The sequence below is a fragment of the Mizuhopecten yessoensis genome, unplaced genomic scaffold (genome assembly GCF_002113885.1).
Source record: "Mizuhopecten yessoensis strain PY_sf001 unplaced genomic scaffold, ASM211388v2 scaffold8937, whole genome shotgun sequence".
NCBI classification, from domain to species: domain Eukaryota; kingdom Metazoa; phylum Mollusca; class Bivalvia; order Pectinida; family Pectinidae; genus Mizuhopecten; species Mizuhopecten yessoensis.
The window spans coordinates 488,190-557,705 of NW_018407797.1; the positions used below are offsets into that span (position 1 = coordinate 488,190).

At 37.3% G+C, this 69,516-nt stretch overlaps 3 protein-coding genes across 3 annotated transcripts in view; all 3 read left to right on the forward strand.

Moving 5' to 3' along the window:
* Positions 1–9,832: 9,832 nt before the first annotated feature.
* On the forward strand, positions 9,833–43,023 carry LOC110456909 (ras-related and estrogen-regulated growth inhibitor-like). Its single transcript, XM_021507952.1, has 5 exons — positions 9,833–10,750; positions 13,981–14,037; positions 30,486–30,559; positions 40,618–41,248; positions 41,660–43,023. The coding sequence occupies exons 1-4, from the start codon at positions 10,627–10,629 to the stop codon at positions 41,053–41,055; spliced, it is 693 nt and encodes a 230-aa protein (XP_021363627.1). The 5' UTR covers positions 9,833–10,626; the 3' UTR covers positions 41,056–41,248; positions 41,660–43,023.
* Positions 43,024–54,548: 11,525 nt separating this feature from the next.
* Positions 54,549–59,896, forward strand: LOC110456888 (transmembrane protein 50B-like). Its single transcript, XM_021507924.1, has 6 exons — positions 54,549–54,730; positions 55,849–55,961; positions 57,787–57,854; positions 58,617–58,709; positions 59,076–59,139; positions 59,559–59,896. The coding sequence occupies exons 1-6, from the start codon at positions 54,632–54,634 to the stop codon at positions 59,602–59,604; spliced, it is 483 nt and encodes a 160-aa protein (XP_021363599.1). The 5' UTR covers positions 54,549–54,631; the 3' UTR covers positions 59,605–59,896.
* Positions 59,897–66,362: 6,466 nt separating this feature from the next.
* The window catches only part of LOC110456880 (PAX3- and PAX7-binding protein 1-like), a 28,092-nt gene continuing 24,938 nt past the window's right edge, over positions 66,363–69,516 (forward strand). Inside the window, exon 1 of the mRNA XM_021507910.1 lies at positions 66,363–66,670. Within this exon, the coding sequence (XP_021363585.1) occupies positions 66,445–66,670 (226 nt within the window). The 5' untranslated portion in view covers positions 66,363–66,444. The remainder of the gene's footprint in view (positions 66,671–69,516) is intronic.

The window sequence follows — 69,516 nt, forward strand, 5'->3', positions numbered from 1 at the left end:
TCATGTTGTAATATAAATTTCAATAATGCATTTGATTTATTTTTACTTTTCTTTTGTATCAACCGAACTTATATATTTAAATCCAATTGATGTATCAAGTAGAAGACTTTTACCAATCCGCAAAAAGTAGATATTCTGAAGGTATGGAGTAAATAAGAGAAATCCGGAGTGAATAAAACACCTTATTTCGAAATCAAATTCAATAAAACTAGCCTCGGCAATACAACATCATCCAGTATGCGATAATACACAGAGACATTAGGCCTACATGTACGCCGGAAGGAAGGTGTTAGCTAGTGTACCGACGGCATTAATTTTGATCTACAAGCATTAAGCCTGACCTTCTAATAGGGAATACTCTTACCTGTTCCGGTAACGATCGCAACAATTCACCTGGATTCACGTACTTACGTAGATATGGCATGCCAAACTTACTTTTAAAACCATGTTGTGATTCAAAGGTAATGGATATTGTTTTTATTACCATTTCCGGTGAAGATTATTTTTACAAAAGAACCTTAGAATATGTAGCTCTCCTATAAAGAGGTATCATTAACACTTCTAGTCTAAATGTAGCGCACTCAGCAGGAACGTTATCAAAGGTATGTAAAAACCACTAGTTTATATGTCTTCCAAATGTTTTTTAATCAGCGGGCAATAAAATGGATATTTCCTGCGCACCTATAGAATAAGATGCCTACTTAAATACACATTAACTCTGATGACAAGGTAAATTCTTAGACAACGTAGACACCCTTTTTTTGGCCAGGAAACGCGAATTCAACTTCTGTTTACTTGTAACGCAAGTGGTTAACGTGCTTTGTCAAAAATTATATGGATGATTTCGTCAGGTTAGCAAGGTTATCAGTATATTGATTTTCAATATCATATTCAAATACAGTGAAATTGTAAGTAATACTAAATCAAGCTTGATATGATCATAGTGTCAAATAAAACATTGTCAATTCTATTTTTTCAGTGCGTGGTGGCCATGCTACGATTCACGGTCATCAGTTTCACGTCTTAAAATTTACAGAAGTATGGTAATATTAACTCATGTTTACGTGACACATTTCGATGCCAAGTACAATATGTATTCTGTCACCTTCATCTGATGAATGATCGGTAAAACTTCATACTAAGGTGTAAAATATGTACGTGTTGCAAAAAATAGAAGAAACAAAATCATACATTCTTCGTCAATGCGGCTACGCTATAAGAACAGTGCACCTAGATGTTACGAATGTTCGAAGTGATTTATACGGACTACGCGATGTTTATTGCTTGGTCAGAGATATTTGAGAGTTTATGAACCCCTCATCTCGATTCAGAGCTGTCCCGCTGTCGCATATCCAGATTGGTTTCATTATGTGCTGCTTTAAGATGTTTTCTTCGTGCTCAACGCTTTGAAGTTTCTCAGTCAGTAACATCGTGAGGCATGATCTGTTAATGCCGGTTTCTTGATCGGGGACTTCGACTGGTTCTTATCTGATCAAGTGAATTTCTTGCTCTTTGGATTGCCGTAGTTGTCCGATGTTCCCCAATATGAACCTAAGCGCCATGTTTCTCAGATATTAGACTCTGTTGAACAGTTCTTACATCCGATTTTGATCTCACTTTCTGCGATGTTTTTAGGTGTTTTATTCGTGTATACACGGATATTACCATGCGTCTCGTAGAACTGCCTGGCTGCTATATCATGGCCGCGATAGACCCCTTAGACGGTTTAAAGTTATCTAATTATATAAGGATTAACCATATAGCCTTTCACTATGCACTTCCTCTTGATTGGCCTCTTTTATCCCACTCCTTGCTTTGAAACTGTTTTTTGTACTCTTTTAGATATCCACGTTTACACTGCCCAGGCGATGTGATTCTGCTATTGCATTTTGTCCTTTTGTTCTTGAACAATCGTATCACATCTGTTGAGGAACGTTCGTACCACACCCATCTTCTGATGCAAAGGATGGACAGATTTGATGTTCACTTACTGGTCCGTATGAACCTTTTTTTTTCTATAGATCAATTCTTTCATTATCCGCCATCTTTATTTACCAAAAGTGTTCCTAAGAAAGGTATAGTGTAGTTGATTTCTTCCTGTTGTGAATTTGTTGTTTGTGAAATCGAATGCGTTGATTTGTCCTGTCAAATACTTCTGTGAGCCTTTCTGAATTACGTGACCTGTAGTATGTCGTCCATAGGCTAGGTTGATCTTCATAGGTTCAATAGCTATTACCTCTTGCATCAGATGGGAGACACTGGACTGCACAAAGTAGTTCCGAAGCGTTACTGACAGGTGGTAATTTGGAAAGTGAAATGCGTTGTTTTCAGCACCAATTCTATCTAGCCGATCCGTGATGTAATGAATTTGAAGGTCATGTTCTTACGCCAGGATCTGTCCAACTCTAGACTGCTTCAGGTTATTCTATTAGAGCATCGCCAAAGAATGGGTTGATAGAGACAACATCATGTGCAATAAATCCCTCACGTTTTCAATCAGACAGTCGGCCTACTCTCCGCTTGGTGTTTCGAAGATTGGACAAAGTGTTCCTATTTTCTCATAACAGTCCAAGAATATTTGCTAGAGACCTGCAAACAGCGGCTTATTTATAGCCAATACACACGCTTTGGCGGCACTCATTGTCTGATGCAGATGCAGATACTTTAAATTACATCCCCACGCGCACAGAAGCTAGGAAGAGCGGAACATCAATGCAACTCTTTTTTAATTATTTTTTTTATGTGTATTTCAAATTTTATCAAAATGAAAGAAAATTTCAGTCTTTAATTATAATAATGTACAATTTTATATATATTTCTCAAAAGTAAAGAATCAGGAACGCAAATCACCTACATAATACGTGTATATGCATTTGTAATCGAGTTTATAAAGATATTCATATTCGTGTTACAAATCCAGGACCATTATCCCTTAATTTACTACTTTAGTTAATCTGAATAAAATACATCACACACGTGCACAGACATTCTGCTCGTAGTTCATGCAAACTACAAATAGGTTTTATTGTTTGGGAGAAATCCCTGTTTAATACTGTGCAGCTTGGGAATATAAAGGAATGTTATGGTTATCTAGGCATTCTCTGTTTGATGTTTGTCTGCAAATTATTTTAACCGATGACTTTGATAACAATTATGTATGCATAAGTGTTGATTTAAAAGCCCCTTTCAAGGTTGCATTTTCGTAATTTATTAATTATTTCGCAAATGCATGTACTTACAATTTGCTAAAGCTTTCAGAATGTTAAGCATAATGTTTTTTATTACATACCTGGCGAATCTCTTTATGATGACACAGCCATTTTTCAGAGCATACAGTACAAGGTTCCGTACTCCATACTCCAATAATACAAGTTGTATTACCCTCAAACCGGAAGTCCACTTTGGCCGGAACTCATCGGTTGCTTGCAACTGATTAAACCGAAGAGTTATAGAAAAGATAATTTCCGAATAGTCTGTCGCTATTTTACGCTACTGTAACATGAAGTCACTATTTTGTCAAAGACTTCGATTTGTCTGCCATTGTTGTTTGGGAAGAAATGCACGGAAATGGACTGCACATGTTGGTCGCAAGGCCAACTCACGTATCCTAACTGGTGTTCTGTGACGTCATATTAAAGACGTGCGGTATTGCTTACGTTACTTTTTTCATTTCACATTTAATTTCTTTTGCCATATGTAGATGCGAAAAAATGATAAATAACTGCATACATGATTATTCATATTTACAACTGATAACCGTAGTGGACCTCCTTGCATAACACCAGGTTGAGTGACGGGGGTATCCTAAAAAAATGATAGATAAATGTCACAGGAGAATGTTATTTTGAAAATGAATTATGATAGTGTACAGTGGAGACAATACCGTTATTTTGATACTAAATATGTCATATTGGTATACATGCAGTAAGCGTAGTGATACTTTTAATTGGAAAAACATTCAAAATTCAAAATATAACCAACATTGTCAACTTGCCTATATATAGTTACAATGGTAGTCTCTATTCTGAACTTCTTTAAAAACTTTCCATGTATATATTCTGTTTACAGAATAATTTTTATGAAATATCAAAACCGGTAAAGTACCTTTTTAGCATGCCAAACATGATCAAAGGCCAATTTCACATAATCATGGAGATTTGATTGTCAATGTTTTTTTTATGGTAAATACCGATACGTTTCTGTTTTGGTATTATACCAAAACACTTTATTATATAACGTTTGTTTGAAAGTTATGCGTAACAGTAATAACTCTTGAATATATATTCTGCCAAAGTCATCGTTCCTCTGGAGAACTACTTAAGGTTGAGATTGTGTTATAGACAACGATATGCAATAATATAACAACAATAACATAATCTTAATAGTAACTAATATACACTTAATTATACCCCCGCAACTAAGTTAGGGGGGGGGGGTATACTGGAATCAGCTTATCTGTCCGTCTGTCTGTCCATAGAGAAAGTTTGTTCGGATAACTCCTAAAGTAATGGACCATCTGAAGTTGTGCATCCAGGTTTTATTTTTTTCATTCTGACCCTTGTTTTACAAAGTTATGGCCCTTTGTTGAAAAATCCTTGTCCGGACATGCCCTCCAAAACCAAGGGGTCAATTTCAACGAAAGTTTTCAGACATGATAACTACTACCTGGTGTTGTGCATACAGGTAAAAAAAAATCAATCTGAACCTTTTTTTTACGGAGAAATGACCCTTTGTTGGAGACAGCACCTCCAAAACTATGGCGCCAATTTCAACGGAAGATTATAGATATGGTAACTGCTCTCTGACATTGTGCATCTAAGTAGTACTTTTTCATTCCGACCCTTAAAGAGGAGTTATGGCCCTTTGTTAAAAAAAAGATCTGTCTGACTCATAAACTGCTTGGCTAATTTCAATGAAAGTTTACAGATATGGTAATTACACCTTGTTGTCGTGCATCAGGGTAGTATATTTTCTTTTCGACCATTTTTAAGGAGTTAAGGCCCTTTGTTAAAAAACTACTAGGACGATTTCAGCAAAACTGGTTCATATGGGCTTACAAGATTTGGTATGTAAGAATGTTTGGCATTGGGAGGGAGTACAGAAAGTATGTCAATGACCTATATACTTAACTAATTACCGATGGGTGACTATGGATTGCTTTGCAATGCTTTGTCTTAGTTAGCCCTTTGCTTACAGTTCTGGTTTATATAGGAGTGGGCGGTATTAGTTAACCTTTGGCGTACACTCCTAGTTATTATTTTATTTTGCCTATTGCCTATTCACTAAACAAAATACGAAGGAATATAACATTATTTTATATCGTTAACTCTAAACAAATAAAGCAAGGAAAAGTATCCTTGTCTGCTCCCCATACAAACATTTTATTTTAGAAGTTCAAGGTCATCAATGTTTACAAAACTTAAATCCATTCACATGAACAACCTACACAATGTACTTGCCAAGTATCAAGACCCAATAACCTTTGGTCATGAAGAAACACAACTTAAAGGAAAAGTGGAAAGAAAGCTACGTTTTTCTTTTTCTTTTTTAATCAAAAGTGGTATATGACAAAACCGTTTGTCAATTTTTTGGAAATTCCTAGTGGTGAAAGTTATTATTCGAAGCCTACTTTCAAGCAAGTATGAAAAATAGACTCGTTTTAGAACTATGTTAATAAACGTGTCAAAAAAGAAAATTTTCTCATACTTTTCTGCTTTGATATTCAATCTTTCATGAAATAGTGTAATATTTGGTATCAAAATAACAGTTGGAATAATTGGGTCATTTAAATGTTCTAGGAGGAATTGTATTACCGCACCTTTAACACCCACACAGGTGTAAGTCAATGAGGTCCAATTTGTCATAAAATGAATTCTGAAAATATCTGTTCCTGATTTAAGCTTCATATACCCATACCGTTTTGTATTTATCTTGTTTTAAAATTCCAAGCGGGGGCCGACGCTTATGTTGAATTTCCATAGGCGTTGACCCTACCTTTCACCCCGTTCATACTCGCATGAAAACTGAAAAAAAAATCCAGGTTCAATCCCTATAATTCCAAATCACTATCAATGTGAAGAAAAACCACAAACATTTAAATTACGAACTTTTTTCATTCATTCCATAATTAAGAGTAGTAATCGCAACGCCATTTCGGGGATCTCGAAACTAATTCACGTGAAACAATGTCCACAGCCGCTTTATTCGGCTTGAGCGACCTTGTTGAGAAAAAGATTGAAGAAACATTTTCGAATGATCTATAATTTAACTTAGGCGATTCTTCACAGAGGTAGTTTACAACAGTGTACGGTAAAGTCGAGGGATGATGATTCTTGAGAACGGTAGGCCGGGGTTGACAACCGGTTTGAGGAAAGCGGTGTTTCTTATGACGGGAAGTAGCTAGACTCGTCACGTTTTTTGTTTCATGGGTCATCCATGGATAAAAAATATAACAGAACTAAATTTGTATGTCATGGATGGAACATTATGTATCGTTATTCCAACCCCGCGTTCCTCGGGGTTCGGTTGTTTGTAGTCTCGGCCTTGATATGTGCGGCGTACATTGTATGTGGGCCTAGTGTTTACATGCCGCGTTCGTCATGTTCGTGGAATTTCATCGATAATACATTAGAATATGTGTAAGTAATTTCACTTCAGTTGATACTTTCTAATATTGGAAACATACAGATAAATTCCTTATACCGTCACTATTTTGTGCAGACCCATATGTGACATCGAAATATTGTCATTTTGAGATGTGTCAGATTGATATCGTTGGTTCGTCAGACGACAGAACGTGTCACTGTTGTGAATATGGTCAACTGTATTTTAAAATTATTTATTTTGAAAACTTCTAATACTTAAGATGAACAAAAGACAAAGAGACAATAATAAAAAGTATAATAAACATTAGACTTAGTTTTTTTTCACGGCGAGTTTAGTCTATGCAATGGGACACAACTTTAACAACAATAAATATTTTGCTTATTTAAAAGTGGTCACATGGGAAAACAGTCGTTGCTACTAATATTAGCAGCTGTTTTTGGGTCACATGTACTACTATTAACCAATCACAGAACCTGTAACAAAGCACAAAATCAAATTTGGGATTATATTTCATTTAACGGTTTTCATCATGATTCCATTTTCTTTTTTTACTGGATTGCCTGCCTTAGTGCCATTTCTCTCCGCTAAGCTGCGCTCGTTGTTGATTCTCACTTCGGATTTGTCCTTCTGTGTCATAATATTATTTGATTGCTTTTGTCCGTGTATGTTTTTATAATACTATTTGATTGATTTTGTCCTTGTATGTTGTTATAATAATATTTGATTGATTTTGTCCTTGTGTGTTATTATAATACTGTTTGATTGATTTTGTCCTTGTGTGTTGTTATAATACTATTTGATTGATTTTGTCCTTGTGTGTAATTATAATACTATTTGATTGATTTTGTCCTTGTATGTTGACGCTGTGGTAAACGGTTCATTGGGGGGGGGGGGGGGTATTTTTAACTTAGAATACATTCTTTTTTCTTTAAATTATTTTCTTTTATTAAATATAAGATCATGATTTGTTTACGAATGATCACCCACCTTTAACAATAACATTCGCAAGATAAATAATGTTCATCTACCCTCAAACCCCAATTACAGGTTGCTACCAACATTCATCTTTCCTTCACTTTGAACCCCTTTTGCATTAGTTTTGTTCTAACCCTTACACTACTATTACATGCAATACTCTATGAGGATATTTTATATGCATGTATGTATATGCTAGGTCTTCACTTTCATTTCACACATGAAGTACAAACAAATAGTTATAAGTGTCTCATAAGCCGATATGCGCTGGGCATCTTTTATAAACTCGCTGTATGGGATATTTTATGAATGATTGTTTGTGAATTTAATTAAGCGTGACACTATAATAAAATATTGATTGATTTATTGATTGATTGAGTAATCTCTCCTTACTAAATACATTACAGCCACTCTACACAACCTTTTGGTCCCTTCCTTTTGACCCCTTCCCTGTCCAATCCTACATCTCAGGGTTCCCTTTCCCGCAAACCATAAACCGCTAGTGTAACATATCCTATTTCTCATGTCCTATGTATAACGGGCTTTAGCACTATTGGACAGGTCACCTTATTTATATAGAGACAACATTACATGGACGTGCTTCCTTGTTGAGCTCGGTTTTTGTTTGAACATATATGTCACTCGTGCGCACGCCTCATTTCAACATGTTTCTTTAATGTAATTGTACTGTTGTGTTTTATATCATTCACTCATTAGGAAATTCAATCGCACATTTTCGTTTTCTGGTGATTCAAATTTATATATTTATACAATTAAAAAAAAAACAGCCTAATTTCATTTCACAAATATTGACGTTCTAGACACATTTGTTGACTAAAGATATCCACAGTAAATAATCTACAACTTGGTTTCTGTTGTATTTAATTCAAAATACGTTTTTGTTTTGTTATCCTCTTAGTTCCCCATTTTGTATTGACACTGAGCTTTTATTTTGTTGCTGTGTATTGACGATGTGGTACATTTTGAAACTCAATATTTATGCATGCATAATTTTAAATAAACTGTGTTGATTAAATCAGTTAACTTAACCCCACAATAACAACAACAGGAAGCGAGAAGACAACAAAAGAGAGAAAATGCAGGAACTGAGGAGACACAAAAACAAAAAGAAGGGCAGCAATATAAATTGAGGAGTTGTCAAAATAAAGATAAGACGACAGAAACCGAGGAGACACGAAAACAAAAGGAAAGACAACATCAGGAACTGCGGAGACACAAAAAGACTCGAAAGAAAGACAACAACAGGAACAGAGATACCAAGAAAACAAATGAAAAAAACACAACCGGAACTGAGGACACTCCAAGGCAAATGAAAAAACACGACCGGAACTGAGGACACTCCAAGGCAAATGAAAAAACACGACCGGAACTGAGGACACTCCAAGGCAAATGAAAAAACACGACCGGAACTGAGGACACTCCAAGGCAAATGAAAAAACACGACCGGAACTGAGGACACTCCAAGGCAAATGAAAAAACACAACCGGAACTGCGGACACTCCAAGGCAAATGAAAAAACACAACCGAAACTGAGGACACTCCAAGGCAAATGAAAAAACACAACCGGAACTGCGGACACTCCAAGGCAAATGAAAAAACACAACCGGAACTGAGGACACTCCAAGGCAAATGAAACATCAACAACAAGGACCGATTAGGCATCAATAAAAAATAGTAAACTCGGGTTTTACAGTACATCTAAGTACGTCATGTGTATCTATCCTTCTACAAACCTTATCAAACATACGTACTGTTGGTGAATCACGTATTCCCTTCAGCATAACTCGGAATGAAGAAAAAAGAAACTTATCAAAACTACATACAGTGAGTACTCCGCGGGAACAGCCAGTCCCCTTAGTGTACATTAGAATGGATGAAAAAGAGATTCTATCAAATTACGCACTGTACTCTACGGGACCAGTCGTTCCCTGTAGAATAACTGGGATTGATGAAAAATGAAGATATCATCGGAAATACGTGCAGTACTCCGCAGGACCCGCCGGATGAAATAGAATCTATCGACAATACGTGTGCGCACTGTAACACATAACAATTTCTAACGAGAATGACGTCATATTTCGCTGAATTATTTGACCTTTTCTTAGCTGGTAAGACAATTGTCGTTAATACGTTGATCTTCACTACATAGTTCAATACGTGTAGCTAATGGGAAGATAAGGTCTTATCAAAATACTTCCGCGTGCGCGCGCTCTCTCTGTCGGCCGGTGAATCAGTCCGAAGCTGTATGTTATATAGCAACAGGCGAATGTAGGCTTACAAAACAGTATTTACTCGGCTCAAACAGTAGCATACCGGGGAAAACTTACGGAGTTGTAAATAATTTACAAGGACACGACTATCCAGGAATGACATATCGAGATTAGTTTTCTATGTATTGATTTTATTTTTATTTTTCATTTTAACACGCTGAGTTAATATCACGGAGCTACAAATCTTTTAAGCTACAGTTGACAAGTGTGAAGGTTGAGAGTCCTTACCATGGAAATATGACTGGCGTTGAGGCCTATCTTAACCGCTGATAGTTAAATTTGTTCTGTGATACGGTATATCCTGCCGTAGTATATTATACCCTTCACACTTAAGAAATGCCAGTAGACGATGACAGGCGGCTTCTCTAACACTACAGATAGAAGAAATTCTTGCTAAAGTACGGAGTTCTCCGAGTACACACATAGACCGACCCCGTCAACTTATCATTTACCTAATTGGTTGAACGGGAATATTTTTGTCGAATCTGAAGTGCTTTAGTTTCCTATGTGGAAGTGTTGTGATTCTCCGACCCATCTGATTATTTAGAAATTTAGAAATATTTATTTCAAAATATTTCCGGATCTTTTTCTTTAATAGCATTTGAACCAAATGTTACTTCGTCATTGAGTAAGTTTAAGCGAATCTGTGTGATATTTTTGGAATGTGATATTTGCGAGGGATATTTGTGACGGGATATTTACACCTGTACACAAGCTACTGTAAGCAAGAGGAATCCTCACGTGGCCACGTGTGATGCACGATCTAAGCATTAAGAACAAAACAATGAATGGCTCACGTTACCGTAGCAACGGAAGTGACAGCAAGGACACCATTTTCAAGGTGGTTTTGTTGGGATGTCCAGGTGTCGGTAAGACAGGTAAGCAAATTTCATTTGATTTGTTATTATTATCTAAGTCTTCATTCCCTTATAAATATTAAAAGGAAAACTCATTAAATCGAAGACATTTACAAACTAATCACAAAATATTGCAAAAGAGTGTGACTACCATAACACGAAAATGTTTCATGTGCTACGGCCCATCAAAACAACACGGTCATACATGACTATATATGTCTGTTACACCTTCGATGTGTAGGGCAGAAAGGAGGTATATCCAATCCTGTCTGTTGTCGGCTAGTCTTTGTATAGCACACCATGTCTTCTAATGATCCGTCACCTCAGCCTCTATCGTGCACCTCAAACTTTTCTTGTATATCTCCCTTTTGTGTTTTCCCTCTGGTCTCCAGAAGATAGCAGTCTTTGTAACGCTGTCCGAGCCTTTACTTAGTACATGGTCAAGCCAATTCCATCTCTTTCTAAAACAAATATGGTTGCTACGTGTTCTTGGTGACATCTGTTGAGAAGTTGGCCTGATTTGATATGATATTTTGCAAATAGATTCTTAGGTTCCTTCTCAGACTTTGAATGAAAAAATCTTGATAAGATCACCCTCAGTCATTCTCCAGGTTTCATATCCATATAAAAGCATGGCTAGCAACATTACATCGTGATATGTAGAAACTAATAACAAAACTATTGTAACGTAGTAATAATAACAATAATTTGTTTAATTGTATATGATACGACCCATCAACACAATTTACAGTCACACATACATATATTGGTAAACGGTTATAATGTTTGCCAAGAGAGACACGGACGCATGCAAATTGTAAACGGAAGGTAGAACGGTCTGTCAGTGTAGTCACGTGTTTCCATTGGAATTTGTGTCTTTCGATTTCATTTCGTATCTTTTTCTTTATCTTTTAGTTTGACATACTTAATACATGGCTAACGGGGATTATAACAGGCACTTCTCTAAAATCGTGGTGCGCAATTCATCAGCACGCTTTACACAGCACGAACATTAGTTAGGAAAACACAATTCGAATTTAGTAATTAAATAATTAAAAAAGAAAGAAAGCAATGCTTCGTCAAAAGTGCATGGCCTTGTCAACGTCATCTTTGAATTCTGCTCTTGATACAGATACTCTCTATGCCTATCGAGAGCATATCCCTTGCATTTCAAAGATGCGTATTCATGAAGTGGTCTCCGACCTTGGCAGAACTGCTTCTTTAAAGTGTTATTAAGCCAATTGGTTCAGTTTTAGTGAAATAACGTTTAAAAATTTGTATAAGAAACGGAAAGTAATAATACGACAATGTCAACACGTAAAGGCGGAATTAATTATTACCGTTCCACTGCAAAAAAACGGTTACTATGCACTGGAAACCGATTTTCCGATATTTCTATAGGTTTGATTAATAACTTCTAAAAAGAACATCATACTTTTCACGACTACAGTGCAGACGGACAAGGATCCTTAAACGCCGATAAGGGGAGAAAATAGGAATTGAGGAGACATCGGAATAAATGAAAGAAATCATAAACCCCAAAACACAGGAGAGTGAAACAAGATGTCTGCCGTTAAATCTGTAACCGTGAGAGCAATCAATTACTTTGCATCAAAGTCTTGATCACGACGGACAGCATCATTATCGGCGCTTACATAAAAAAAAATCTAAGCTGCATCATTATTCTCGAGGGTCCGTATTCATTTAACTGTCTTCATGCACAAGCATTGTTGATTCTGTGTTCAAACCAACTTTCTTGTAAGTGTTTTGACAATACTAAAAGGTAAAGTGTAAACACTGTAAATAGTATACCGCTTTCAATCTTTCCAAAATTCTTCCATATCATTGATTTTTGTTTTGTTTTTTAATTAATTCATCACCCGAACAAGAAATTGGGATTGAGTACAAAATCTTGGTTTGAGCATGAGAACTGCTTCATGAATACTGGTCTTGGTAAACAAATAATGATTCACTTGTACAATATTTAATTCTCCTGAATTCTAAAATACTCTAATTATCTTGGGATGTTTTCACAGCTATCATTCCCTACCAATCTCACACTGATACAAACATACTAATTCCTACACTGAATACAAACATTATTGCGATCCGTTTCAGTGGCACGTTTCGATTTTGATGGATATGAAACAAATGCATTCTGCTTAGCCGGGGTCCCGTATTAGTGCCAGGACACCCCAGAGATATAGACATATGCAATCTTAAAGCTATTCATTTACACAAAACGTCTGACACTTGTATTTGGCCTAGAACACACAGGAATTCTTCAATTTTTTTAATGGCGTCAGAATAGCGGTTTGGGAAAATACAACAAATTACAACATAATGCCAATCATTACAGACAAGAGTTAGGACACTGACAATACAATTAAAAAACTAGGTCAATGATATTTGTATTTAGAAATAATTTCAGCAAAACCATTTAAGTCAAACAAGAATAAGGTAAGGGCACGTGACGATTCTATTTCACGATCGATAGCCAGCTTCCCTTTCCTCAATAGTTACACATCCCATCTTCTGCCTATTAGTTAAGGTGGTTACGAAAGATTCGGTATTTCAGAGCTTGTTCTGAGTATCATGATTGGCTTGATAAATGCACCATGTTAACTTATAACTTACTCAGCCAGGGTATTCCACCATAGAGGCCCTAATCTACGCCGACAAAATACACTATCATTATATTACATATTTATCAGACTTTCATTGTTTTATTGTACTTTACACAAGTACTAAAACTTCGTCCGTTTATGATATATCAATGGTGTTGATTGAACTTTCTTCAGTACATAGAAAAATGAAAGGCACGAAAACAATCGGTAAACACATCTGCAATCGTGGCATTTACGCGAGAAAATCACGTGCACATGTCCATGACGCCTTTGATATATGCTTATTTATACTTCCAAACTATCACATTTGTTGTGCATAGCTTCAGATCTATTTTCATTTCCATTTTAAATGCATTGATGCACCAATGTGTAAACAAGATATAAAACTGGAAATGGCCCCCATTTCATGCTTGCAGAACATCCTCGTTATTTTAAATTACAAAGACATGTTGGTGTAGTCTATTATATGAGAAAGTAAAGAAGAACATATCCTTATTATGTTTTACGAAGATTTGTTGCAGACTTTTACAATGCATAGGCGTACCCAATATGAACGCCTGTATGGTATACACATGGATGTTGTTATGGATTATTTTATGGATTATTTTCTGTTTGTTTCCTCAGCTCTTACGGTACGTTTCCTGACCAAGCGTTTTATCGGCGAGTACTGCCCTACACTAGGTAAGTACAATGATTAATCCCGCTCCTGTGTTGTGTGTGCAAAAACAAAACAAAAACAAAAACAGTCGACTGGGGAGGAAGACAATCTGTTTCCCCGCCTCATTGTCGGGAATGTGACAACCCCGTCATCTGTTGTAATGCTTCGTTATTTTAAAGCTGCTTCCTTTTTCGTTTCGGCTTGTCTTTGATTCTGGTTTTTACCTGGTTAGGTTTCTCCTTTATTTGTTTTGTTCAATCTATGATTCTCTCCCGTCTCCCTACTATTTCCTGTACTTCAAGCCCTACCTCTTTGATTAAGACCCTTACCTCCTACTTTTCAGACGCCCGCCTCTGTGATTCAGACCCTGACCTCCTTCTATTCAGACCCCGGCCTTCTACTATTCAGACGCCCGCCTCTGTGATTCAGGCCCCGGCCTCCTACTATTCAGACGCCCGCCTCTGTAATTCAGACCCCGGCCTCCTTCTATTCCGACTCCCCTACTACCATCGAAATTTCGATTTCCCGTACTTTATTTTGTTATGTCGATTACTTAGATCACCTTCCTTTTCTTTCAGTGTATCTTTGATTCAAATCATTGTCCCTGATCCGTGCCATTGCCTCTTTTGCACATCCACTAAACAATATGTGATATGTTCTAACGTGGACTGGTGCTGCACTGACGTACGCTGTTCCCCCCGGATTACTATTAGACGTCATAGGAACGTTGTTAATGGTCGATTACTACCGGGCCACCTGATCCTACATAGTAAGGTTCTATAAACCGCTATTCACAACAAACATCGTTTAAGCCAAGCATACCAACTTCTTGTAACCTCATCAAAACTAAATCGCTTTGTAATTTATCTACAAAGTGATATCTATTGTACACCTGTTATCTCGGGTTAAGGATCCTGGGGCCATGATTACTGCACTGAAACCATTTCATGTCTTGTATATTTTATGGTTTAATCATTTTTTAAATTGTTTTCTTGATAATGACTACAATTTAAACATCAATTAGTAAATATGTATTATTAATTTCATTTTCACATTTTCCACTATATGTCTTTCACTTTAAGTCACCTCTTCGTCTTTTTAGTCTATCTGTTAGGGCGTCGTGGCGAAGGGATAGCCTGTAAACACTTCCGGTGGTTTTTACTGAAAACTTTCGGATTGCGTTCATGATCGTATGACCTACAGCGATCTTCGTAGTATTTTCATCTTAAACGGCAATCTACGTCTAAAGTCTGCGTAAATTTTAAAAGAGTAAAATTTGAAGTTCCACAAACATGGTTGTGCTCCCGTGAACGAGTATGATACTGTAGACAGTCGTTCGTTACCACTTGGCTAGAGGCGGTTTCCCTTAATGTCACTCCTTGTTTTAATTTAAAGGTCTGATTAAACATATCTTTTTCTGGTAGGCTTACCCAAGATGTCAATATATCCATTTACCTTTAGCAAACGTTACATCAAAGGAAGGGTGTCTATAAGGCCCTTATTTGGGCCCCGGTATATTCGGATTCTCACCTCCTTATTTTGTTCGAAGATGTCCTATTGTATGACATACGGAAACACTAACGTAAAACTTTGGCCGAAAGTGGGTTTCAGTGGGTACCAACTGGGGTATGGTAAATCACAAATATAGTTTGCTGTTTTCAAAATGAGCTTAAAAACCAAAATAATACCATTTCTGTTTTGGAAAACATGTATAAATTAGACAAGCATATGTAACAGAATGAAAATGACAGAAATTCAATCGTCACTTAAAGATTGTTTATATAAAACGAAGGATTACGTCAGGGGGGTCTGTTCGGTTATTTTGAATTGAAAAGTAATTTGTCTTCTCAATAATTTCCTTTCTAATTAATATTTTGAATTGAAATTTACAACTTCACTCATTTAAGTAGACTTGCATAAATTGCATATTGACTGCATACTTTCCTTTTGTTTTATACTGAGTTATGGCTTCTGGACACATCTCAAACTTGGCTTTTTCAAATATCTCTCAATGTTAAGTGAATTAAATGGTGCATGACAGCCTTTATATGCTATAAGTATAAGATATCAATTGTTAGTATTGTATATTATATATATCATATAATATTTGCTCAACACCTGTGACTGAGGTGAGTTCCAGGTCCTGATTTGTTTTTTTACTTATCAAAGTTAACTTACAAATCAAAAATGGCATTTGCCACCACAACTACTGTAAAATGATTGATTTAATATATGAAGTTTGATTTGCTGGTCATTTTAAGTCTCCTAGCCTCAAGGAAAGTATCTGCTTTAATCGCTAAAGTTAACCGATTTCATTGTTTTATCAAATGTTCTGCCTATTTCCAATGTTTATCTGCTGATTGTAAATAAAAAGGCATTTGGGGATAAGCATGTAACTTGGCATAGAGTTTAGTTATATGATGATATTTAATTTGTGAAAGTTTCATACTTATCCCACAATGCCTGTTTACTTAAAAACGCATTTTCCTGTGATTTACAGTACAAGGACCAAAGCGCATCTCCTTGCCTAACAGCAAATATTTCCTGACAATACTAGTCTATATGAATGTATGTAGATTAAACAGGCTCAGTAGAGTGTGTATAGTAGTAAGAGGGGCGTTCGACATGCTACATTGACCAAACGTCAGATAGTTTATGCTTTGAAAACGCAAAGAGAGACTAAGTTGTTCGTTCAAGTTAATGCTTGCAATTAACAATTAATCTTTTTCTTGATTTCATACGGTTTATTTGTTACATCCAATGCTAGCTGCTACTCATATTATTTCTTAATTACTTTTCTTCCCTTTTTGTTACATTACATTAAATATGCCATCAGTGTGTGTTGTAGGAGTACCAAAAGTACCGAAACACCAAAACAAAAGGAAAGATATTAACCCCTACAAAACCAAAATCACCGGGAGATGTATTCCAATACATAAGAAACATGCAAGGAGGTTACTAGACATGCATACATTCTAGCTACTCAGATATAGAGATAGGACTTTCCACAAAGATACATGTAGATAACTGTGTCTCGAAATAACGAAAGGCATGTTTCTGTCAGAGAAGTTAGTAACGCAGCTGTCAAGCATAAATACCATTGCTACCAATCTGTAAAGACTCAGGATGCCATATCTGAATTAAACGGACACAGAAGAGTTCTATAAATAACATGTCTGTATACAACGGAAACGAGCTTAAAAAGCGGAATATTGAACGTGTCACCAACTCATCTCGGAAGTTTACTAAATAATATATCATTTTGGATATTCAGCAGGAAATTAATAAAAATAAATACACAAACCATCAAGATGGCTCCTTATCAAGTATATTATTCAGATACACACTTTTGATTAAAAGCCAAATTTAAAGTTGAACTCGAGATGACCTTAAAAAGAATGCCTATAGTAGCCGCTAAATGATTGTGTCCCCTTTTAAGTTACACGTATCAACGATAGACTGTAATCAATTAAGCGAGTTTTAAAGTCGATATCACTTTTAGTATCGCTGGAATGTGTTCAAGTCGTTTCAAGGGCCAGAACCGGACAACCATATCTCGCCAACGAATTGGTCTAAACGGATTTAGACGAAATATCTATAGGACTAAACAGAATCGTATCTTTTTGACGTGTTTAGATTATAACACCAAATTGGAGCAGAACTCTACACTGAAATGTCTGTACCATGTTATTTTCTGCTGTTCTGTTCTCGTGTATTCTCCGTTTAGGTACAGAATCAGTACAGATGGCGAATTGGCGTATCAATATGTGCATGCTTGCTGATGGTTGTAAACGTAATCTTTTTGTTTTGGGTCCGTGTTTCTAACGACTCTATACGGTAATAATTAACTTAGACCATATCATACTGTTAGTAAGCCACACCCCATGTCACTCCTTATCATTATATGGTAGCTCGACCGGTAATAGAATAATGACCGTGAACTACTAAACATAGTTGGCTAGGGTAACACCAGTAGTATGAGAGTGGATTTATATTTATAGCAAGTCTAAGATCTAATCCTATCGTTTTATCAATAAACTCATCGAAATAGAAATGAGAGAAACAACAAAACCCAAGTGTTTAGCAAATATTTTCTCAAATCAAGTAGAGAGAAAAGGATGAAAAGACAGATAGTGTCCCACAATATACATATACAAATATATCGTGGGAAATGTCCCTGAACCTGCAAGGTTGAATAGTGATTCAAGTACAGAAACAATGAACTGAATATATAAACTGTAGCTCTACTAATTAGATAATAGTCAAAGAGGATTTGTTAAATTTCGTAGATATGCGTCGAATATTTCAAATATTAACACCAATGTCATCTTCAGGAACTGGCTCTCATGTTCTTTATTCTGTTTTTTATACTGATTCGAAGAAACCTTTAGTATTAAAAGCTTCTGTTTTTTTCTTTTATCACCTTTCCTTGCTTAACATCTTATAGAGATTGACTTGGTCTTACCCTCTTCTCTACCAGGTGTGGGTTGTCATGTCGGGTAGGATATACAGTATTAAATAAATACTATGGAGTATTCCCAGACAGATTAAGATTGACTCGAAGGATTCCTTTTCAAACGACATATACTGTTTTATGGCGAGCAGTATATCCCTCTGATATCCTCCTTAAGGTGATAAAAGTATGCTAGTAGGTCAAGAAACTTTGTTAAACAAATACAAATATTGATTTGACATTTAAATATTCCGGTAGATTGGCAGATTTGCTATAGTAAAACACATCTCGGCTCACAGCGACGCCACAATTGTTTACAAATGTATTAGAGCAAACGTGTTTTGGATTTAATAACCTCGAATGGGCCAATTCTACAAAGATTAATAGATATTTTGAACCTTTAGCGTATTAATTGAAATGCTGAATTTAAGATAAAGCATTTAAAATATATACAACCTTGGTGACAGAACTTGTTAAAGCGTTGAAATGCCGTTCGAACTAGCATGTTTTTTTTCTGAAATTAAAGAATAATGATAGGTACAAGATAGTTTATAGTGAAAGGAGAAATCTTTGCCGTGAAATGTAAAAATGGGTTCAAATACGATTCTGTCCGTTCGGACGTTCTTAGAGTGTTCTATATTCTGTATACGTACATATACAACGGTTATCTAAGACTTCTGGCTTATCGGACGGACAAATACTTTGACTACAGACCAATTTCTCTACGTTCTCTACATTTTATTGATAAATGTATTTCTATTTATTTTAATGTTGTTTAACTTCTTTATAACAAATTAACTGTCCGTTCGTCCGTATACATACGTATTTGGCCATATACCAGTTGTTTGTCTGTTCGGACGTACATATAGTTTGATCAAAGATAAAAAAAAATTGTGTCCGCTCGGACGAGGAACTGGCATTTTGTTAAATGTATATCTATATACTTAAAATGTTGTATAACTTCTTTTTGGATGGAAAAAAAATAAATATAGTTTCAAGTTAACACATATTATACCTTCGTGGAGAATTCATACCGCATTCTATGTGGGCCCTCTGTGTTCCTCTGCTTAGAGAGAATTTTAGACGTTTGCAGCACCCAATGCAAGTTTTCCTTCTCCCATTTCCACCCCTTTTAATGTAGATTTTTACTCTTAATATTCTTCAAGGTCAATCAATCGACTTTATCCAGCAGAGTGTTGAATGGCTTGTAAATTTATCACCAGCAATATTTTTTGCGTTTGACATTTTTGTTAATAAAAATAAAAGTATTTTCATAAATATTTTATTCTGCACGCAAACTCTCAGCACTACAAGAAATGTTTGACCAGTCTGTCAGATCGGCGACAGTTAAATAGAATACTGCCTTTATAAGATCGGATACAACATTCTTCATAATATTTAACATAGCTGTCTTTATCGAGTTACGAGTGGCGAGACTTTAGACAAACTATTTAACGCTTGATAAACGAACACAGATAGAGGTGTTAGCGGCAACGTGTGGGTTTACTGATGCGTGACCTACCGTGATGCTGATGCTGGGATTGTAGCTACGGATCACTGCTAGCTGATCCACATCATCAGACAGCAGCAGATCCCTTATCTCCTCAGCAGGAAGCACGTACTTGATATTTCATCCTCAACTTAGGACCTGGTCTGGATTGTCTACTGTTGGATTAATCCCGAACTCTCATCTCAGAATATTTATTGCTATCCCCTGTTTAGCCCTACAGCGTTTAGTCAGTCTCAAAATTAACTTTGATTTTGGTGATAGAGCTGTTGCTATGACCTTAGATTTCCCGATACTCCAAACGAACATTCTAACATTTATCGTATATATAATGTGTGGGATACAGTGTAATATTTACAGTTTTTAAAAAAATCTTCCAACTCAGATTTGTAACACTTAACAGTGCACAAAGAAATATTTACACATGAATATTTTCTGATAAGAACCTTTTCGGATCTTACCGCCATAGTGTTACAGTAATGGGGACGAATCCTATATTGTCAATATTGTAATGTCACTTTAACTGTTAGATGGAATGTTGCCTGAAGGAAGTACATACCTTAGTTCCCACAAAAATGGTGTTTCCAACATTGGGTTATTTGATTCTTTGTCATTTTGAACTAACAAACTCCGCGTCGTATGCCAAATGTTTGCAAGCAACTTGACTTCAAATCATCGTGAAATTTTAGGATATGAATTTCTGCCATTTCAATCCTTAAATATAACCATCACATGGACCTTAGATATGTAACGTGTAATGGCACAAACTGTGACGTCACAAGGACATTTACGATACTGTGTCGCAAGCTCATTTAAATCTAGTCTAAAATAAATAAAATGTGTAATTAAACACACTTTAGGTTTATAAAATATCCTAAACTCGTTTCCATTTTATTTATAATAAACTCGCAAAAGCGTGTTTCAGAAAAAAAAGTTCAGAAATGGAACTCCGTTTCTGATCCTCTTTACAGACTTATATTCGGTGAAAAACAGTTTTATGTAGATAAAATTGCCTGTGGAGTGAAGAAACGTAATTGACAGGATCAAAACCTGAAAGTTTGTGCTAAAAAACAAAACAGACGGACTTTCTTCGGTGGGTTTTCATATCTTCTTAAATGTCTGATAGCAGGTGGGATTATATTTCGCAATGATGTTAGACTACCTTCCCGAAACACTAGTTTCCAAATATCACAGAACGAGATTTCGGGACACACAGCAGGGATCCGGACTCCGATCTCATTGATCGTTATGGCTGATATAGGGAAACATGAGCTCATTCATATATACTGTAGAGCTCTTCTGTTTGGTGCCCTGTACATATGTACATCAGAATCTTGATCTGTGATCTTTATCGTAAAGGTAACCAATTATCGTGCTCTCTCTTTCGGGTACGAGGAACATGCCGAGTCGCTGTACTCTGTCTGAAGATGCCTAGTTGTTGTGATAGCTATGATATGTTAGAGTGCAATGGCAGTAGTTCGTACGAGAGGTTACCAGCAAATGTATAAAGGTTTTACATTCAAAATTCAAGATTTATTCAAACTTTAGGTCATAGGCCTATCAGTACACGATACAACATATGATGTATAGAGAACGGATATATATAATGTACATTCAAATTCATGACAATAAATTGATGAATGAATCTGATGTTTCGAATTTAGTACTAGCATATACCTTCGCAATGGCGTCAAGTTGTTTCTCCGTTAATATGTCGAAGCTTGCAACACATTCTTAATAGGTAGATATAAATGTATAGATTGTCGCAACCCGTAAGTTGCAGGAAATGCGTTTTCTTCTACAGGACTTTGGGTTTGAACTATCAGTTGTCTTCTGATTTTGTTTCAGCATATTGACAATCCTCTAAGCGCTGATATCCGCCAGAACGGCTTTATGACTTGTTGATATTGTATTCCAGTGGTTGTGTGGTCGAGCATACATAATTATGTATGTGTCTTGTGCTATCTGTACAACGTATAACTTTGATACAGTAAGTTATGGCGATGGAAAATGCACAATAGCGTTGAACTATAGCCAATAGTTGAGTGAATCTAATACCGACCCTAGAGGACTCCAAAGCGAGGGTTTCATCCCTGTCGACTATCTGAAATAGGATTTGTCCTAGCAGAGATGTAACCAGTGACGCCAGAAGGCGAGTACTATGCATAACCTTGCGTCCAAGGCTAAAGTGAAGTCATGTTGTACACGAAGAATGGCCGTCTCGGTAGATTGTCTTATGAGAAAGACATTGCAAGTTGACACGTATGCCGAATTCATCGAGAGTCACCTCAAGACGGGTCAACGGGTCGTACTAAGTTAGTACATGTATATAAAGCAACTATGATGCAACAAGTGTTTTTCGTGATTGAAATGAAACAGATTTCCAATGCATTGTTTTAATAGATCGTGTATCTAGCTCTCCGGATTTCGATTGCATGTTGATAGGGTTCGTTTGTTTATTAGTATGCATTCTACATGCAACTGGCCACAACTCTAACCAGATATTGACATCACAATCGCCCGCCACCATCAAACTAACGCAAGTTGCTACAACTTAAACCAGATACCGACATCAACATGGCCCACAATGGTCAAACCAACTGGACTTGAAATAACGAAGATCAGATATTGGTCATGACATCAACATGGCCCGCGAAAATCGAACTAATGGACCGGAGCATGTAAAATCAAATACCAATATACCAGGTATAGACATTAGCTTGGTTCGCCAGCACCAACTAATGAACCAAAATACCAAGCAAAAGAGCACGGAATACATCTTCTAACATATGAAATTCTTTTTTGTTGTTAAAATTCGATGTTATTTGTATTCTCTAGAACCCATAAAGACATCATCGTTGTCAAAATGACAGCATGTGGATTCTTTTTATTAGTAAAATGTTTTTATAAGCCAGTGTTTTTATTAGCCAAATGTTTTTCATCGGTGGATCATGAAAAGATAACGAAATTACCAGCTAAGCCATGTGTTGTAACGTGCTGTGCACGTGCTGAGGGGTCTTCAGGGAGGGGCAATAGGTGAGGGTTGGAGGTGTGGGGGTGCAGATGGTGAGATAACACGACAAACAGGTGCCAGATTGACTGATAATGGTGTTAGGTTTTATGTCCGAAAAGGCCGACTACAATTCCTGTTCAACTGGTATACTGGGATATTGATTCGTTTTGGATTTCCGGGAACACCTGTTTCAAACGCTTCAAAACTCTATAACGGTAACCGTTTTATATGTTTACTGCAAACGATGATTGATTTATTTCTCGTTAAAGTTTTGTACGAGCATTTAAAATGTCGGGGCGCTGTGATATGATCCTAGTTACAATGCATGTCAACGTTAACTAACTTGAAATATACTTTCTTATAAATAGGATAAAATGAAACTGGATTTCGAATGAATTTATCCAAAAGGTCTCCATTCTGACCTTTGTGATCTTCATCACTCCTCTTATTCTTCACCTTACCCCTATAATATCTTGATTACACATCTAATTCTACAACAGCGTACAACAATATCCTGATCTTTCGTCTAATACTACATCCTGCACATGGTACCTTGATAGTTTGTCTACTTTTACACGCTGCCCCTCTGCTTATACAAGTTTACATTATGTCCTATAGCGCTTTGAATAATCGTCTGATTCTACATCTTTCCCCATAGCATACCATGATCAACCAACAAAACCTTCATCCTGCTCTATAGATCTGTATAACTCTGTAAACGATGTGGATTAATTAGGTTGCCTTACAAGCGTCAGCTGTAGGGAATTTCCCTTTATCACTTTTCCTCGTCCTTCTAAAAATTGGTGCCGGTGACCCTCCCCGTTCAAGGTAGGAGAACCCTTGGCGGGGAGTCAAAGAACCTGGGTTGGTGTTTGAAAAAAGGGCGGGGGGAATAGTGTAAAAGATGTGGATTAATTAGATTGCCTTACAAGCGTCAGCTGTAGGGAATTTCCCTTTATCTCAGCGGTAGAGCATCGGGCTGGAGAGCCAAGGGTCGCGGGTTCGAGCCCCGGCGACCGCACTATCTTTATCACTATTCCTCGTCCTATTACAATTCTGCAGCTTGCCCTATAAGACAATAATCGCTCATTTAATTCTACATCCTGCCCAAATGTGCATTGGTGATGATATAATTCTTGATCCTGCCCTATAGTACATTAATGTTTGTTTGAGTGATTTTACGTCTGCTTCATAACCAAATTGATCGCTTATAAAATTATATTTATATATATATATATCCTGTTCCGAAATACCTTGCCTTGTTCGGTCACTTAATTCTACATCCTATCTAAAATATATTTGTCGCTCATCTGATTCTACTTCCGGTGTTGGGTACCTGTGTTCTTTTTTAACTATATTACGGTTCATTTGGTACCGTTAATGACGTGGCACGTTCGCTTTAGGATTTTTGCTTCAAAGCTGAAGGATGATTGTACAAAAGCTTGATCAATAGTACCATTTTACACAAAAAGACTATTGGTCGGTCATTGACATCGACATGGCAGATTTAGACGCAGTCATTTTGGATCCAGATTTCCTATAAATGGGACACCGCCCTAGATAGCTATCAGCAATGATCTTTTCTTAAATTGAGTGGTTATCTTTTTTTCTTTGATAAAGTAGAACTGATACTACCATACTTATCTCCCCCTACTGAGATGGAAAACTCGTGTCGACAAAAAGATAAGATAGGTTAATTAACGAGAAGGACGAGTTTATTCACCACGTGTTTAACCCATGGACCACTTGACTAAATACAATTTACAAGACATGTATTAAGATTGCAGTGTAATATAATTAGGAAATGATGAACAGCGATCATGTGTTCGGCCATGGCGAGCGTTCGAGCATGCTGTGGAAACATGTTACGTTTCGATTAAAGACTAATATTTGATTAAGTAGTAATTCGTTATAAACTGCAATGAATAGTTAGTGTTTATAAATATAATGGAAACATGTTTGGAGATTTTGTTCCAGACTCCACAGCAGGGAGAACGTGGGTCATTATGAGTACGCTCATCTATTGCACCCTGTTTAGGAGACGTGGAACTCCACACCTTGCCGACAGCCCAGCAGTCACGGAGTTTTACGGGCGACGTATACTTCCTTCGTTGTTAGATCCCATCCATGGATAGTCTTGAATATTAAACCACAAGAGTACATCAACACCACCCGTAGTTAAGGTTTATGTATCATAATAGACACAGCGTGAATACACTTAAGCTATATGCTACAGAGAAAAACCTTGAATGTCCCCTATAGTTGTAGTATCACAGATTTTATGGGTATTTTTCCTATCTTAAAGTCGAACATATATATAGTTTATTTCAGTTTTACAACAGTTTGAAACGCATTACATAAACTACCTTGAAAACCTGTTTGATTGAAAATAATGTTTCTAATCAAGTATGGCTCATTACAATTTTGTTTGTGAAATAATGGCATACAATAGTGGGTGTGACTACAAAAATGGCTGGGGTTACACTAGTGTGTTTGAGGGGAGGGATATGGAGTTACAATAGTGGGTGTGGCTACAAAAATGGGTGGGATAAAATTGTGACCAGGGTTACAATAATGAATGGGGCTACAATAGTGGATGTTACAAGAGTTCATGTTGTCTTTCCTTTTGTTTTGGTGCCTCTTCATATCCTGATATCCACCTTCATATTTTGTAATAGTGTATTGACAACAGCATTTTATATACAAATGGAGTTTAAAAACATGTCGGATAGATCCGAAAATATGGTTTCTGATTTTTTTTAAATATTGCAGCATAATTCTAGTACATATAACTAGGCTAAAACCTTAGAGTGAGAGATGCTCTGCCGTATCGTTAGATACAAGATAATATAAAATTCAGAGGTAAGTCATTTTTTTTTGATAAAGAGAGGAACAAATGTTGTCTTTCACTATAGACTTTGTTTACGAACTTTGCCAAAAGATCCCGATGTATATGTTGTTGCCACCTGTTTAGTACGGTTCAGGTCGAGATACCTTACCCCCCGCACAGAGTACCGAGTACACTAACACTACTGTCAGGTGGAAATACCCTACCCCCGTACAGAGTACCGAGTACACTAACACGACGGTCAGGTCGAGATACCTTACCCCCGTACAGGGTACCGAGTACACTAACACTACTGTCAGGTCGAGATACCTTATACCCGTACGGAGTACCGAGAACACTGACACGACTGTCAGGTCGTGATAACCTACCCCCGTACGGAGTACCAAGTACACTAACACGACTGTCAGGTCGAGATACCCTACCCCCCGTACAGAGTACTGAGTACACTAACTCTATTGTCAGGTCAAGATACCCTACCCCCGTACAGAGTACAGAGTACACCGACACGACTGTCAGGTCGAGATACCTTATCCCCGTACAGAGTACCGAGTACACAAACACTACTGTCAGGTCGAGATACCCTACCCCCGTACAGAGTACCGAGTACACTGACACGACTGTCAGGTCGAGATACCCTACCCCCCGTACAGAGTACCGAGTACACTAACACGACGGTCAGGTCGAGATACCTTACCCCCGTACAGAGTATATGTCGGAAAGTATTCTTATATTAAAAATTTTAAAATTTGAAATAATATTTCAACATGCCTTCATTTTCCAAGTTATACGTTATACTCTTCCTTTCCTTTATATTTCCTTCCGTTTCTTTGTATTTCCTTAATAATTCTCCTTATTCCGTCTGTCAGCAGTCTGACGCTGAAATGAAAGTGTTTGAGATTCAGTAAGATGGCTAATTGGTTATTAAATTTACAGTGTACACGAAAATGCCATTAAAAGCGTTCCTGGCACATTGCTTTGCCGCGAAGGTGTCGGCCATACGTTTGGGGAGGTGAAAACAGCTCGACCCGACATATCATATGCGATTACAACTGTCAGCCGTCATCCCCTTTCTGTTCCGATTCCTCGTTTCTGCCCATTCCCTGATAATTCTGACGCTCATCAGCGCCGACATATCCGATCGCTGTCCGTCAAAACCCGACATAGCAGAAAAGCTTGGCACCACTTCAATATGCCAATTTCACTTTCTAAGTTTACATCAATAAGCGGTATAGCCGATCTGCCCCGAATAACACTTGACCTATATTTGTTATCATTTCTTAAAGCAGATATACATGCTATGAGTCTGCATGGATAAAAGGAAGCGTCCCATTGATAACAAAATAACAACCACCGTTTTGCTTTATTGATTACATTAGTGTCTTAACCCGGAAACATACTTTTCCAATAAAACAAAAGATTCAAGCGGAAATAGAACATTTACTCAAAGCAAAAATAAAGTTATGCAATTTGGCTTCATTTAAGAAATCAAGCATGCGATGTCTGAAGTAACAATAAATGTAAACAAGAACTTTATTAAAAATAGTGTAAGGGCAATGGATACTGGGACCCTTAAATACTTTCTTTTTCCCCCTGGTAAATTGGAAATTGGACTAGGCACAAGTTATTGAACTGTACATAGGTTTGAACGTTGTTGTTTCCACAAGATCTGAATTCTCTTGACAACACGTCTCACAATTTTAGCCATGTTGAAATACCAACAAATAACTTTCTCAAACATAAGCATTTTTCTCTGGTGCTATGACGTAAAGTGTAAAGTGTGTAATATAGACCATATACATACCGTATTACATCAGTAAATCTGTACTATAGACTATGTATATTTGCACTATATACCATTTATAAATAATATTGTGTACTATAGACCTTGCGTATACCGTATTACGTCAGTAAAGTACTATTAACGACATATATACCGTATCTAGTCCGTTAGGTTGTGTAGTAAAGACTGTGTTTATACATGTACTGTTTCATCTCATTAAGATTTTGTTCAATAGACCATGTATAGATCAAGTGTATATCATACCACGTCAGCGAGGTTGTGTGACCATGTATAAACCGTATTATGTGAGGTAGGGTGGCCATGTATAACCCGTATTATGCCAGGTAGGGTGACAATGTATAAACTGTATTGTGCCAAGTAGGATGACCATAAAAATAACGCCAGGTACGCTATGTGGTATATCTTTGCGTTGTCTTTGGTCAGAACAGAAGCGATACCTTTCCTGACTTAGGCTTTTGGATAGGCCATGTTTATGCCATATCACGTCAGTAAGGCTGTGTACTAAGACTAGATATATATCGTATCACGTCAGTGTATATAAAACACATCATGTACATTTCCTTCAGACAAGGTAAATACCGTATCACCTCAGGTATAATGTGTACTATACAACAATGTATGTAGATCGTATCACCTCAGGTATGGTATGTACAACCTCCCAGGTGTCGAAATGATAAAATACAGAATCTCCGTTCTAATTTACACTTCCCCGGTGCCAAAATCATTTACGAAGAACATAATTACACAAGTGGTATTCTAAGTTAAACCCTAATTGCTTTTTCACGTTGCTTATTCCTGTATAGCCTTTCTTTTTCTCATGTTCATTTTGAGGTATTTTCCTACGTCTGCGGCTAAACAGTAAACCTACGTATTTTAGCAAGCACCGTACTGCAATGCAGTTTTTGTTTGTTTGTTTGTTCGTTCGTGGTTTAATTTCATTGCAATGCATATATATGCGTCTTATAATGACGGCAAGACGCACATTTTTTCATGACGTCACTACACATAAACGTTTTATCATGACGTTACGACACATAAGTTTATCACGACGTCAACACACATATATATAGTCCTATCATGATGTCGAGACATCATATCAGTTCTTATCATGGTGTCACGACACATAAGTTTATCATACGTCATTACTCACGTTTTATCATGACGTCACGACACACATTTGTCTATTATGACGTTACCTGTTGTATGATGACATCACTTAATATAATGATGTCACGATAAAATCAACGATAGAGTAAAGAAACAACACATAGGTAGCATGACGACGGATGACAAGAAGAGTAAGACAGAAGGGAAGTAACCACATTGCTCATATGACGACTGGTCGACTGACGTTTAACTCATTCACCCCTGAAGACACGTTTGAACTCTTCTAATTCAAAGGTTGGCATAGTTCATTATGGAATTTCAGGGGCGAATAAGCTAATGAATTATCTATAAACATCCAGAGTAATGTTGAGTGTTATTTTCCCCGCATCTACCATCAAAATACATACGAGGGTTGAAACAACACACAACTAGCAGTAAACATACATTATATGAAATAAATTGACTCCCTATTCTCGTATGAACATACGTTTGATAAAATAACCAAACCCTTAATACCGTGAATACCTTGCACTCCAGTGATATCGGGTGTATTCTGAATCCAATAGATCTGTTAGCTGCCAAATTAAAGCTTACATCATTTAACCAAGACCAGAGTGGGGATCTACAACTGTTAATAGTACATGTGCACTGTATTTGTATTAGAGAATCAGCGACGCGATTGGCTGAATCGGTCTATCAAAATTCCCCAGAAATAAAATTGTATTAAAATATATAAAGTTTTATTTGTGAAATTAATTTTGACCGAAATATTCGTTACGTAGATATATAGTTGGTATTAGAATCAATTACAGTGGCTTTCGTATAATAAGTAAATTTATTTTAGCGTGGGTGTATATCTTCTCGATGACGTGTTATGATATCAAGACTACGTGTTTGGTATGTAATGTCTTAAACTTTTAATGATAAGTAAAGTCAAGTATGTGTACATGCTTAAAATAAGTGGCCATTAGGGAGTTCACAAAGATAAAAACAATTCTGTATATTAATAATTAAAAGGATTCAAAGTGATTTCTTTACCAATTTTAACGAACTTTTCACCACAACAAAACCTAGAATATAGAAGTTTTTTACAATAAATTGGCTTATTTTAAAGTCCAAATTGCGTTGAGTTAAACACACTTCTAAAAGTGTATGATCTTTATTTTGCATATGCGATTAGCAAATTGGAAAATGGAAAAATCGTTTAGTTATGATGGTTAATTACTATAAAGCCTAAGGTCTCTTTATATCGAAACCGTCTTAAAAATTGTTTAAAAACATATTCATAACGATTATCATTTTATTTCAAATATGCTTTAAAAATGAAGTGGTTTTTTTATCTTGGCTATCTTGATAATGGCCAACTTAGGACTACGTATACAGGAAATGAAACGATTGAAATACATTTTTGTAAATCGAATTGCACGGTAATTTTACTTGAAGTTTACATTAATCACGGGTCGTATTCCAAGCTCATATGTTAACTGTAATGCTTACCATTTTTGTAAATGACCTTGACATTTCAGTAACGTGCACGTGGCCTGTGTTTCATCGCTTGCCCGTCAAACTGTTTCGTCTTCAGTTTTGCGGTTTCATAACCTGTTTCCTTTTGTATTAACTTCCGCGTTGTGTTTTTGGTATCAAATCAAAACTTACGATTTTGTCTCTGGCGTGTTTGTTATATATTATATTCATAGTTTACCATTATCCAGTAAGATGATACTTGCCTCTTGATGTTTCAGAAAGCATCTATAAATACCGGACGAATTTTGATGACGATGAGGTCAAAATGGAAATTCTAGACACCGCTGGACAGGTAACATATCAAACCCCCAATTTTATCAGAATAATATGTCTATGCATGTTCCCATAAAAACACAGTTCCGCGATTTGTTTTTAAACAGATATGTACCACACTTAGATCTATACTCCCCTTATTATCATTACTATAAAAGCACATGTCTGAGGAAACATTGTATCAACTAAAACATTTCTGTGAAAATAAACAACTTTCAGAAAAGGTGTGTTAGTTTACCTACAGTTATATGCAATTAAATGTAAATCCCATCTTGTCATGAAATAACAAAGAAATGGAATAGGTTTTAGTTATACGTTTAACAGTAACGGGAGAACTGACAATACCAAGTGTTAAACAGTGATGGGAGAACTGACAATATCAAGTGTTTAACAGTAACGAGAGAACTGACAATACCAAGTGTTTAACAGTAACGAGAGAACTGACAATACCAAGTGTTTAACAGTAACGAGAGAACTGACAATACCAAGTGTTTAACAGTAACGAGAGAACTGACAATACCAAGTGTTTAACAGTAACGAGAGAACTGACAATACCAAGTGTTTAACAGTAACGAGAGAACTGACAATACCAAGTGTTTAACAGTAACGAGAGAACTGACAATACCAAGTGTTTAACAGTAACGAGAGAACTGACAATACCAAGTGTTTAACAGTAACGAGAGAACTGACAATACCAAGTGTTTAACAGTAACGAGAGAACTGACAATACCAAGTGTTTAACAGTAACGAGAGAACTGACAATACCAAGTGTTTAACAGTAACGAGAGAACTGACAATACCAAGTGTTTAACAGTAACGAGAGAACTGACAATACCAAGTGTTTAACAGTAACGAGAGAACTGACAATACCAAGTGTTTAACAGTAACGAGAGAACTGACAATACCAAGTGTTTAACAGTAACGAGAGAACTGACAATACCAAGTGTTTAACAGTAACGAGAGAACTGACAATACCAAGTGTTTAACAGTAACGAGAGAACTGACAATACCAAGTGTTTAACAGTAACGAGAGAACTGACAATACCAAGTGTTTAACAGTAACGAGAGAACTGACAATACCAAGTGTTTAACAGTAACGAGAGAACTGACAATACCAAGTGTTTAACAGTAACGAGAGAACTGACAATACCAAGTGTTTAACAGTAACGAGAGAACTGACAATACCAAGTGTTTAACAGTAACGAGAGAACTGACAATACCAAGTGTTTAACAGTAACGAGAGAACTGACAATACCAAGTGTTTAACAGTAACGAGAGAACTGACAATACCAAGTGTTTAACAGTAACGAGAGAACTGACAATACCAAGTGTTTAACAGTAACGAGAGAACTGACAATACCAAGTGTTTAACAGTAACGAGAGAACTGACAATACCAAGTGTTTAACAGTAACGAGAGAACTGACAATACCAAGTGTTTAACAGTAACGAGAGAACTGACAATACCAAGTGTTTAACAGTAACGAGAGAACTGACAATACCAAGTGTTTAACAGTAACGAGAGAACTGACAATACCAAGTGTTTAACAGTAACGAGAGAACTGACAATACCAAGTGTTTAACAGTAACGAGAGAACTGACAATACCAAGTGTTTAACAGTAACGAGAGAACTGACAATACCAAGTGTTTAACAGTAACGAGAGAACTGACAATACCAAGTGTTTAACAGTAACGAGAGAACTGACAATACCAAGTGTTTAACAGTAACGAGAGAACTGACAATACCAAGTGTTTAACAGTAACGAGAGAACTGACAATACCAAGTGTTTAACAGTAACGAGAGAACTGACAATACCAAGTGTTTAACAGTAACGAGAGAACTGACAATACCAAGTGTTTAACAGTAACGAGAGAACTGACAATACCAAGTGTTTAACAGTAACGAGAGAACTGACAATACCAAGTGTTTAACAGTAACGAGAGAACTGACAATACCAAGTGTTTAACAGTAACGAGAGAACTGACAATACCAAGTGTTTAACAGTAACGAGAGAACTGACAATACCAAGTGTTTAACAGTAACGAGAGAACTGACAATACCAAGTGTTTAACAGTAACGAGAGAACTGACAATACCAAGTGTTTAACAGTAACGAGAGAACTGACAATACCAAGTGTTTAACAGTAACGAGAGAACTGACAATACCAAGTGTTTAACAGTAACGAGAGAACTGACAATACCAAGTGTTTAACAGTAACGAGAGAACTGACAATACCAAGTGTTTAACAGTAACGAGAGAACTGACAATACCAAGTGTTTAACAGTAACGAGAGAACTGACAATACCAAGTGTTTAACAGTAACGAGAGAACTGACAATACCAAGTGTTTAACAGTAACGAGAGAACTGACAATACCAAGTGTTTAACAGTAACGAGAGAACTGACAATACCAAGTGTTTAACAGTAACGAGAGAACTGACAATACCAAGTGTTTAACAGTAACGAGAGAACTGACAATACCAAGTGTTTAACAGTAACGAGAGAACTGACAATACCAAGTGTTTAACAGTAACGAGAGAACTGACAATACCAAGTGTTTAACAGTAACGAGAGAACTGACAATACCAAGTGTTTAACAGTAACGAGAGAACTGACAATACCAAGTGTTTAACAGTAACGAGAGAACTGACAATACCAAGTGTTTAACAGTAACGAGAGAACTGACAATACCAAGTGTTTAACAGTAACGAGAGAACTGACAATACCAAGTGTTTAACAGTAACGAGAGAACTGACAATACCAAGTGTTTAACAGTAACGAGAGAACTGACAATACCAAGTGTTTAACAGTAACGAGAGAACTGACAATACCAAGTGTTTAACAGTAACGAGAGAACTGACAATACCAAGTGTTTAACAGTAACGAGAGAACTGACAATACCAAGTGTTTAACAGTAACGAGAGAACTGACAATACCAAGTGTTTAACAGTAACGAGAGAACTGACAATACCAAGTGTTTAACAGTAACGAGAGAACTGACAATACCAAGTGTTTAACAGTAACGAGAGAACTGACAATACCAAGTGTTTAACAGTAACGAGAGAACTGACAATACCAAGTGTTTAACAGTAACGAGAGAACTGACAATACCAAGTGTTTAACAGTAACGAGAGAACTGACAATACCAAGTGTTTAACAGTAACGAGAGAACTGACAATACCAAGTGTTTAACAGTAACGAGAGAACTGACAATACCAAGTGTTTAACAGTAACGAGAGAACTGACAATACCAAGTGTTTAACAGTAACGAGAGAACTGACAATACCAAGTGTTTAACAGTAACGAGAGAACTGACAATACCAAGTGTTTAACAGTAACGAGAGAACTGACAATACCAAGTGTTTAACAGTAACGAGAGAACTGACAATACCAAGTGTTTAACAGTAACGAGAGAACTGACAATACCAAGTGTTTAACAGTAACGAGAGAACTGACAATACCAAGTGTTTAACAGTAACGAGAGAACTGACAATACCAAGTGTTTAACAGTAACGAGAGAACTGACAATACCAAGTGTTTAACAGTAACGAGAGAACTGACAATACCAAGTGTTTAACAGTAACGAGAGAACTGACAATACCAAGTGTTTAACAGTAACGAGAGAACTGACAATACCAAGTGTTTAACAGTAACGAGAGAACTGACAATACCAAGTGTTTAACAGTAACGAGAGAACTGACAATACCAAGTGTTTAACAGTAACGAGAGAACTGACAATACCAAGTGTTTAACAGTAACGAGAGAACTGACAATACCAAGTGTTTAACAGTAACGAGAGAACTGACAATACCAAGTGTTTAACAGTAACGAGAGAACTGACAATACCAAGTGTTTAACAGTAACGAGAGAACTGACAATACCAAGTGTTTAACAGTAACGAGAGAACTGACAATACCAAGTGTTTAACAGTAACGAGAGAACTGACAATACCAAGTGTTTAACAGTAACGAGAGAACTGACAATACCAAGTGTTTAACAGTAACGAGAGAACTGACAATACCAAGTGTTTAACAGTAACGAGAGAACTGACAATACCAAGTGTTTAACAGTAACGAGAGAACTGACAATACCAAGTGTTTAACAGTAACGAGAGAACTGACAATACCAAGTGTTTAACAGTAACGAGAGAACTGACAATACCAAGTGTTTAACAGTAACGAGAGAACTGACAATACCAAGTGTTTAACAGTAACGAGAGAACTGACAATACCAAGTGTTTAACAGTAACGAGAGAACTGACAATACCAAGTGTTTAACAGTAACGAGAGAACTGACAATACCAAGTGTTTAACAGTAACGAGAGAACTGACAATACCAAGTGTTTAACAGTAACGAGAGAACTGACAATACCAAGTGTTTAACAGTAACGAGAGAACTGACAATACCAAGTGTTTAACAGTAACGAGAGAACTGACAATACCAAGTGTTTAACAGTAACGAGAGAACTGACAATACCAAGTGTTTAACAGTAACGAGAGAACTGACAATACCAAGTGTTTAACAGTAACGAGAGAACTGACAATACCAAGTGTTTAACAGTAACGAGAGAACTGACAATACCAAGTGTTTAACAGTAACGAGAGAACTGACAATACCAAGTGTTTAACAGTAACGAGAGAACTGACAATACCAAGTGTTTAACAGTAACGAGAGAACTGTCAATACCAAGTGTTTAACAGTAACGAGAGAACTGACAATACCAAGTGTTTAACAGTAACGAGAGAACTGACAATACCAAGTGTTTAACAGTAACGAGAGAACTGACAATACCAAGTGTTTAACAGTAACGAGAGAACTGACAATACCAAGTGTTTAACAGTAACGAGAGAACTGACAATACCAAGTGTTTAACAGTAACGAGAGAACTGACAATACCAAGTGTTTAACAGTAACGAGAGAACTGACAATACCAAGTGTTTAACAGTAACGAGAGAACTGACAATACCAAGTGTTTAACAGTAACGAGAGAACTGACAATACCAAGTGTTTAACAGTAACGAGAGAACTGACAATACCAAGTGTTTAACAGTAACGAGAGAACTGACAATACCAAGTGTTTAACAGTAACGAGAGAACTGACAATACCAAGTGTTTAACAGTAACGAGAGAACTGACAATACCAAGTGTTTAACAGTAACGAGAGAACTGACAATACCAAGTGTTTAACAGTAACGAGAGAACTGACAATACCAAGTGTTTAACAGTAACGAGAGAACTGACAATACCAAGTGTTTAACAGTAACGAGAGAACTGACAATACCAAGTGTTTAACAGTAACGAGAGAACTGACAATACCAAGTGTTTAACAGTAACGAGAGAACTGACAATACCAAGTGTTTAACAGTAACGAGAGAACTGACAATACCAAGTGTTTAACAGTAACGAGAGAACTGACAATACCAAGTGTTTAACAGTAACGAGAGAACTGACAATACCAAGTGTTTAACAGTAACGAGAGAACTGACAATACCAAGTGTTTAACAGTAACGAGAGAACTGACAATACCAAGTGTTTAACAGTAACGAGAGAACTGACAATACCAAGTGTTTAACAGTAACGAGAGAACTGACAATACCAAGTGTTTAACAGTAACGAGAGAACTGACAATACCAAGTGTTTAACAGTAACGAGAGAACTGACAATACCAAGTGTTTAACAGTAACGAGAGAACTGACAATACCAAGTGTTTAACAGTAACGAGAGAACTGACAATACCAAGTGTTTAACAGTAACGAGAGAACTGACAATACCAAGTGTTTAACAGTAACGAGAGAACTGACAATACCAAGTGTTTAACAGTAACGAGAGAACTGACAATACCAAGTGTTTAACAGTAACGAGAGAACTGACAATACCAAGTGTTTAACAGTAACGAGAGAACTGACAATACCAAGTGTTTAACAGTAACGAGAGAACTGACAATACCAAGTGTTTAACAGTAACGAGAGAACTGACAATACCAAGTGTTTAACAGTAACGAGAGAACTGACAATACCAAGTGTTTAACAGTAACGAGAGAACTGACAATACCAAGTGTTTAACAGTAACGAGAGAACTGACAATACCAAGTGTTTAACAGTAACGAGAGAACTGACAATACCAAGTGTTTAACAGTAACGAGAGAACTGACAATACCAAGTGTTTAACAGTAACGAGAGAACTGACAATACCAAGTGTTTAACAGTAACGAGAGAACTGACAATACCAAGTGTTTAACAGTAACGAGAGAACTGACAATACCAAGTGTTTAACAGTAACGAGAGAACTGACAATACCAAGTGTTTAACAGTAACGAGAGAACTGACAATACCAAGTGTTTAACAGTAACGAGAGAACTGACAATACCAAGTGTTTAACAGTAACGAGAGAACTGACAATACCAAGTGTTTAACAGTAACGAGAGAACTGACAATACCAAGTGTTTAACAGTAACGAGAGAACTGACAATACCAAGTGTTTAACAGTAACGAGAGAACTGACAATACCAAGTGTTTAACAGTAACGAGAGAACTGACAATACCAAGTGTTTAACAGTAACGAGAGAACTGACAATACCAAGTGTTTAACAGTAACGAGAGAACTGACAATACCAAGTGTTTAACAGTAACGAGAGAACTGACAATACCAAGTGTTTAACAGTAACGAGAGAACTGACAATACCAAGTGTTTAACAGTAACGAGAGAACTGACAATTCCAAGTGTTTAACAGTAACGAGAGAACTGACAATACCAAGTGTTTAACAGTTTTAGGAGAACTGACAATACCAAGTGTTTAACAGTAACGAGAGAACTGACAAAACCAAGTGTTTAACAGTAATGGGAGAACTGACAATACCAAGTGTTTAACAGTAACGAGAGAACTGACAATACCAAGTGTTTAACAGTAACGAGAGAACTGACAATACCAAGAGTTTTACAGAAACGAGAGAACTGACAATACCAAGTGTTTAACATTAACGAGAGAACTGTCAATACTAAGTGGTTAACAGTAACGAGAGAACTGACAATACCAAGTGTTTAACAGTACTGAGAGAAATGTCAATACCAAGTAGCTAACAGTAACGAGAGAACTGACAATACCAAGAGGTTTACAGAAACGAGAGAACTGACAATACCAAGTGTTAAACATTAACGAGAGAACTGTCAATACTAAGTGGTTAACAGTAACGAGAGAACTGACAATACCAACTGTTTAACAGTAACGAGAGAACTGACAATACCAACTGTTTAACAGTAACGAGAGAACTGACAATACCAACTGTTTAACAGTAACGAGAGAACTGACAATACCAAGTGTTTAACAGTAACGAAAGAACTGACAATACCAAGTGTTTAACAGTACTGAGAGAAATGTCAATACCAAGTAGCTAACAGTAACGAGAGAACTGACAATACCAAGTGTTTAACAGTAATGGGAGAACTGCCAATACCAAGTGTTTAACAGTACTGAGAGAACTGTCAATACCAAGTAGTTAACAGTAACGAGAGAACTGACAATACCAAGTGTTTAACAGTACTGAGAGAACTGACAATACCAAGTGTTTAACAGTAAAGAGAGAACTTACAATACCAAGTGTTTAACAGTAACGAGAGAACTGTAAATACCAAGTGGTTAACAGTAACGAGAGAACTGACAATACCAAGTTTTTAACAGTAAAGAGAGAACTGACAAAACCAAGTGTTTAACAGTAACGAGAGAACTGACAATGCCAAGTGTTTAACAGTAACGAAAGAACTGACAATACCAAGTGTTTAACAGTACTGAGAGAACTGTCAATACCAAGTAGTTAACAGTAACGAGAGAACTGACAATACCAAGTGTTTAACAGTACTGAGAGAACTGTCAATACCAAGTGTTTAACAGTAACGAGAGAACTAACAATACCAAGTGTTTAACAGTAACGAGAGAACTAACAATACCAAGTGTTTAACAGTAACGAGAGAACTGTCAATACCAAGCGTTTAACAGTAACGAGAGAACTGACAATACCAAGTGGTTAACAGTACTGAGAGAACTGACAATACCAAGTGTTTAACAGTAACGAGAGAACTGACAATACCAAGTGTTTAACAGTAACGAATGAACTGACAATTCCAAGCGTTTAACAGTAACGAGAGAACTGACAATACCAAGTGTTTAACAGTACCGAGAGAACTGACAATTCCAAGNTAGCAACGAGAGAACTGATAATATCAAGTGTTTAACGGTAACGAGAGAACTGACAATACCAAGTGTTTAACAGTAATGGGAGAACTGACAATTCCAAGTGTTTAACAGTACTGAGAGAACTGTCAATACCAAGTGTTTAACAGTAACGAGAGAACTGGCAATACCAAGTGTTTAACAGTAACGAGAGAACTTACAATACCAAGTGTTTAACAGTAATGGGAGAACCGACAATACCAAGTGTTTAACAGTAACGGGAAAACTGGCAATACCAAGAGTTTAACAGTAACGGGAAAACTGACAATACCAAGTGTTTAACAGTCACGTGAGAACTGACAATACCAAGTGTCTAACAGTAACGAGAGAACTGACAATACTAAGTGTTTAATAGTAACGAGAGAACTGACAATACCAAGTGTGTAACAGTAACGAGAGAACTGACAATACTAAGTGTTTAATAGTAACGAGAGAACTGACAATACCAAGTGTTAAACAGTAACGGGAAAACTGACAATACCAAGTGTTTAACAGTAACGAAAGAGCTGACAATACCAAGTGTTTAACAGTAATGGGAAAACTGACAATACCAAGTGTTTAACAGTAACGAGAGAACTGACAATACCAAGTGTTTAATAGTAACGAGAGAACTGACAATACCAAGTGTTTAACAGTAACGTGAGAACTGACAATACCAAGTGTCTAACAGTAACGAAAGAACTGACAATACCAAGTGTTTAACAGTAACGAGAGAACTAACAATACCAAGTGTTTAACAGTAACGAGAGAACTGACAATACCAAGTGTTTAACAGTTATAGGAGAACTGACAATACCAAGTGTTTAACAGTAACGAGAGAACTGACAATACCAAGTGTTTAACAGTAACGAGAGGACTGACAATACCAAGTGTTTAACAGTTACGGGAGAACTGACAATACTAAGTGTTTAACAGTAACGAGGGAACTGACAATACCAAGTGTTTGGCATACAATTTCCAGCTCGTAAAAAAACCCGTTAAAATGGGTCAAAGTACAAACTCGAAGTCGATTTGAAAGACAACAAGAGAATCTGACCAGACAAAAAAACGAAATGGAGGACATCATTAACCCCCGCCACAATCGGGAATCGTCGGAACTTTCCGTAAACGAGCAAACACTCGTTAAGGAAAGTGCCGACGGTTCCCGTCTGAGCGTTTTCTTTACCACATGTGGTATCTGTTAGGAGGTGACCCATCAAATCCAGTGCCGTAATTAGGTCACTAGCTATCCTAGACATTGTGAACAGGTCTTACTAGTAACAAAGGGTAAATCCTGAAATTTATTTTGTAGAAATCACGTAATGATGTCGGTTATAGTTTTGGTTTCAATCACACCAATATTACGAGTCATACAGGAAAATCACAAAACAACAGAAAATAACGATAAAAGTGTGGTTCTAATAGGGACTACATCTACTGTTACCTAGGAAAATGATAATAATTCTTGATAATTACTGGTAGGTATGTACCATGTAGAATGTGTATATGTTGTTTGTACGTTATATACAATACATCTGGAGAGAGATTTAACATTTCGCACCTGTCATGTCTATTAAGAAGCTGCCCGGGGCCTGTGATATAAATATTTTTTACGAGTAAATCTCCTGCATCAAGGTTACTTATACATTTATATTGCGCAACCTTAAATTTTGCGATCTGACCTTTTCGTACCTTTTCACTCAGCTTGAAAGCGATTATTGCTTTAAAGGTGTTTGATAGATAAAAAAATAATTGAATTCACGATCAATACACAAAGCATGCACTAAAATAAATATCACACGAAAAATAAACACTCTACACCCTCTGCAAAACTATGTCTGTACGGTGATCATGGTGTCCTTTAAATTTTTGTAGATGGAAGAAGGATGGAAGGACGGGTATGCATTGTGGGGAGATTGTTTTGTGTTCGTGTATTCCATAACGGACAAGGACAGTTTTGATGAAATCATCAACATTAAGCGTCAGGTAGAAAACGTTCGCCATTCCACCGCCATTAGCGGTATCCTAGTGGGAAACAAGTCGGACTTGCTCCACGATCGTCAGGTTCCTGTAAACCATGGTATGGAATTGGCGGACGAAATTGGCTGTAAATTTTACGAGGTATCTGCCGCTGACTGGACACAGGTTTCCGTAATTTCGGACATGTTCCAAGACTTATTTCGCGAGTGTAGGCGAGCTAAAAACGCGCGTGAAGGAAGACAGCGGAAGGCGAGTTCGTCCGTTCGATTCAAACAGGCCATACAGAAAGTGATTTCCGGGAAGGCCCCAGCTCGGCGGACACTCAGTGCCTGATAGTGGTGGTGCAGAAAGAAGTTTTTATGTGATATTTATTTTAATTCCATGGATTATATTTTGATTAATAAATTCGATAATTTGGAGCATAATTCTATCAGCAATAACAACATCGATGTCTTACTACGCATGAGCAGTTTCCGCTTCCGGTGTCACACAACCCGCCAAACTGTTAAGGCAACATCATTTAAAGGTAAATATGGAGTGTATCATTTTGAAATTGAAGCAATACCTTGTTTATATTCAGACATAATGCCAATAAGACCACGCAATGTTCGTTTTGATCAATCTAATATATTTTAAATCCGGACGAAGCTGCCTCCAATTTAAAAAAAATAAATATTATATATACCGGCAATAATCCCTTGTAAAATAGATGACAAGTCCAGAGCATGTTGTTGCAGCAAAAGTTCACGTATCAAAATTGCATTTCGAGGGACTTACACTTTTTAATTCTTTCCTCATAGAATGCACTCAATACTGACACTTTACCAGTGGTTTGTAAAGGTCTTGACTGAACCAGTTTCGCATATGATAACAATGATATTAGTTGGAATAAACTGAAAAGTAACTGTAGTCAGATATTGGACCTTTGTTTTTTCAGAAATCACAGCGTTCGCCGACAGTCTCCCTGGTGGCTATGATAGGGAATCTGACAGAGTGCTGGTGTATACGGCAGTAGAGGAATCAGACGGTTATTCTCAACACTCGGGTCTGTTTATATCATGGACGTGTGGTCATTATTCACCAGCTTTCCGGAATGAATCATACAGGGAATTTGCAACTTTAGTTTTTCTTTCAATCTTGCGCACAAAGTACGCATATGTCACACGTATTTTTACAGCTGTGAACAAGTGCACGAGACGATGTGCTATTTTATACATGGGATACCACAGTCTGCATATCGTGTCGTTTTATACACGTGTCTGTGCTGTTTCATTTTCTCGCGTGGTGCATATGTGTAAAGATGTACAATGTTTCACTTCCTGCCTTAAACTGTTTTCAGAAGTTAGTTTACCGAAGACGAAATTTCTCAGTGTGTCGAATTACCGGTTTATGATACCCTGGAATAGACATATCGACATAATTTATGGAAAGCATGCGAATTTGTTCTGAAACGGACACAATGATAGTTTAAGGATGTATACTTTATCACAGTGTCTTATACCTCCTTGATCAGAAAGCTGAAAGTTACACAGGAATTGATGACGCAATAGAAATAACACAAGAATTGATGACAAGTTGACAACACTCGGGAAAATCTTACCAGATGGACTTATTAAAGGGAGATAACTCTTACCCGAAATCACGTATACGATTGTAAGTGGCATATACCCTTAAATGAATTAACACAGTGTCTCGACGAGGATGTGATGAGAAATATTCTGACGCGTGTACTAGAATTCCAGTTACTCTTGATTATAAATATCGGATACTGCTGATGTTTGTAGGATGATGGTGTTTGGATGAACAACAACGCTACGAAGTCTTTCATAGTTTGATGACGTGATCCCTTTTGTGTGACGCACATTTCTATTAACTATTATTGGTGTTCTTCTGACCTGTCTGGGACCTTAACGAGTGTGACAATATTAAGATTATACGAAACGGTGAGACTGAGTCAATTGTGAGTCCAAACAATTGGACAAAAAAAAGATATATAAGAAATAACGTCGAAATGATAATCCCACACCTCGTTTTGAACATGACAATGGCATCTTAGGCAGGTAACAAAAACACTTATCATGAAAATGGTCAGTTAAAAGTTGAAAGTAGGTAAGTTATTTATTTTGAAAGAGCTTAAAAGTTATCAGATAAATTCAATCATTTGACGATGGCCGTTCAGTGTGCTAGATCAAAGTATTTGCTTTTGAGACGACCTCTGCGGTGAAAATGTGATACGTTACTTACTGTGAGAGAGTTGATGATTAAAATTAATTTAACAAACATTCCGGTGTTCTGTTCATGGAGAATCAACACGAGATAATATTATTATTTTCACGAAAATTTGCTCCGAACAACATTTCACGAGGGCATGGGTTCACGAATGGCACTGTAATCCACAACATTGATGTTCCTTATTTTTAAATAAATACGTTTGGATATTTATTCGCGAGACATCTAACTTCAATATCTATCCACCTCGCGAAGAGTGACCACACTGCATTCAACCATGTCAAGGTCAAAGTTATAAGTCGAGAATAACATCTATACTCTTACTATGATTCAAAATATTTATCAAACAACGAAAATAAATGAACGTATATCTTCTTTTTCAAATCAGGATTTTTTTTATTGATGAATAACTGTTTAAATCCCTTAAAAACTAGAGAAACTCCGAAAAAATGTTGCCAACAGCTATATATATGGCTATTTAATTCAATTTTCTTAATGTTTGTTCTGTTGACATTTAAAATAGAAGTGTCAGGACAATTACAAACATATTTTCAAATTATTTTCTTACCCATCTCCAAAACGTCACCTGTTCTTGTCTGTCGGTGAAGTTTTTGCTTCTTCGAAACCCAAGTTTATATTGACAAAAATCACTTCATATTTTTTTTACCTTAATGACACTTCATTTAAATGGGTCCGTTTGTACTTCATTTTAATAGATTTGTTTTTTAAAATGCGATCCTGGATGGTACTCAAACAGTTTTTAATTTGTGTTTACCTGTTCGGGGAGATTTTTTGTAAACAATCGCCAACATTTCCCCTACATTCCTATGAACATACATTACACTTATCTACAAATCATTCAAAGAGCCTTCATGATCAGGGTTAGGCCTAGTGGACGCTTGAAAACAACAATTACCACACCGGAAGTAGCACTCGTATACATAACTAACTAGTTATTAACCTAAGATAAATCTATTTTCGTCAGTAACAACGACGTATCTGCTAATGTCAGTGCTCTAAACGGTTTGGCAAGGCACGTGCATTACTCACTCACACGAGAATGATAACAACATCCACCCAAGCCTCAAATTATCGGTGTGACAAAACCAACACGTGCCTTCTTTTGACAGTGAATGAATTGAACGAAACAATCTTAATTTAGAGTGAGAAACTATGGTTGTTGTGCGATGAATTGTATGTTAAAAAGTAAGTTTACATACATTGGAGATTCCAACAAACTTGTTTGGAGAAGAAAAAATACGACATACACAACGATGAGCAATGTCTCTTTTATTTTTTAGACAGTCACAATGGGTAAAAAACACATTTCACCAGTGGAACTGTAACTGCCTAGAATCTAACTAACGTGTGCCCGGAGATATATGAGAAACATATGTGCGATTTTGATACAATTCAATAAATCGCATGATAAAAGTAATTTCTATCAAATTTCCCTTCGGAAGCGGTTCGTGACCGTGACTTGTACATGACAATAGTACAAAGCTTATTGAAGACTTCCGAAGGTTTCGACTAGTTTATGAATGGACAACATGTGTAACGTGTGATACCCTAGCCTTTAGTAATATCTGTGAGGGAAACAGAAACAGGTGAGCATTGGCAGAGGACTACAATGATGTAAAGGCTATATTTATTGAACAACGCGAGGAAGAGAGATTATACGCTTATTTTAAAAGGTCTGTTATTTGATGACATGCCAAAAGAAACAGATATCACTCGTACAAATATAAAACTGCAGATCGTAAAACAGCTGACAAACAACACAAGTACACACATTAAGCATCGATCACTTACTAGAGTTAACACATAAAGAAACACCTCAATTAACACTAAACGGATCACAAACAGCACTATTTATATAACCATCGATACATGGTACAGTAATACTATCCGGTGAAGTCATATTTTTGTTCTGAATGCAATTGAATGCAATTGAATGAAGTGTCATTTTGCATCCCTCTCCTCCTGCCTCGACTAGCGTGAAACCATTGTAAGAAACAAACGGTTAGGTGACGTTATGCTGTTCCAGGAATGTTGTTACATGAATGACGATACAGATACTTAAATAGGCCTGCCGTAGATACTATTGAACATTAAATTTAACAGAAAACAACGCGAGATTCATCAAATTACTCATGAATGCAATATGGAGCCAACACATTTGCATGTATACCTGCATGAATGTCAAAAAGATTTGTACAATCCTTATATTCGCTCAATGCAATATTATACAATTATGGACTTTTGTGCTGGTGAATATGATGTGATATGAACCTGAAAGAGTGATATTAACCGAGACGAAGCCGACGTCAATATCACTTTTTCAGGTTCATATCAGATCATATTTACCACCACAAAAGCCCATAACTGTTTTATTATATGATTCAACAATAAAATAAAACAAAACAAAACTCAAGGTTCTGATTTTTGTACGCGAGCCTCCGTGTAAAATTTAGCCAGGTTTGAATTCAACAGTTCAGCATCGTAGCTTTCGAAGACGTCGTCTAGGTTCTTTTTCTTGTTTTGGTAATTTCCTGATGTAACGGAGGAGAAACGTTCACCAGCAGCCATCTTCTACTGTCGTCTGACAGATCGCGTTCCGGTTTAACTGCGCATGCGCTACGACAGGTTCCGTCGAATATCGGCCATATAGGCTATATTTAATTAGAAATCGTGTATATGATCCGACCAATGTGATTGCGAGAAATGTTCATGCATATAATAACAGTTATTGTGACCTCATCATCTTATTAGGATTATACACCGCAATGGAGACAATAGATAGACTTATGAATCTTGATCGTCTGATGAGCGGGATCTTAAAAATTCGTTCACGTTTTTGTTGGAGATTGCAATTAAACCCGTCACGGATTTTTTATTTTATCTCGCCAGAGGATTATTATATTGAAAAAAAATTCTTAAGTCTCGTTCAACCACGGAATTAGATTAGATCTAAGTCCGTGCGTTCAACAGATAATAGAATAACATATATAAAACCACCAGTCATAAACCAGCAATAACTTACAATACAAAGTAAAATACAGCCCCTGAACTAGCATACCTGTGGTCGTATATCTATAAAGATCGCTGGGGATAATCATTAGAACCCAAATAACAGCATGTGCGGCTTTATAGAGATCAGAGGGATACGCCTGTAACGGAAACGGCCTATCAAAGGCAGGGAAACTATTAAATCTGTGTTATATCACCGCGTCTGGAGATATTTTTATTTCTTACTTTTCGATAATATATCTTAACTCTTGAAATTGTTTGATCCAATATACCAGACCTCTCTCACATTATTCTCAGCGTTGCGTAACCTCGGTTCCCAAAATGGAGTATATACACATTTTTCTTCAATTTAAACACGCTTTATAGCATTTATATATCTCTGAAACAAAAACTGACGATACATGACAAAAGCTGATTTTATTAATCCGCATGGTCCTGATTTTAAGTGTTTCCAGTGACGTTAGCAAAGCAGCACTTCCGGTCGCGAGTATGGCAAAATTCATTTTAATATGGGACTTAACTTGACATATTTTATTAACCAAAATTGGAAAATAGGATTTGGCACAAATTATTATAACTTATGAAGCCATCTCCTTACAACAATAATTCAAAACAACAGATGATGATATAGACTGTCAATCACAATTCATAATAGTATGAAGCGATTCTTAAAGTTTAATTCACATACACATACAATAAAAAAAAAACATATTTTAAAGGCAAGTTCATAATCGAAACATGTTAAAATTTTCCACTAGATCTAATAAAAGTTTGCACTTGTTTGAATACATCACAATTTGTATCCAAAGCCAGATTTTCATTTCCAAACAGTAATAATCTCAACGTTAAATTTATATGATCAAAAAGTATAGTACGAGCATTTGTATAAGGGTGACATTCAAAGAAGAAGTGGTAGGCATTTTCGCAATGGTAGCCACAATTTATACACTTATAGGAGTCTTGGACCAAGTTTGCACGGTAAAGATCAAATGCATAACAATATGTATATATATCTTAGCAAATTGTTAATAATTAATAAGTTAACGGGTTTTTTTCTCTCTCAAATCTCAGTCCTTCTAACTTAACAGCAGAGCTAAGTTGAAACCCTCTCTGTATCGTTTCGTTACTATATAGAAACCATGAATCTGACATGTATCAACAGAGTAGCTAATGGACACACTAACCGCTTATCAATGGCGGCATGTTTTCGCCGTCAACTGCAATCTTCACCTCTTCTGTGGCCCGGGGGAAGTGACACGTGTTTAGGTTTCCGAGATGCAGTGTTTACATAGAGGCCATTTTCCAATTATCGTTTTTGGCACCTTCTCCATGGCCTCTCCACCAACAACAAATCTGCGAGCTACTATTGATACTAATTCCCGCCATATTGATACATTCAATTTTTCCGTGGAAACAGATGTTGCGGATATGACGTCAGTCAATGTTTGATGTTTTTTGAGTCTGGAAACTCACTCCGAAAAATGGCTTATCTTGCAAGTTTCCATAGGAAGATCTTCTTGAGTTATTTTCTCAGTATATTAGACAAAATGTGTAATCTAATCGCATGGGGCATAAATGTACATATAGATTCACTGGTGTATTATCATAACATTCCTTAAAAGTCTGACTTCTCTTGTTTAATGGCAAAATATTTCGCCTTCTCTCCGCTCTAGCCCCTCATTTTGGCCTGAATCACATTTCACATGATGACCGTAAATTTTATAAGATGTGTGTCGTGTAAAAATTAGCACTCAGAGGAAAAAAAAGGGTTTTTTGGGTTAATTTCTCATTCAATTAACTCATTCACCCCTGAAAATCCATAACGAACTATTCCAACCTTTGCGTTGGAAGAGTTTAAATGTGTTATTCAGGGGTGAATGAGTTGAAGGCCAAGTCCACTGTTACTAACAGCAATCTTAGTACTGTGTCGTGATACGACGTTCAACGTTTGGTTACTGCGCGGAGCGCCATCCAGCGCCATAATCTGCTAAACATTGATACATTCTTCAAAATAAAGCTTTTTAGTGTAATTTTCCCTTTCACACACCTTCTGTCGTCAGTATGTCCAAATAAACACTAGTTATGACTTTGTCCGCTAGGTTATCAAAGAACGCAAAAGATTACGTCACGACTACATAAAACATTGCATACATACATGTACACATACATATTTTCGCCGACAACTGACAAAATAGTGATTTGTGAATATGAAGTTATGAAATCCTCCATACAATCAATTGAACCGCATTACTTGTTTTGATTATATAAAATCACATGGAAGTTTTATTTGTTTAATCAATCATTATGGATTACACTTTGTTTTACGACATTGTTGAATTTAAATTTATCTCATTTCTTTTTTCTTAAGAACAGAAAGAAGATTTTTAAATTGTCACCTAGGCTTAATTCCTTCCAAGTGCATATAAACAATCAAGTTAAATATGCTAATATATAGAATGGCTCATCTTGCCCTAGATTATTAAAAGACGAAATAGTCGTTATATTTTGGATAAAAGGAAGCAGAGTGGGCAGAGAGTTGTAATGTAAGCGCAAAGTTTATTTCTGCTTCTGCGCATTTGTTTCAATTACAATTGGGAAAACATGCTACCATGCTACCTTGACACTCGAGTGAGAGACGCATGGGTAAATGTCAACTGTATTAAGGCGAAGGTCAAAATCAGTGCTGTAAAAACGAAGATCACAGCACATCAAGTCAAATCCTGTAATGGATAAATGAAGAGACGAAGAATTTAGTCTAAGTAAACAATGTTTTCTGCTGATGGATCAACCGAGGTCGACTTGATACACTCGACAACAGTCGATATCCTTAATTTAAATTAAACTCTATAAATAGATGACTTGTCAACAGGAGCAAGCCAGTGTTTTTATCTCCCGATATTGGCTCGGAATCCCCTCTAAACACCTGTTATTGGCCAGGGAGCTCGCCCTTGCAGCACAACACCTGTTATTGGCCAGGGAGCTCGCCCTTGCAGCACATCCTTATCAAGGTTAGAACCCCTACAACCAAAATCAGCTTACGTAGATAATCTCCGGATCCTGTTATCCTCATGTGTGTTACACAAAAACACATTAAACTGGGAAGTCTACTCAGAAACTCATTCGGCAGTAATCGCTGTAGATAGGCACCCTGTATTGGTATCAGTCAATGACCTTGACGGTTTGGGCCTGTACCAGTTCAAAAAATAAAAATGCACATGCTAGCCTTAACCATTCTAAATCTCAGAATAAAAAGTCGGCTATCAATGTCCGGACTTAAATGGACTCGGACAACTGATTAAAGTTTGGACTAAATCTGGCTGAAATTCTTCGAAAACTGACTTTGGACTAAAATGGACTAACAGGGTCGGGTCAATGATTTCTGGACTAAAATCGGGGGCTAACAGACTCCGACCCCATCCCCCTCCTATCAAAATATAAATAAAAGGAGATAATCAGTTATTTCGGACTGCTTGTACAGGAGGCAAAAATACGTGATGTGTTGTCTAGACTATCGCAAATAAATACATGTAATGGGCATATTTGAGCGTGTAAAACGGGAGTTTAATGTAATTCAAGTATTGTTAACGAGAATAACGTACCTAATTGTCTAGGGCCATATGCCTCTTACAACGCCAGTGTCAGTGACTTATCACTTTGTTCAGTTCATCTTGGTACATCCTTGTTAGACATTTCCTATTAATTGATACAAGATAAATGCATTTTGATGAGATGTTCGCTTTTTCTCCACTTATTTTTAGGGGGGAAATGACACCTGTACCGAGACAGCCTGGAAACTAAGCTAATATCTCTTCTAAACCTACATCATGCTCGAAAAAGAACTAACACATAAACAATTGCCTCCAAACAATGAAAAAGACTGAATATATGTCACAAATGGATAAAACAATGTTATTTTTAAACATTTTCCTCCTGGCTTTGCTATACGTGCGGGTAGGGCCGGGGCGGGAGGGGGCAGCAACTGTTCCGCCTCCCATCATCAGCAGGCTAGGTTGTTCATACAATTTTGTTTGTGTTAAAGGTTCTGTTTTCATTTAAATAAAAATATCTAGGCTTAGTTTTCATACAAACCAATGTAAGCAGTATAAAGTGGTAAGTCAGTATTGATTTATAGACTGGATCTCGGAACGGCTACGGCTGGAAGGAAAACCCACATAGCCCTGTCCTCCCTTCACTTATCAATACCAATATCTTCCAACACCAGTACCCTTTGAATTCCCCTCACATCCTCCCCTCCCACTCCCTATTTTTCAAGTAGTGCAGCCTCCCCCTCCCAAACATCGCCACAACCTCATCACATCCCCCACCCCCCAGAAAATATTTCTGCGGAAATTTGAACTGCGTGCGAGGAAAGATCGATCCTCTTACTGTACGCGGTTTCAAGAAAGATAACTCTAGCTTCTCTTGAGCGCTGTTTATGCAATGAAGGCAGAATGTTTGATTGATTTTCAGTTTTTTCTAAAAACTATTTTTAACTTTATCAATAAAAGTCTACCAGGTGCAAAACAAAATAGATAGCAACATTCACTCTACGTCCAAGCTTTCGGGCTTAGCCCTTAGTCAGGGATTGAATCATGGTCATCACCCATACGTCACATCCATAAGGGTGAAGACCATTCAATGCCTGATGAAGGGCTAAGCCTACCTAAGTAGGAACCTCCAATCAGAACACACCTATTACAACAGGGGTGTCCAATCAGACATAACCCATGACACAAGCAGTAATCTCCAATCAGAATACACTTATTACAACAGGAGTATAGTACAAAGCTACTACACAGGGCTGTAACATGTTCCCTGCCTCCCTTATAGTACATAGCTACCACATAGGACTGCTACATGTACCCTACCTTCCTTAGAGTACATAGCTACCACATAGGACTGTAGCATGCTCCCTCCCTCCCTTATAGTACATAGCTACCACATAGAACTGTTGCATGTTCCCTCCCTCCCTTATATTACATAGCACCACATAGGACTGTTGCATGTTCCCTGCCTCCCTTATAGTACATAGCTTCCACATAGGACTGTTGCATGTTCCCTGCCTCCCTTATATTACATAGCGCCACATAGGACTGTTGCATGTTCCCTCCCTCCCTTATATTACATAGCACCACATAGGACTGTTGCATGTTCCCTCCCTCCCTTATATTACATAGCTACCACATAGGACTGCTACTTGTTCCCTACCTCCCTTATAGTACATAAATACCACATAGAACTGTTGCATGTTCCCTCCCTCCCTTATAGTTCATAGCTACCAGATAGGACTGCTACATGTTCCCTCCCTCCCTTATAATACATAGGTACGACATAGGACTGCTACATGTTCCCTACCTCCCTTATAGTACTTCGCTACCACATAGGACTGCTACATGTTCGCTGCCTTCCTTAGAGTACATAGCTACCACATAGGACTGTAGCATGTTCCCTGCCTCCCTTATATTACATAGCTACCACATAGAACTTTAACATGTTCCCTACCTCCCTTATAGTACATAGCTACCACATATGACTGCTACATGTTCCCTGCCTTCCTTAGAGTACATAGCTACCACATAGGACTGTAGCATGCTCCCTCCCTCCCTTATAGTACATAGCTGCCCCATAGGACTGCTACATGTTCCCTCCCTCCCTTATAATACATAGGTACGACATAGGACTGCTACATGTTCCCTACCTTCCTTAGAGTACATAGCTACCACATAGGACTGTAGAATGTTCCCTACATCCCTTATAGTACATAGCTACCACATATGACTGCTACATGTTCCCTGCCTTCCTTAGAGTACATAGCTACCACATAGGACTGTAGAATGTTCCCTACATCCCTTATAGTACATAGCTACCACATATGACTGCTACATGTTCCCTACCTCCCTTATAGTACTTCGCTACCACATAGGACTGCTACATGTTCCCTGCCTTCCTTAGAGTACATAGCTACCACATAGGACTGTAGAATGTTCCCTACCTCCCTTATAGTACATGGCTACCACATAGGACTGTAGCATGTTACCTGCCTCCCTTAAAGTACATAGCTACCACATAGGACTGTAGCATGTTACCTGCCTCCCTTAAAGTACATAGCTACCACATAGGACTGCTACTTGTTCCCTACCTCCCTTATAGTACATAACTACCACAGAGAACTGCTACAGGTTCCCTACCTCCCTTATAGTACATAGCTACCACATATGACTGCTACATGTTCCCTGCCTTCCTTAGAGTACATAGCTACCACATAGGACTGTAGCATGATCCCTGCCTCCCTTATAGTACATAGCTGCCACATAGGACTGCTACATGTTCCCTACCTTCCTTAGAGTACATAGCTACCACATAGGACTGTAGAATGTTCCCTACCTCCCTTATAGTACATAGCTACCACATAGGACTGCTACATGTTCCCTGCCTTCCTTAGAGTACATAGCTACCACATAGGACTGTAGCATGTTCCCTACCTCCCTTATAGTACATAGCTACCACATAGGACTGTTGCATGTTCCGGCAGTATACAGTATAAATACCAAGAAAATCATACGGTAAGAGCGACGAGACTGTGATCGGAGGTCCAGGGTTCTTCTTCTTCTTCCCGTTAAGGAGTTGACTCATCAGATGAGTGTCACTACTCCAGGCTCTCCGGCGCTTATTGGCCATACAGCTTAAATCTTTACTATTTACATCTGTCTGTATGTACATCTAAAATCTGGTATTTACAGTTAAAATTCGGAGTCCTGTCTAGTGCCTGGGGATGAGTCCGGCCACATCAATGGTCTGTATGTGGTGTCGGAAACTGTCTACTGTTGGTAATCGTCTGATATCTGATGGTATTGAGTTCCACATCTTGATCGTAGCAGGGACGAATGAATGTTTATATGCGTCGACTCTGGTGCTTATTTGTCTGATGTTGTTGGCTTGGGAACTCCTAGTCCCCCTGCTGGTCTGTTGTAGGAGATGATGGACGGGGACTTCTACTAGGTTGTTGATGATTTTGTAGAACATGATGATCCTATTTCTCACTCTTCTCTGTTCTAGTGGTTCCCAGTTTAGTTGCTTAAGCATGGTAGTAACGCAACCAGGGTCTCGGGAGTAGTAATTCCCTGTAGCAAATCGTGCTGCCTGTCTTTGTACGTTTTCGATTTGTTGCTTTTGATGGTATTGGTATGGTGCTCAGACTACAGATGCGTATTCCAAAACTGGCCTGACTAAGGTGGTGCATGCCTGGGATTTTTCTGCTTGTGGACAGTTCCTGAGGTTACGTCTCAAAAGTCCTACTGTTCTTGAGGCCTTGGCAGTTGTCTGATCAATGTGATCCCGCCACGATAGGTCTTAGCTTATGTTTACTCCAAGGTACTTTCCACCTGGAACTGTCTCAAGGGTGTGGCCATGAAGTTGGTACTTGGTGTCAACTATTTTCCTCTTCTTCGCGATGTGGATGGCGGAAAAATTTTCTGGATGGAATGCCATTTGCCAGTCTTTTTCCCACTTTTCTAAAGCATTCAAGTCTTCTTGTAGGATCTTACTATCGTTAGATGTTTCTATGTTCCTGTATATCAAGCAGTCATCCGCAAACAGTTTGACAGAAGAGCTCACAATTTCAGGCAAATCGTTGATGAAAGTCAGGAAAAGTAGGGGTCCTATGACCGTTCCCTATGGAATTCCTGAATCCACGTCTCCCTCGGTTGACTTAGCTCCTTCTACCAAAACGTGCTGCTTTCTACTGCTAAGGAAGTTTCCAATCCAGCTTAGGGTTGAACCGCGGATTCCATAGTAGTGGAGTTTGTGAAGTAGACGTTGATGCGGTACCTTGTCAAAGGCTTTCGCAAAGTCAAGTAGTATGACATCCATCTGTTGTCCATTGGAAAGTCCTTTTGCAAGGTCTTGGATGGTTGCGATAAGCTGTGTTTCACAGTAACGTTTACTCCGGAATCCGTGCTGGGCGTCTGTAAGTATGTTGTGGGTCTCAAAGTGGTCCAAGATGGTAAAGTGGAGAATGTGCTCACTGACCTTACTGCAGATGGAAGTCAACGAGACTGGCCTGTAATTAGCAGCTTTACTCTTNATCTAGTAAATGAAACGAAGGGCTTGTGCCAGTTCGTTGGACAGATCCTTTAAAAATCTTGCTGGTACTGAGTCTGGTCCTGTAGCTTTGTGTGGCAGGATCCAGATCCAGCCCTGGCCACATAGCATTTTACTATCGGAACACTGTTGTTGATATAAATGTTCGGGTGATTTCGTTTCGATTCTTTTTTAATAAATGTTTAATTTTTGTATTGATTTGCTGGTAAATTTAAATCATATATATATCTTTCAGCACTGGTACGAGGACAGTATAGGGGAGTTATTTCCCCTTAGGGTAGTAAACAACAGAAGGGAAGGGAAACTAGATATTTTGAATTTTTAAGCAAAGTAAGCATCATCCAATCCCACTCCTCCCAAGTTTCTATCCCCCTATACCTCCTACCGGGTCCTCCTCATCACCCTCAGGCTTGATCGACCGGTTATTACAATCTAGTTCCGGCCGGGTATTATTTTCCAGGGTTTCTTTTGCCACTCATCACATGATTGTCACATCAGTCATATTTAGCGATTGTGAGCTGTTTTGAGTTGTGTACATCTTCGCTCCGTCATGTCTGGGATCCTAGATAACTGTCAGATCCCGAAGTGTGATTGTATCGAACTCGGGGAGAGAAGGAATGCCGTCGTGGCCATCATTTCAGGGGTGTTGGTAAGTGGAAGTGCAGATCAGCATCACGAAATGTCATGCATTCCATGTAAATATTGACAATCCGGCCTTCCAGTATATGATCACAAGCATGAGTCACAAAATCTAAGAAGAGTACAAATTCTATGTTCTGATACAGTAAAAGATGATATAAATTAAATGTAACCTGGACGTAGGGAGGGTACTCCAACAGTGTTAGAGGTTTACACGGCGAGATACTTTTGACAGGCGCCGTGTAACAGTAGGCAGATTTTGTTTAACGTCCTATTAACAGCTTAGGTCATCGACCATCGGCCTTCTTCGATTCTTCTTTTCCTTCCAATAAATGCGACAGAACTCATGAGGTATGAGTGCAATTGTCGTTATAGGAGTAGTAGTATAGGGAGACCGCTTGGTACAAGGCCTTATCTGGAAGATATTTATGATATGGTTGCTAAATTTGGCATACATATAGGCATATATACATGCATACACCTGTCAAAACAAACTAAGGAAATTTCAGCTCATGACTAATATGAGTCACATTATCTAAGAAATGGTGACAAGATGACTTTACCTGGTCATTATTCTCACCAGGTGTTCACCAACATGTCCAGGTACCTGATATGACCTCTCTAGATCTTGTGACATGTTTTGGAGATTCCAATGCATCACCAGGGTCTGTACAGCATAATACTGTTGATCAGTTGAAATTGACGAAATCCAGGTCAAAATCGTAACCCAGCATGTGAAGTTGTTACGTGGGTGAAGGGCTAAAATTCCAGGTGTAACCCGATGATTCACCAGGTCACTTGGCAGGTTGAGTATTCATAAAACCATTCTCATGCTCAATCATAGATTTTGTGCTCAATGATTAAGAAAACATTTGAGGAGACTTAAAGCGAGAAAAAAAGTTTTCAATGTTTACATTTGACTTTTTGATCGTTTGACATGATTTAAGTGAGTCACAAGAAAATCGGTTTGAGCACAAAAATTGACAAAAACCATGCTTGAGCATGAGAACAGTTTCACGAACACAGGCCCTGTTTTCATGCTGAAGCATGGAATCAGTGTAAATAAATAATGTCCTATAATTTTATGCGCCAGCTGTATTGAAAACATTATAATTTGTTTATTTTCAGTTCTTTACTGGCTGGTGGTGTGTCATTGATGCTGCAGCACTGGTTCCGGACAACGCTGACTTTAACCATGCATTTCATACATGTGGGGCCATAGGCACTGTGGCATTCTTTATGTAAGCTACAAAAGTCAAGACCTACATATTTCAGACAGACAACACTTTATATTCATTCCCCCCCACCCACCTTTGCATAACATACATGTGAGTTTGGCTGAGTGATTAACGCTATGGCCTTCTGCACAAGTCGCTGCAGCACTGAATTTTCTGGGAGTGTGTTTTCTCCTACCAACAGAATTCCAAAAGTTCAGTTTGAAACAGTCTAGAGTATATGTGCTACAGTGTCTGTGCTCATGTGCTGTAATAATTTAGTGTAATTTCACCATAAAAACCATTGAAAAAAAGTGCTGCTGGAAGCACTCTCCCTGCATATTAGAACCGATATACCGATACACATCACAAGGATGAACATGCACGCATGTGGAGCACTGTAATCTATAATCTTGAAAAAGAAAAATTAGCTTCTCTAAAGGTTATGCAGCACAATGTTTTGTACATTGTACATGTATGTATTATCTTTATACAGTGACGAAGTTTTGTTACAAGAAGGACAGCTCCGAAAAAGATAACAAAAAAACCCTGTGTACATCTCATAGCCTACAACGTTTGAATTTTATCTGGAGTTACCTCCCTAAAATATTTGAAATGGCAATATTTGTAAACATTGTGACAACAGTTTGGTATAACATTTAAAGAGTTGTGTGCACACATTACACCTCACCTTAGAACTGCAATAGACTACTTCTGGTCCTGTCAAGGTAACAAACTCAATACCTGAAATACTTACAGAAAATTACACTCATATCTCATTATTAATCACTCATCATTGTTCTGGTTTTTGGCTTCCCACCAAGCTTTGCTTAGAATAAAGATGGCTATATATTATCAAAGATCTTATTTTTAGCTCACCTGGCCCAAAGGGCCAAGTGAGCTTATCCCATGGTGCAGCGTCTGTCGTCCGGTGTCCGTCAACTTTTTCCTTTAAAACGCTACTAGTCCTGAACGGCTCAGAGGATTTTGACCAAATTTGGTCTGGAGCATCATTGGCCAAAGGGTTCTCAGTTTTGTATTTAAACGGAGGGTATGGTCTCCCTGGGGGCGGGGCCAAATAGGGGGAAAATAGGTAAATCTTTAAAAAATCTTCTTCTTCTCAACCAATAGAAGGATTTTGACCAAATTTGTCCTAGAGCATCTTTGGACAAAGGAGACTCAAGTTTGTATAAACGGAGGGTGTGGCTCCTCTGGGGGTGGAGGGATGGGGCCCAATAGGGGAAATAGAGGATTTTTTTTCTCCTACTAAATAATTGAAGGGATTTAAACCAAATGCAGTCTGAAGCATGATTAGGGACAAAAGTATCAATTTTGTATAAACTGAGGTGTGTGGGGCCCCTACTAGGGGCAGATGGGTGGGGCCCATTAGGGGAAATAGAGGAAAACATCAAAGATCCTTCTCCTTTTGTACCGATGAAGCGATTTTGACCAAATTTGGTCTGGAGCATCATTGGCCAAAGGGTTCTCAGTTTTGTATGACCGGAGGGTATGGTCCCCCTGGGGGGCAGAGGGGTGGGGCAAAATAGGGGGAAAATAGGTAAATCTTAAAAAATCTTCTTCTTCTCAACCAATAGAAGGATTTTGACCAAATTTGTTCTAGAGCATCTTTGGACACCGGAGCTTCAAGTTTGTATAAACGGAGGGTATGGTCCCTTCTTTGGAGCAGATGAGTGGGGCCCATTAGGGGAAATAGAGGAAAACATTAAAGATCCTTCTCCTTCTGTACCGTTGAAGGGATTTTAACCAAACTTGTTATAGAGAATCTTTGGGCAAAGGGAATTGAATATTTATAAATGGCAATTGTTTTAATAATTCACTTTTTTTTCTTCAGAATAAATTCTGTATCAAATGGACAGATCCGAGGGGAGGCTTACACAACGGGGTGTATTGGACAGACAGGTAAGAAATGGACAATTATTGGCTTGAATTTTAATATCTACATCATGCACTGAAAGGTTATGTCATAAACATTTATACAAAATTTGGAGTACTAAAATTGCCTGCCTGTATAGAGCTCTCCAGGAGTATGAGGTTGGTCTTTAACTAAATACTTGGTGGGTGAATGTGTCCTATGCAGGTTTTATTTTTAGCCTGAGTTTCCTCTGGCCCTCACACCAGACATCTATTTATCAAAATGTCTAAGTCTGGTGTCAGGGCCAGAGCAAACTCTGGCTTGTTTATTCCCTGATCTCGGTGCTAATAGTTTCTATGTTAATTTCATCTGTAATGTTAATTTGTTTCCAAGTTTAAAATATATTGATTCAGTACGGGAGTGTGTTATTATGGTATGGTGAATTGATTGATCGCGAAATATTTTAAACCACACTATATTTTTAAACCATCTGATAAAATTGGCTTTAAGCATGAAGATGAGTTAGTTTTCAATGGCATCAGTATCAATTAATTGTGACATTTTAGTTTAACTCATTCACTCCTGAAGACACATTTGAACTCTTCCAATTCAATGGTTGGGATAGTTCATAATGAAACTTCAGGGATGAATGAGTTAAATTGTTGCTCTATGAGTAGAGCACATTTTTGGCAATATTACCCTGCTGTCAAGAAATGTTAATGGCTTCATCTATGTAAATAGCCAATGAATGACCTAGATTTTATCATGTGATCAAGGGTTTTGTCATGTGATGCATTGAACTGTTACAGGTGCCCGTGTTTGGCTGTTCCTTGGCTTTCTATTGTCCTTCGGTTCTCTCATCGCTGCATCGTGGATTCTTTTTGGATTCTATGTTGTACAAGGTAAGTTTTAACTTTTGTGTCACAAGGAAACAATGAAACATCAATAGTCTACATTCCAGTTTTCAAATCAAAGATCAGGAATATAAAGTTTGAGCATTAATGAAAAAGAAATAAAATATGTACTGTAAAGTATTTGTAGTTTTGAAAAAACGGTACTAACTTTCTATTTCTGCATTCATCCCCGAGTGTTATCAGATTCTATGCTCCTGTGTATTGTATAGGAATAGTGTGAAAGATGGGAATTAGGTTGCGAGTCATGTGACAAAATGACAATAAGTTTCCCCTGGGGTTGGCAAAAGTGCTATGGAGAACAACAGAAACACATAATCAAACTGAGATTTTATCAAAATATGTTATTTTTTCTAGGTGATCAACAATACCAATGGCCAGGAATAGCTATCTTCCTGCAAAATGCACTGATATTCTTCAGGTAAGTGAGGTCTATTCCAGATAGAAACATATGAGGAGAGAGCTATAGGGGAGATGTAGGGAAGTATTGATTATTGATAATACAGGTATGAGTGGAGGATTGTATGTAAATGTGAGGATCGTTAAATCAAGGTATTTATTGTATATAAATGAGGGTCATTTAATCATAGTATAACAGTAAATAAATTTCAATCATGATATTATTTTGTATTGATGAGAATTTCATTATCTATACATAATTGTACTTTATTGGTATGTTTAATAAAGAAACATTTTTGTTTGCATTTGTATAAAATTGAAAAATTTCATGGATGAAAATAGGAACAATTAGGGCGGAGTTTTTGGAATTCCATACCATTTTTTAAGTAGAGTTTAATGTACTGATCACATTTTGAATTACAATTTATTCTTCTATTTCAGTTCCTTGATGTTCAAGTTTGGCAGGACTGAAGATTTGTGGGGATAGAAATTAATGGGCAAGAAAGAACCAAAAACTCTGAACTATGACTGCAGTTTTCTAGTTTGTGCATATGCTTGTTCTGAAAAAGGACAACAAAAGACACCTTTCTGGAAATGTAGAACTTTGCAGAGCATAACACTGGAAAAACCCCACAGAACATAACACTGGAAAGACCCTACAGAAAATAACACTGGAAAGACCCTACAGAACACAACACTGGCAAGACCCTACAGAACATAATACTGGAAATACCCTACAGAACATAACACTAGAAAGACCCTACAGAACATAACACTGGGAAGACCCAGTAAACATGCAACAGAGCATAACACTGGAAAGATCTTACAGAACATAAGACTGGAAAGACCCCACAGAATATAACACTGGAAAGATCTTACAGAACATAAGACTGGAAAGACCCCATAGAACATAACACTGGAAAGACCCTATAGAACATAACACTGGAAAGACCCTACAGAACATAATACTGAAAAGACCCAACAGAGCATAACACTGGAAAGACCCTACAGAACATAACACTGGAAAGACCCTACAGAACATAATACTGAAAAGACCCAACAGAGCATAACACTGGAAAGACCCAGTAAACATGCAACAGAGCATAACACTAGAAACACACAACAGAGCACAGCAATGAAAATGTACAACTGAAATGAGTTCTGTATACATGATGTATATACTCTCAGCGGGTAGAGATTTGTGGATGTATTTATTTGGGATCATTTTTGTGAATTCAACCATTTTATGATTGAAATTCTGGTGTGAAATTCCACCAGGATGTATCAATATAATCTAAGAAAGGCATGTACTGGTACTTAAAATAGAATTTCATAACTTTTATAACATTGACATCATCATATTAGCCTTACATCAAGTCATCATAAAATGTGTAATACTTAACCCAAGCTGTAGTATTTTCTTATGTAACTTAATTGCTTTTTGTACGAAATGTTTACAAAATAGCTATAATGTAGTATGCTTACCGACAGTGATAACTAAGGGAAGTAACTCTGTTAAATGAAATGTAAATTTATTTTTCCAAAAAAAGATAACATTTTAATAGAATACAGTACTGCAATAACATGTATATAAGTGAACAAGGAAAAAGAAAGTAGAAACTTTTAATCCAAGACTGATTGACAGAATTAGGGGGTGGTTGGGTTGGGGGTATTTATTACAAAGGGGGTGTAATCGGATGAAAACAGGACTTGTAGCAATTCGGGAAAGCGATTGTTATGTTTACCGTTTGTGTTTTATGTTTATTCAATATGTTAACACGGAGGAAATGTTCTCTCTCATCTAGATTTTTTATACCTGTATATATTGTGTATAAAAAACATTATTATTTCATTTCCTCAAGAACTGCATATTTTATCAAACAATTTCAATTTCTATATATCAACAGACCTAAATTGTTTATAACTCTCGGAATATCTTTAATCAAAATATAGAAACTGTCCATGTGTAGAAAAAATTCACGAGACCTCTAATGTGAACAGTTGCAGTGTACTGGCCAATTTCTGCCAAGTATGCTGATTATTAAGTTACCGTATAAGTTATTGATTTTAAGAAAAAGCACTGCCAAATTAGTTTTATTGCCTGCCGAAATGATTTGTCGGTTTCGTGGTCAGATAAACGCGTTTTGGAAAATCGAGCTGGGGAAAAGTCTGAAAGTTGAAATAAGTGAGGAAATCTGACACAAGAAATTACAAAAAGGATTTTGAATAGACCATAATATTAATGAGGATAACCCTGACTAATTTTGGAACGTTTGTGATAACAAGGGGGTTAATTGTAATGGAAGAGAATGCACCGATCAGTGCATGACAGCTCAAAGCACTGGACTAAGATATATTTTGACTGTCTGGCACGGTCAAGCTCTTAAAATGTATCTGTGTCTAGTGGAGTTGCCATAGAATTTAGGGCTAATTAAACCTATGTGTATCGTATTGGATTAAGGCCCTTGTAATCAAAGATGGCCTGGTCTTATCATTTGATTTATAAAACATGTTTCTGTTATCATGTAAGACTAAAGTTATGTAACTGTAATATGTTTGTTTGTTTATATGTACATTTTTGTATACTTTGTTGCTTTGTATCAAATTCAGTATTTAACTTAATGAAAACATGTGAATAAAGTTATCTGTCAAACTGATTAGAGTATGTTATTATTTTTGCTTCATTGTTAATGGTTGGCAAGGCCTTGGTATCCATAGTTTCTCCCTCAACTGGTCTGAACGGCTATGAGACTAAGAGCTTGAGCTTTTGTCACAGCATCCGTTGTCTATAAACTTTTTAGTTCAAAACCCACTTCTCTTGAATGGCTTTAAAGATTTCAACTAGAATTGGCTTGTAGCATCACTGGTTCAAAAGGGTGGTCGGTTAGCGCAGTGGTAACACACTCACCTTTTACCAAGGCAGCTGGGGTTCAATTCCTGATTGAATATGAAAAGGTATGGGGTCACCTGCCCGACCACCACTGGGTTTCTCTGGGTTCTCCATTTTCCTCCAATTCCCTGTGCACTACCATCCAAGCCAACAAGAGTTATTAATATAAATTGAAAGTAGTACTTGTTTCACGATTGTTGTAAAATAAATAATGGTAAGTTGTCTTTTAGTTTCAAGGGGTTCAATGTTGTGTTTACAGAATATGAAGCCCCCTGTGGATAGAGTGGCAGGGCCATACAGAACAAGAGCTGTCGGAGAACAGCATAGCTCGCCTATGTATGTTATTATAATACTGCAACTATCAATAGAAACACATGTATAGTAAAACGTTGATATAGTGCCTGTCATTTTATTTGCCACCTCACTTACCACCAGCATAAACATCTACATGTGAAGTGATTGTTAAGAAAATAACAAAGTCCAATAAAGCTTTTTTTGGACCTAAAATATGAAAATATGGTTCAACACATTGCTTACACTCAATACAAATACTTCGACCTTAAAATAGACAACAGCCTATTGATGGTGGTGGTCCAAAACTACCCAGCAAAACTTATGGAAATATGGTCCAGCACATTGCTACACATGATATAAATGACTTAAACTCATAATAGACAACTGTGTATTGAGTGTGATGATCCAACACTGGAAAAAACTTGCCAAAAAACTTTAACCTCAAATTTACTTAAGTCCAATTAAGCTGTTTTTGGGCCATAAAATATGAAAATATTGCCCAGAACATTGCTAACACTCCATAATGCTTCAAACTTAAAATAGACAACAGCCTATTGATGGTGGTGGTCCAACACTACCCAACAAAACTTATGGAAATATGGTCCAGCACATTGCTTACACTCATATAAATGACTTAAACTCATAATAGACAACTGTGTATTGAGTGTGATGATCCAACACTGTCCGGAAAAAACTTGCCCAAAAACTTTAACCTCAAATTTACTTAAGTCCAATTAAGCTGTTTTTGGGCCATAAAATATGAAAATATTGCCCAGAACATTGCTAGCACTCCACAATGCTTCAAACTTAAAATAGACAACAGCCTATTGATGGTGGTGGTCCAACATTACCCAACAAAACATATGGAAATATGGTCCAGCACATTGCTTACACGCGATATAAATGACTTAAACTCATAATAGACATCTGTGTGTTGAGTGTGATGATCCAACACTGTCTGGAAAAAAACTTGCACAAAAACTTTAACCTCGGAAGGTGGGACGCCGACGCTGGGGTGACTACATTCTATTGTTCGAACAGGTGAGCTAAAAATGGATGTAAAGACTAGTGAAAGGCTTCTATCCAAATTCAGTCTGAACCACCAAGGAGACGTGCCCCTTTGAGGATAGGACAGAGGGTGGGGGAGCCTCATAGGTCAAAAAGGGGAAATCTTTAAAAGACTATTTGGGGATACAATGTTGAATAAAGGAAGAGTTGTTTTTTTGGGTGATCGCCAGATAATCAAAATGGCGACCCCGTCCACTGGCTTGGGACATTTTTGACTAATTCAGAATTCCTCCATATCAACTTTCATCTAATGCCATTATAAAGTTCCTGTCGTCGCCTCACTAAATAATGTTTTAATTATTTGCGTCAAGAAAAGCTGAAATGCCACCATGGTCTCGAAGTCAACTTCGTAGACGCTTTGCCAATTTCTTAACTAGTTCAGATAACAAAAGAAAACATTGATCGATCCATGCCCATATAAAACTTCAATTGACTTCTTCATTATAATGATGTGGTAAAACAGTTGAGATATTAGTAGTATAGCTCGCAAAGCAGGGCTATCATGTTTGTTGTAAAATAACTATGGTCATTTAAGGACGTACCAGGTTTTGGTGGCGGAGGAAAGCGAGAGTACCCAGAGAAACCAGCGACCTGCGGCCAGTACCTGGCGACTGTTCCACTTAAGCTTCGAACCCATGACCCAATGGTGGAGAGCTATAGTGATCCAGAAGGTCAGACGCCACCAAGGCCCCTTGTCGCAAAATAAATGTGTCAAAAATTCAAAAGACCTCTTTTTACAGGACCACAGAGTCCAAAGTAATGACATTTGTCCTGTAACTTGTTGGAGGGCTGTCAATTAATGTGTTGAAAAAAAAAATTGCCATACTTTCTTCATGATCAAAATTCTTAAATTCAAATATCTAAACTCAACGTACTAGTAATATCGGACCTATAGAAACTTTGTCATGTCGCTCGATGGTTTTGTATGTGATGTTTTGTACTTCAATGGTAGATGGCAAGGTCCCTTTGGACTGGCACATGCTTGGAGAGGAAAGTATATCCTTGTGGCCCTCTGTCAATTGATTTTTCCAACTCCAAAATAATATTATAACCATGGTAATCTTGCTAGTAAAATACATGTGCTAGATAAAAGTTACATATATATTGATGCAATCGACATATATAAAGTTATATCACAGTTATCTTAGTTAAGAGTATCACAGAATTCATGAAGTGTTATGCAAAGGTATTTCATCAATTAAATGGCATGTGCCTAATATACATACATGCTAAACAATAGCAAACAATAAAAATTGACATAGTTATATACGCTAATATAGCATAATCTAAAATATTGATATAATTCAGATAAGAAGTCAATTTAGAAAGTAACCAGTTTTGGTTTACATGGAGAAACAAATTAAAATCTAAGACATTTCTATACAATATTTAGTAAGTTTTCGTTTGAAAGTGGTAAAATTGTCTATTTACTCTGGGGTGGATATTGCGTTATCTGTGCTGTAGCATTTAAGTGAAGTGGCACTAAAAACGATACTGTTGGAAGCACGGTCCCACTACAAACAGAACACAATACATCTCCAGCACACATGCAGACATACACACATAGGGAGATATTAGCCAGGTGGCACAGGACTAGAAGTTAGCGCCTGATAAGGCAGGTCCTGCTAATTCCTCAAAATTGCATTGATTAATGTGTATGCTAATTGTATCGATTGTATAAATTGTATATCTATGTACTGTAAAACGCTTTTGAGTGGCTTATTCTAGCTAGATAGGGCGCTATATAAAATGTTGTATATTACTTAATAGTGAAGATTTTTGCCTCGGTACAATACGGCTCTTTTCTTTTTACTGTTGATACTCCTGTTAAATAAAAGTCACCTTTTATAACAACCCTCTTTTGATCTTTTGTATGCTGCTTCTATATGTCTAAGCAAAATTCTGGAGTTGTCCGAGTCATAATTTGGGTTCCTGTAGATTCTTAATTTACTCCATATTGAATTGAATAGTTACTGTGAGATTTGTCTTACTCTGAATGGGCCCTTTAATTTCCGGAGCGTCTGTTGTCATTTGATTGTGATCTACTACTTTGACAATAACGCTTTACTTAATTTTGACATTTCCTTTGTTTTTCATTAAATTGAGTTCTTCCTGGTGTTACGTTATTTCAATTCCCTCTGCTTTGATTGTTCAAAACTGCATTTTTGAGAATTCGGATACATATGGCTGAAGCGAACAGGTTATCATGCGCTTTGTTCTTATTCTTTCTTGGAATTGTGTTCATTGACGGACTTCTTTATTTTCTAATCCGAAAATCCAAGATAGCCATTCAGGCCTCTGATTGACTTAGACTCTTTTACATTCTTCTCTAAAACTGCTGCAGCCACTCAGCAACAGACTTTGCGCAAATTAATGTTTCTTTAATTGTGAGGTCCTGATCAGGTATTGTTACTTTTTCTGTCGATTCAGTTGCACTGATTGACACAAAACTCAGTTATTAATGTGTTTTACAAGGAGTCCACCATGCAAGTGTTGTTATTCATTCAAATTTGAAAACCCAAGATGACCGACCTGGCTTCTGATTGGTGGTGAATTTTTCGACTTATTAGCAAGAATAGATTCAGCGATTGAATCAAAATTAAGTAAAAATGTTCCAACGTCAAGGCCCAGTATTGTTATCTCTGGAAAAGAATAATGTCAAAAGCTTATTAGTCGTTGCTGGTGTTGTTTTAAAAAAATGCATGTTGTATAAAATGAGTAAATCGATCAATCAATCAATCCACGGAATTAGATTAGTTATCTAAGTCTGTGATCAATCCAAACTTAGAAATAACCCAAAATCAGTCCCGCTACCCATGCATTATTCACTAGGTGGACCATTTTCCACGAGTGCATGTGAAAGCCACTTTTTTCTTTTTTCTTCAGTGGGACGCGTATCCTTAACTTGCTAATTAATATTTTGAGTCCGGTCAATCAAAGCAGGGTATAAATTGCCACAACACCGGTCTGTTCACCTTTGCAGAACCTGATTTGAACGTGTCGTTATCGGCCTTCTTCGTCGATGGACAGTTTAGTTAACGGCGTTAACTTTTCGAGGTATGCTCCAACAGCAAAATGGCGGCCACATCGAAGAAACCATGGCGAAATTTCAGGCGAAAAGCCGCAGATGAAAGCGACTCTGAAGACAATAAAAATGAACAACAAGATGACGTTATGGAAATAGAAGAAGAGAAAAGCGCAGTTGAAATCATCGAAAAGCCTGTGAAAAAGAAAAAGAAGAAAAAAGACAAGAAAGAATCGGCGAAACTTCTCAGTTTTGAAGACGACCACGACGTTGAGGGTACGAATGATTTCATTAATTCACTTTCAATTGAATCTTTGTCATAACATTTAAAAGGAGTTTAGCAGATCGAGTCATTTTTCGTGCTTTAATTAAGTTCTTACCTTCAGACATGAGTCATAGGTCCAGTACACTCTGCCGATTGAGCTATATTCACCTATAAGATTATAGTAGCTGTACATGTATTGAGCTATATTTTCTCAGATTTCAATTTTCATTAAATTAAAGCAAAGTCGCCTAAAACAATAAGGTTTATGGTAATGTTGACTACAAAAAGCATCATGATACCATCTTCTTTTAAAATTTCATCAATGTTAAATTTTCGATTTATTTACATCATTATTTAAAAAAAAAAGAATACTTATATTTAATGTCTTTTGTTATCAACCTCATGATACCATCTTCTTTTAAAAGCGACTTTGTTTCGTTTTCCTTAAAAAAGAAAATCACATGAAAATACAGTAGCTCAAAAGACCTATTTCAGATAGGTCAATAGAGCTATTATCAGGTTGCATTGGGCACAACGGCGCATATCGGTAATAATCCTGCATTTGGGTAACAGTTACCCATTTGAGGAACAATTTTATTGCTGAAATGGGGAATGAAGTGAACTAAAGCACACAAAGTTCTTTTAAACACTTGGAGCAAAAAAGGGCTTCATTCTGTATGTTAACTAAATCAAATAAATAACACAATGAAGTACATTTGTGCACAAAAAAATATCAATTCTGATGTCTAACTTTTTGTGAAAAGGACAAACCATATCACTGACTTTGATCTACATTGACTTCAGTGTGTAGTCATTGGGACTATCCAGTGCAAATGTGACAGGTGAGCATGATTTTTTTATGTGTGCCATTTATAGCTACTCTACAACACACAATAAGCAATGGAGGTGATACATTTGTCATTTTCACAAACATTTAAACAACTGATCATGAATTTACATATTTTTGTACACAATTGTACCTCGTTGTAATTTTTATTTGATAATGTTGAAAGAATGACGCCCTTTTTTGTTCATAATGTGTTAAATAACTTTGTGTGTTTTTATTTCACTTTATTACCCATTTCAGTAATAAAATTATTACTGAAATGGGTAAATGTTACCTGGATGCAGGATTAATATTTATTACCCATATGCGACGTTGTGCCCAACCTGATTATAGGTCATGTAGCTTTTTAACGGCGAGATTTTTTTTTATATTGCGTCGTCAGAGCTACGAACAGTCCTATGCCAACTAATGGAGCAAAATCAAAAGTGCCAATCTGTAAGATTGCATATAATTCACGCATCATATGAGTATAATGTTATCAAAATATTGCATAATTGTTGAAAAAACGAATCCTTACCAATAAAAAACTCTTTTACAAAATTAACCAAGTCTGTCTTGGGGAAAAAAATAGAAACGACCGCCATGACAGATCACACGTGATGTTATCTCAATTATCCTTTCTATATATGGCCAAATATAGTATAACTGCTGATGCCGCCATGTTAAGTACAATTTCCATATTGGGTCATGACACCCATATTTGGACGTCTGATCTATATCGGAAGAGAGACGAACTTTCCAACATGGCGGTCAATTCAGATTTCGATTGCGCTTGCTACGTTAACTTGATAATTTAACGACATTTAAGGCAGAGTTGTGCAGGATATTAAGAGAAATAGTTAATACTACAACCCCATATATGTATGCAGAACAATGTGCTGTCAATTAGTTCTTAAATCGGGCCGGTGTGATTCACACAGGGCTTGCTCCATTACAAGGCATGTGATGGATTTAATACCCGGCCGGGGCAGAGGAGGCCGGGTATTAATATTAGTACTAGATTCAAACATGACAGGATACTTTCTATACACAGGTCCGGTATACACGTGAACTAGCGCATCTAATGATTTTTTTAAAAATTAAACCTATTTTAAATCGGATTAAACACGTTGGACACAACAGCGTATATGGGTATATATATATATGTTCTGTAGAGCAGCTTTAAATATATAGCACACAGAAAAAAACGTGCTCACCTGTCACATTAACACTGGATGATCCCATTGACTATACACACTGAGGTCAATGGAGAGCAAAGTCAGTGATTTAGTTCGTCATTATTAGCTCACCTACTCCCAAGGTCCGTCCGTCTGTCAACTTTTCCTATAAAATGCTACTTGTCCTGAACGGCCTAGTAGATTTTGACTAAATTTGGTCTGGAGCATCCTTAGGCCAAGGAAACTCAATTTTGTATAAACGGTGGGTGTGGCCCCCTCCCCCTAGGGGCAGAGGGGCGGCAGAAATAGAGGTAAAACTTTTAAAATCCTTCTTCTACCGTCGGGGTTAAGGGATTTTTATACTAATTTAGTCTGGAGCATCCTTGGCCCAAGGGGACTCAATTTTGTACGATGATTGTGCCATGTAATACATGTACACTTCCAGCAATATATGGCTATTTCAACTTCAATTTTGCTAACATTTCCAGTTGAGAAACACAGGCCCTCTGTGCCTCTTGTTACAAAATGTAAATCATAAAAATCGATAATTTTTGTGAACAAATGTACTTCATTGTGTTATATATTGGATTTAGTTGAAAGAATAACGCCCTTTTTAGGTCACCTGAGACAAAGTCTCAAGTGACCTATTGCGATCGCCTTTTGTCTGTCGTGCGTCCGTAAACAATTTACATTTTCGACTTCTTCTCCGAAACCCCTGAACCAATTTCAATGAAATTTTGCAGGGACCTTCCATGGACAAAGATCAACAAAAACAGTGGCCGGTTTAGTCCCAAGCCCCCAGGGGCCTGAGGGGCGGGGCCAAAAAGGGTCAAATTGACTAAAATTTCAAAAA

Excerpts from the sequence above, each read along its gene's own strand:
- LOC110456909 (XM_021507952.1), top strand. The coding sequence starts at position 10,627 with ATGCACGATCTAAGCATTAAGAACAAAACAATGAATGGCTCACGTTAC. Across the intron at positions 10,751-13,980 it reads TCCAGGTGTCGGTAAGACAG|CTCTTACGGTACGTTTCCTG; the intron begins GTAAGCAAATTT and ends TTGTTTCCTCAG. Across the intron at positions 14,038-30,485 it reads CGAGTACTGCCCTACACTAG|AAAGCATCTATAAATACCGG; the intron begins GTAAGTACAATG and ends TTGATGTTTCAG.
- LOC110456888 (XM_021507924.1), top strand. The coding sequence starts at position 54,632 with ATGTCTGGGATCCTAGATAACTGTCAGATCCCGAAGTGTGATTGTATC. Across the intron at positions 55,962-57,786 it reads GGCACTGTGGCATTCTTTAT|AATAAATTCTGTATCAAATG; the intron begins GTAAGCTACAAA and ends TTTTTTCTTCAG. Across the intron at positions 58,710-59,075 it reads TGGATTCTATGTTGTACAAG|GTGATCAACAATACCAATGG; the intron begins GTAAGTTTTAAC and ends TATTTTTTCTAG.